We start from the raw sequence: 72,089 nt of genomic DNA, 5'->3' as shown, positions 1-72,089 counted from the left end.
CCTGTCCTTAAATATGACCCAGCTGGGGCTGGACTCACAAGGACACGTTAACCTGACCCTGAAGTATAAAAACAATAGCTGGACAGCCTTGGGAAACATCTTTTAGGGAAATTTTCACATAAACTGATCAAACAGAACACAAAAGACCTGCATAGTTCCCACTCTTACCTCTTTTTGTTAGCATTTGGTAAATAGTGAGATTTGTTGGACATCGTTACTGAAGCCTGTACTAAAGATTGTTAAGAAAAACAATTCAAAATGTAGAATCACAGCGATTTAGCAATTTTTAGCCACTCTGTGAAAAGGTGAAGCTTTCAATGATCTTCTCCATTTGTAATGTTAAAATATACCGATGATTCTGTAACGTTCCTTGGACTTGGACAGACATGACTCTGGCAGTATGCTGTTTGTTTCCCACTTTTGCCTCTTGGAACAAAACCTTTCTTTCTGCTTTCCTATAACTTTGTGGTGATTTTACCCTAGGACAATTAATGGCATAGTTGTTGCAGGAATTTCTGAAGCCATGAAGGCAGTCGAACTCGAGGAGAGCTGAACTGCAGAGCCGAAACCAGCAAGGAGAGGTCCTAGCTTCTGGACCAACACGTTCACACCCCACATCCCTTCGACACCGACAGGGTAGGCGCTCTCGAAATATGAGCCTTTGCTTATTCTTTTTTTGTTCTCTTTCTTCTGTTTTCTTAAGTTTTGTTCAGCATATTTGTACAAAAACCAATTGTTTGATTAAGGAGGCTCTTTCTTAAATTTTTGCTTAGTTTGGTTAAGAGTGACATGTAGTAACTCTTTTGGTGAACTGCAGTTTAGTGTTCAGATTCAGACCTTCGAAACATTAAAGAGGCAAATGCATTTTCCGAGAGCTTGGGGTCACTATAAGCCACAAAATTCTGGCATAGCTCAACCACTCTGCCAAATTCTCAGGGGAAGGTAGCAGTTCCTTACTTGTTGTCATGGATTGAATTATGTACCCCTGCCCCCAGAATGTGTGTATCAACTTGGTTAGGCCAAGATTCCCAGTGTTCTGTGGTTTTCCTCCATTTTATGATTGTGATTTTATGTTAAAGAGGATTAGGGCGGGATTGTAACACCACCCTTACCTAGGTCTCTCATCCATAATATAGTGTAAAGGGAGTTTCCCTGGGGCATGGCCTGCACCACCTTTTATCTCTCAAGAGATAAAAGGAAAGGGGAGCGAGCAGAGAGTTGGGGACCCCATACCTCCAAGAAAGCAGCACCATGAGCACAGCGCGTCCTTTGGACCTGGGGCCCCTGCGCCTGACAAGCTCCTCAGCCATGGGAAGATCGAGGACAAGGACCTTCTTCCAGAGCCGACAGAGACAGAAAGCCTTCCCCTGGAGCTAACGCCTTGAATTAGGACTTTTAGCCTACTTTACTATGAGGAAAATAAATTGCTCTTGGTTAAGGCCATCCCCTTGTGGTATCTCTGTTATGGCAGCACTACATGACTAAGACACTTGTTTTATGATGAAATTCACAGGAGGAGATGGCAGCTCCTGACCTGTTTGATGATGAAATATGCAGGTGGAGATGGTAGCTCCTGAATTCTTTCATGAAATTTGCAGGGGGAGGTAGAACTCCAGACAGTTTCTCAGTAAAGAATCGCAATGAGAAAATCATCAGTAACTACTCTACTTTCCAATTAGAGGAAATAGCATATTTGAGGTCTAAAATAAGAGACTAGGGCTCTAGCCAGCAGAATGGATTAACTTTGAAAAGAAAAATGTCGTTGTTGTTAGGGGCTATCCAGTTGATTCTGACTCATAGAGACACTAGGTACAACAGAACGAAACACTGCTTGGTCCTGCTCCATCCTCATAATCATTGTTATGCATGAGCCCTTGGGGCACTGTTTCAGTCCATCTCGTTGAAAGTCTTCCTCTTTTTCGCCGACCCTCTACTTTACCAAGCATGATGTCCTTCTCCAGGGAATGATCCCTCCTGACATCATGTCCAAAGTATGTGAGACATAGCCTCGCCATCCTTGCTTCTAAGGAGCATCCTGGTTGTACTTCTTCCAAGGGAGATTATTTGTTCCTTTGGTAGTCCGTAGTATATTCAATATTCTTCGCCAGCACCACAATTCAAAGGCATCAATTCTTCTTCTGTCTTCCTTACTCATAGTCCAGCATTTCACGTGCCTAGGCCACTGAAAACACCATGGCTTGGGTCAGGCACACTTTAGTCTTCAAGGTGACATCTTTACTTTTCAACGCTTTGAAGAGGTCCTTTGCAGCATGTTTGCCCAATGCAATACATTGTTTTCTTGACTCCTGCTTCCTTGGGTGTTAATTGTGGATCCAAGTAAAATGAAATCCTTGACAACTTCAATCTTTTCTCTGTTTATCATGATGTTGCCTATTGGTCCAGTTGCATTGATTTTTGTTTTCTTTATGTTGAGGTATAACCCATACTGAAGGCTGTGATCTTTGTGCTTCATAACTAAGTACTTCAAGTCCTCTTCACTTTCACCAAATGAGGTTGTGTCATCTGCATAACCCAGGTTGTTAATGAGTCTTCCTGCAACCCTGATGCCCTGTGCTTCTTCCTGTAGTTTGGCATCTCAGGCTATTTGTTCAGCATACAGATTGAATCAGTATGGTGAAAGGATGCATGCATTTCCTGAATTTAAACTGTGCAATATTCCCTTGTTCTGCCTGAACGACTGCCTCTTGGTCTGTGTACAGGTTCCTCGTGGTTCTGGGATTCTGATTCTTTGCAATCTTACCCGTAATTTGTTATGAGCCACACAGTTGAATGCTTCGCATAGTCAATGAAACATAGGTAAATGTTGTTCTGGTATTCTCTGTTTCTAACCAGGATCCATCTGACATCAGCAATGACATCCTGCTTCTGTGTCCTCTTCGGAATCCGGCTTGAATTTCTGGCAGTTCCTTGTTGATGTACTGCTGCAACTGCTTTTGAATGATCTTCAGCAAAATTTTACTTGTGTGTGATAGTAATGATATTTTTCGCTAACTTCCCCATTCTGTTGGATCACCTTCCTTTGAAGTAGGCATAAATATGGATCTCTTCCAGTTGGTTGGCCTGGTAGCTGTCTTCTAAATTTCTTGGTATAGACGAGTGAGCACCTCCAGCATTGCATACGTCTACTGAAACATCTCAATTGGTGTTTTGTCAATTCCTGGAGCCTTTTTTTCCAGTGTCTTCAGTGCAACTTGGACTTCTTCCTTTAGTACCATCGATTCTTCACTGTATGCTACCTCCTGAAATGACTGAACATCCACCAATTGTTTTTGGAACAGTGACTCTGGGAATTCCTTCCGTCTTCTTTTGATGCTTCTTGCATCGTTCAGTATTTGGCTCATAGAATCCTTCAACGTTGCAACTCGAGGCTTGAATTTTTTTCTTCAGTTCTTTCAGCTTAAGAAATGCCAACCATGTTCATTCCTTTTGGTTTTCTAACTCTAGCTTTTTGCACATTTTATTCTAATACTTTACTTTGCCTCCTAGAGCTACCCTTTGAAATCTTCTGTAAGCTCTTTTACTTCATCATAGACAGAAGAAAATAAGGAAAAATTACTTTCTAAGTATAACCCAACCACTATAGTTATCAGAAATTGGGTGGATCCCAATCATAATTGAAGTGTAAACAAGCTCTTTCTTGTAGGGGAAGCCTAAGAAGTGAAAAAATATAAATCACAATGAGACACATCTCAAATGGCTTGTGAAAATATTTTGACCCCTGGCCACAGACTTAATGATTTGGTTGTAGAGACTTCGTGATTTCCAAAGCAGTTGATAAAATCATTAGATTAGGGAAAATACAGGAAATAGTAAAATTTGAATGAAAACTTAGAATATTTAAACTTTATTTCAACTGCAGTTATGTTTTATGATATACAGGCTTAAAATAATTTCCAAGAACTTTTAGGTAACTTACTAATGAAACTGAGTAAATAGTTATTTGTCATAATTTAAATATACATGCTTTTCCTTTTCATGCCTTTCATGCCACAGAGGAAAATATATATATATATATATATCCTCATCAGGATCACGTGGGTCAGAAATTACCTTCATAAGACTGGGTAAAGTAAAGGATTACCATGAGTTTTATGTGGGAATATTTCTGATGTTTTAAGGTCCTTCTCTCTGGATATGAGAAACCATTTTCCTCCTTTCTCCTAAGTTATCTAACAAATGGGATTAAATATTTTAACTCAAATTAGAAGTTCCTATTGGTATTGGTAAACATAGCAAAGTTGTAAGTAGCATAACCAGAGAAGTTATCTGAAGTTTGAGCTTTGATTTTACAAAATAGAATAGCATTAGATTTCCTGTTAGTCTCCCAGGGAACAGTTTGTGCCTTAATAGATAAATGTTGCTGTTTACACTCAGTCTGAATTTTTGCAGAACGTAATTGCTGTTGAGGCACGTCAAAAGCAATCACTGATGTATGCTTATGTGTAAACATAAACTTCTTGAGATTTGTTTCCTCGGTTCAAAGACCTTACTGTCAGGGTTTCATTGGTTATTTCAGACAATTGACCTAATATTATTGTTAGTGTTTCTGTTCTATCTCCTAGCTCACTGTATGGTGGTGCCTGGGGTCTTAAAAACCAGATGGTGCCCAGCTACTATTATAGGATGTTTTTGGCCAAGGATTCTATAGTAGGATCGTGATTGAAAAGAGGGAGTGAAAAAAGAGTTGTAATTTTCCTGGAATCCAGATTCCTGGCTTTCATGGAGTTTGGGGTAACCCACACATGCCATTGCCCTTGGGTGTCCTTTTGAATCTCAAGCTTTGAGAAGAAAACTGGTCCCTGAATCCTCTTTTGAGTCAAACAATTGTCCAGATAAACTAGTAAGACCCTTTTGCTCTGGGCATTGTGCTTTTTTGAAGAATTCTTGGAACATATACCAAATAAAACCTATCTTTTTGCTTTACTATAATTTTGTAGTGATTTTACCTAGGACAAACTATGAGAGAAGAATTTTCTGTTGTTTTAAGCCACCCCGTTTGTGGTAATATATTAAGCAGTCCTAGGAAACTAATACATGTAGTTTTCATTTTATAGCTTATTATACAAGAAAATCAGACACACACAAACACAGAGAAAACAGTATAATGCATCCTGATATAGCTGTCACCCAGCTTCGGGGGTAAAGGACCTAGTTTTACCTTAAGTAAGGCGACCTTTGTCCTTGGCTCTGGAGAAATAACCATTGGAGCACTTGGGTTGCCTTGGCCTGGGATTTCCAGGCCACATCTGAGAATTTGTGCTGATAAGTGGCCAGACCAGAAAAGATTCACCTAGGAGGTCTATGTCAACTATCTCAGGAGGCATGATTTGACCCATCATGCAGGACTGGACAATAAAAGTCTAGAACAGGAAGGCCTGGAGAGGTTCCTGACTGATGGGAATATCTACTCCCAGGAGAGTAGTGTGTCCATTGGGCATGGAAGCTTTGAGTTGGGAATCCTCCCATACTTTACCCTATGGGTTTCATTGTTTGTATTCTTTTTGGCGATAACAAACCTGTAGTCATTAAGCGTGGTATACCCTTCATGAGTTCTGTGAGTTGTCCCAGTGAATTATCAAACCCAAATCTCCATGTTAGGGGAAAAGATACGGGAGATTAAGTCAGAAAGTAAGGGTGTCATGTGGACTTCCGAGCTCACAGCTGACATCCTGAAGGGTTAGTGGGAAACCAACCTTGAATTTGTGGCAAGAAGGTCAGAAGATTGGGATGTCGTGTGGGCATTCCAAACTTGTGGCTAGTATCTGCCTATTTGGCGGTCCGAAGGTCAGTGTCTTTTTAACTTGTGAGCTCTGCCATAGCTCCAGGTGGCTAGGGTGAGAGAGAGAGAGCCACGGAGGCAGCTGGTGATGAGGATGGAGAAGTGGGAATGTGAAGACTGGATCAACTCCACACTTTGGGGATTGGATTCATGCTGATCCTTACTGTGCACACTTCATAGCCAGTTTTGTGTCATCTGGTGAAAACAGTTCACATGTTCAGATGCTAACTGAAAGGTTGGAAGTTTGAGTCCGCCCAGAGGTACCTCAGAAGAAAGATCCAGGGATCTACTTCTGAAATATCAGCCACTGAAAATCCTATGGAGAACAATTCTACTCTGAGAAACATGGGGTTGCCATGAGTCGAAATTGACTCAACTGCAAGTGTTTTTTTTTTTTTTTTAGTTATTATTATATTCCACCCATTCCTGAAGCAAATCCCAGACATCATAAAACTTTATCTGTAAATAGTTCATTATATACCTCTTAAAGACAAGGACTCTTTTTTTAGAAAACAAAACAAAAAAATAACCACAAAGCCATGATCTCACCAAAAAAAAAAAAATAGCAGTAAGAGAAGATGCTTTCATGTGGATTGTTGTAGTTAGGTGCCGTCGAGTCGGTTCCCACTCATAGTGACCCTATGTCCAACAGAATGAAACAATGCAATCCTCACAATCATTGCCATGTATGAGCTCATTGTTGCAGCCACTGCGTAATCCATCTCTTTGAGGGTCTTCCTGTTTTTTGCTGACTCTCTACTTTATCAAGTATGATGTTCTTCTCAAGGGACTGGTCCCTCCTGATAACATGTTCAACGTACCTGCGACGAAGTCTGCCATCCGCACTTCTAAGGAGCATTCTGGCTGTACTTCTTTCAAGACAGCTTTGTTCATTCTTCTGGTAGCCCATGGTATATTCAATATTTTTTACCAACACCATAATTCAAAGGCATCAATTCTTCTTCGCACCCATTAAAAAAAAAAAAACCCATTGCCATCCAGTTGACTCTGACTCATAGCGACCCTATAGGACAGAGTAGAACTGCCCCGTGTGGTTTCCAAGGGGTGTCTGGTAGATTCGAACTGTCGATCTTTGAGTTAGCAGCTGAGCTCTTAATCACTATGCCACCAGGGTTTCCGATTCTTCTTTGGTCTTCCTTATTCATTGTCGAGTTTTCCCATGCATTGAGGCGATTCAGAATACCATGGTTTGGGTCAGGTGCACCTTAGTCTTCAAGGTGACATTTTTGCTTTTGAACACTTTTAAGTGGTCTTTTGCAGCAAATTTCCTAATGCCGTATGTTCTTTGATTTCTTCACTGCTGCTTCCATGGGCATTGATTGTGGAACCAACTAAAATGAAATCCTCGAGAACTGCAATATTTTCTCTGTCATGATGTTGCTTACTGGTTTGGAGTCAGAGTTGACTCGATGGCAGCAGGTTTGGGTTTGGGTCTTTTTTGTGTGTGTCTTAAAATATCAAAGTTCTGTATTTTTACGCAAATAACATGCACCATCTACGTTTGTTTGCCAACTGCGCCCTTCCCCCACAGGGTATTTTTGTAAGCACCATTATGCAGATTTATTTTTTACATATTGCTGTAAAAATTAGCATAGATCACTTACAAAAATATCTTAGGGAGGGAGGGGAGGGTATGATTGGCAAACAAATGTAGAAGGTGTGTGTTATTTGAATGAAATGCAGTGCTTTTATCTGGCATCTCATTTATCTGTGTAACTAAGGTAGGGAGAGGCAAAGGTTATTTTTCATTTCAAATGAGTCTGTTGTAATGTCCCCCATTTCATTTGTTATTTAAGTTATTTTCATCCTCTCCTGTCTTTCTTTTGTCAGTTTGGCCAATGGTTTGTTGATCTTGTTGATTCTTTCTATTGTTTTTTTATTCTTTATTTCTGCTCTGATCTTTATTATTTCCTTTCTTCCGGTGGCTGTGGGCTTCTTTTGCTGTTCTCTATTTGTTTGAGTTATGTAACTAATGTTTTGATTTTGTCCCTTTCTTCTTTTTTGATGTGAGCATCTATTGCTATAAATTGACCTCAGAGCACTGCCTTTGTTGTGTCCCAAAGTTTCAATATGTTGTGTTTTCATGCTTGTTTGATTCTAGGAATTTTTTTATTCCGTCTTTGAATTTTTCTCTTACCCAGTGGTTTTTAAGCAGGGTAAAAAAAAAAAAAAAATTTTTTTTTTTATTATTTACTTTTCCATATATTAGATTTTTTTTTCCTTGTTCTTCCTGTTATTAATTTCTACTTTGATGGCGTTGTGATCAGAGAAGATACTTTGCATTATCTCAGTATTTTGGATTTTGTTGAGGATTGCTTTGTAGCCTAAGATGTGGTCTATTCTGGAGAACGTTTCATGTGCATTGGAAAAGAATGTGTACTTTGTTGCTGTTGGGTGAAGTGTTCTATATATGTCTATGAGGTCAGTTGGTTGATTGTGGCCTTCAGATCTTCTGTATCTTTGTTGAGTTTCTTTCTAGATGTTCTGTCCTTTACTGAGAGTGGCGTGTTGAAGTCTCCTACTATTATTGTGGAATTATCAGTTTTTCTTTTCAGTGCTGTTAGAGTTTGTTTTATGTATTTTGGAGCCCTGTCATTGGGTGTATAGATATTTATTATGGTTATGTCTTCCTGGTGGACTGTCCATTTAATCATTATATAATGTCCGTCTTTGTCTTTTATGGTGGATTTTGTTTTAAAGTCTATTTTATCTGTGATTAGTATTGCCACACCTGCTCTTTTTTGGTAGCTGTTTGCTTGATATATATTTTCTCCATCCTTTGATTTTTTAATAAGTTTGTGTCTTTTTTTCTAAGGTGTGTCTCTTATAGGCAGTGTATTGATGGGTCCTGTTTTTTTCAATCCATTCAGTCACTCTCTGTCTCTTTATGGATGCATTTAAGCCATTTACATTCGATGTGATTATTGATAGGTGTGAGTTTATTGCTGTCATTTTGAAGTGCTTTTTTTTTTTGTGGTACTGACGTTTTCTTTGTTCCTCGTACTCTTTTAAGCTGAATTCCTTTTGTTGGTGATTTTTTTCATTTGTTTCATTTTTGTAGATTTTGTGTTTACTGAGACTTTATGTTTTTCTTCTTTATTTCTGATAAGTAAGTTTGTTAAGCGTCTTTGTGGTTACCTTGAAATTTACCTCTATCTTCCTAAGTTAGGGGTAAATCTAAGTCTTTTATTACTTGATAACACCTTGACTTCCTCTCCATTTGAAAGTTATATATTTAAACCGTTTACTCCCTCTTTTATTGTTCTGATGTTGTTGTCATTTACAGATTGATGTCTCTGGTTCTCTGTTGTAAATTTTCTAGTTTTGTTTTATCCTTGAGAGTTCATTATGTAGGTTGGTATCTGGCTGATGCTGTCTTATGTGTTAGATCCAGGTTGTTGTCTGATGTTGTTGGTTCTCTAACCAAAGGACTCCCTTTAATAATTTTTGTAAGTTTGGTTTGGCTTTTACGTATTTCCTTAATTTTTGTTTATCTGGAAATGTTCTAATTTTGCCATCATATTTGAGCGAGAGCTTTACAGAATATATTATTCTTGGTTGGTGTTTTTTTCTTTCAAGATTTTATATGTCATCCCATTGCCTTCTTGCCTGCACGGTTTCTGCTGAGTAATCAGAGTTTAGTCTTATCTTTCCTCCTTTGTGACTTCGTTTTTCTCAAGCTGCTCTCAGGATTCTTTCTTTGTCATTGGTTTTAGTGAGTGTGATGATGATATGTCTTGGTGTTTTTCTTTTGGGGTCTGTTGTTTATGGGGTTTGTTGATCTTCTTGGATAGTCGACTTTTCATCTTTGATGATATTAGGGAAGTTTTCTGTCAGCAAAATTTCAATGATCCTCTCTGTGGTTTCCATTTTTCTCCCCCTGTTCTGGAACTCCGATTACATGCAGATTTTTCCTTTTGATTGTATCCCACGTTGTTCTCAGAGTTTCTTCAATTTGTTCTTTTCTACAATTTTTCCTCAAAGTATATCCATGAATTTGTCTTCACTTTCGTTGATCCTGTCTTCCATTGTTTCATATTTGCTCCTAAAACCTTCTATCGCACTGTCCATTTCTGAAATCTTTTTGTTTATCTTTTGGATTTCTAATTGCTGTTTCTGTATGATTTCTATTTGTTTATTTATTTTGACATTTTTTCCTGTATTATTTTCCTGATTTCTTCCATTGTTTTGTCTGTCGTTTCCATGATTTTGTCTCTTTTTTCCTGCATTTTCCTTCATCTGTTGGAGAACCCTGAATATTACAGTTCTGAATTCCATATCAGGTAGTTCCAGTGCCTTTTCTTCTAGCAGAAGGCCATCTGGTGTTTTATTTCGGTTGCTTTCTGGAGCCATCCTTTCCTATCTTTTTAAATATATTTTGATATTGTCTGCTGTCTCTGGGACATTCAGGAATTGTTTTCTTCGTTTATTGATTGTAGATTTGGTTTTTTCATCCTGCTTTTTTGTTTTATTTGGTTATGTCTGCACAGGCAGGGTGGGTGTTTTTTTTTGCTTGTTCACCTGTGGGCATGAAACTTCTCACCACCTTTTCCAAGTGGGCAGGGCCAGGCACTCACCTATGGTGCAGTAGGGGTGGGTCCAGCGGGGGTGGGGCTGGGGGAGGTGGGTTGTTTCTGGCAGAAACAGGGCATGGCGGGGTGGGGCTGTGGGGCAGTGTAGGGTGGGGCCTGGTGGACTATGTTGGTACTACTCAGGGGCATGGCACTCAGCACAGGGTGCAGATAGGCAGGAGGGAAAGGAGATGATGTGATGTGCATAGCTAAGTGGGTGGGTGAAAGAAGAGAGAGAAACAAAGGCCAACAAACAAACAAAAATACAAACCAAGAAAACAAAAGCAAGTGGTGCTTAAGGGGCCAGCTGGTGGGGCCAAGGTGGACCCCAGCAGCAGTGAGCTAGTATCTCTTCGGCCAAGCAACTGTGGCCCATTGGCAAGCAGTGGAGGCTGGATAGAGGAAAGAAGGGTGGCGGGGGGAAGTGTGTATCCCTGGTTCCTGAGTACTCTGTCTCCTGCTGGGAACTCCGTGAAGTTGCCTTCCCATAACCCTTGTCTGGAGTCATTTGGTGGTTGTAGCCCAAGATGATGAATATGGACAACAGTGAGCTGGTATCTCTCTGGCCAAGTGACTGTGGCCTGTTGGCAAGTGGCAGAGACACTGTACAGAGTAGAAGGGTGTGGGGTGGGAAAGCACGTGTCCCTGGTTACTGGGTGCTCTCTCCTGTTGGGAGCACCACAAAGTTGCCTTCCCATACTCCCTGTCTGAGTTCCTTGGCAGCTGCAACCCAAAATGGCAAATCTGGCCACATTAGCTGGCATGGGACCTCCACTCCACAGCTTTCTTTATTCTCCATTCTTTGTTAGTTTCTTATTCCATTTTTCACTTGATCAAGTTCTCCATTTCCTCATTTGGTAATTAGTGTTGCAAGACTGATGTTTGTATCTGTTTGACTTAGTTTTTTGGATCTTTGCTGCAGAGGGACGGCATGGTGCTGAAACCCTCAATCAACACCCTTCCCTTCCTTGCTAACCACGAGCTTCTTTTGAGCAATATTTTTCAGGAAGCTGCAGCAGGTAGTGGCTCTGTCCACTGAACTGGCCCAAGCTAGAATTGGAGCATATGCAAATTGAGGAAATCGTGTCCTTCACCTGACCCTGGACTCTATTGTCACCAGAAAGATATTTCTCAGTCCATGGTTTCACCCAAGTCCATTTGAGAAGTGAGGGGTACCACCACATGGACATCTGACAGAAGATGATTTAACATCTGGACCTCCAAATGTGGACATGGGAGGGCTAAGGGCAAAGAATTCCAGGTACCAAACCCAACCCCTGGATGCCATTGGAAACAAAAAGCCCCCCAGCCCCCTCAGATGGAGCACACGTGGTCTTATGGTTGCTAGACCCTGCGTTACTCCTTGTCTGTGCAGACAATAAACTTGCCACTTTCTGTTTCCCTTGCAATTAGTGTCCATCTTATTCTGATCGGCTAGTAGGACAGGGCAAGAACCCAAGTGGCATTCAGTTACAAATTCTGGTGACTCCTCTGGGACCCGTGAACTGAAAACCTGGGCGGTGAGTATCCGGACCTCCACTACCCCTTAAGGTGCACTCCGGTCTCATTCGATCGATAAGGAGTCTTGGGTGGCCACCTCGATCCCCTCTTGGGACAAGGTCCGCCAGGTTCCCACCTGAGCTCGGGAACAGAAACTGGACGGGAGAGGCCTCTAACTTCAGGTAAGCATGTTCCATCAGGTTGTTCCACTGGTCTTGGGGAATTAGGCAGGAAGAGGGTGGCCCATTGCATTCCTAAGACCAGACCCCATAACAATGAGGGAAATAGGGGTCATGGCCCTCTGGGACCCACTCTCACCTACTTAAGGGGCCCTCACCCTGTTGGTGACCTGAGGGTTCAAGTCCCTCTGTGGTCTTTCGGAACACTCTTCTCTCTTTTCTCATTCTGGTATCCACTCTGCTCTCTTTCTGCTCTCTGTCTTTTATTTCCTCTTTCTTTCCTCGCCACATGGAAAAGGTGTGTTTTCCACCCCTGGAAGACTGTAATCCCAAGAATCACCAACACTGGCTGTGGGCCATAGACACAGGTCTTGGTTTAGGAGAAACCCAAAAAAGACAAATTGAGAGTCCCTCCCAAGCCCTAAAGTTTTTTTTTTTTTTTTTTTTAAAGGGGTGTCCCGTCTTTAGCTCCACTAAGCACCAGAGAGTCTACCAAAACCTAAGGGAATCCTATTTAATTAAAAACAAAAAAAAGAATCCAACATCATTTGGGTTAGAGGTTGTGGTGTCCGACCCCTAATTGAACATAAAAGACAGAAACCTAGTAGTGGTTGGTGCTGGTGTCCAGTAAGAACTCAAATTTTTCATCCTCCACTTGCAGGGTTACCTGGGGTTCTTTAGCAGAGATTTTAACTGACTCCCTTAAGGGGGTCATTTGTATTCCCTGGGCCCCATCACTGTGGACTCAGGTCTTAACTCACCATTGTTGCCAGTGGCCCTCCTGCTTGCAGTATGCACACTGGTATGGACCCACTTGTTGTTAAGCCAAGCACCTGCCCCTCTATCTAAGAAAACAACTCAAGTTGTAGTAGTCACAGGATAACCAGAAAAACAGAACTTCTTGAAGCCCCTCACCTGCAAAGCAGGGGCCACCAATTGGTGCATAGTTTCCTCTATATCCGGGAAAGCCCTATCCCCCTGCTTGGGCAAGATATCCTAACCAAATTACAGGTCCAGGTCACGTTCGCCTCACCAGCAGTTGAGGTAAGCATACCCCCATAACAAGCATGTGCCTTACAAGCATTCCTCACTGATACCCGAAGGCCCCAGGGTGAGAACCCCTCTCTAGAAAAAGACTGGGAAGGGTTGGTGGACCCCGGTGTGTGAGCTGATGGACTCCAAGGACAGCAGTCTCTGCCCAACCTGTTAGACTCTGGCTCAAAGAAGGAGCTCCCATCCCCTGCCTGTGACAGTATCCCATCAGGCAAGACCCAAAAGACAGGCTCCAAGAGATGGAAGGCAAGTTCCTAAGGCATGGATTGATCCAGCTGTGCCAATCTCACTACAATACCTCGATCCTCCCAGTGAAGAAAACAACCACATAATATTCGTTTGTTCAAGATCTGAGAGCCATCAACCAAATAGTAAGTGATATACACGCTGTGGTCCCCAATCCATACACCCTATTATCTGCTCTCCTGGGAGACAGCAAATGGTTCATTGTTTTAGATTTAAAAGATGCATTGTACTGCATCCCCCTTCAAAAAGATTCTCAAGAAATCTTCGCTTTTGAGTGTGAAAACAAAAGTGAGCCAAGATTCCAATATTGCTGGACAGTACTGCCTTAAGGATTCAAGAATAGCCCCACTATTGGGGGAGAAATCCTAGGTAGAGACCTCCAACAGTTACAATTAGAGGACGGGGTCCTGCTCCAATGTGTTGATGACCTGCTGATTGCCAGCACCAGTAAAGAGGCCTCAGACAAAAATACAATTAAAACCTTGAATCACCTGGCAGCCTTGGGGTATAAAGTCTCAAAAGAAAAGACCCAGATCACATGCCGAGAGGTTCTAGGCTTTTCCCTTCGGGAGGGAAAGAACTTTCCTCCCACCCCATAAAGAGGCCATTTGCCAAACTCAGGTCCCCTCAACAAAGCGGCAAATCCAAGGGTTTCTAGGGATGGCAGAGTTCTGCCAAATTTGGATCCCTAACTTTGGGTGCATTGTGAAGCCCCTGTGCAAGACCACAAATGGAGCAGATAGTGATCCCTTTATATGGACACTGCAGTTCCAAAACGGGCATTTCAAAAACTAAAGCCCACCTAATGAAGGCTTCCGCTGTTGGCCTCCCAGATCTAACCAAGCTTTTTGAGCTCTATGTACATGAGAGACAAGGAGTTGCTCTGAGGGTCCTCACACAAATGCTGGGGTCCCTGAAGAGACCTGTAGGGTATTTTTCAAAACAGGTAGTCTGCGTAGCCCAGGGCTGGCCCGCATGCCTTAGGGCAGTGGCAGCCACTCGTGATCTAATCTTGGAAGCAGAAAAATTGGCTATGCAACAGCCGATAGTAGTATACAACCCTCATGCGGTTTTGACCCTGCTAGAACAAAAGGGTGGACTTCGGTTAACTACCGGTCAGATGGGAAGGTACCAGGCTATCTTACTAGACAACCCCTTGATCACCCTGAAGGTATGTACCACCTTGAACCCCACCACCCTCCTCCCCACAGCATCACCGGATGGGGACCAATGACACGATTGTGTCAAGACAATAGAAGAGGTCTTCTCGAGTCATCCAGACCTGCGAGACCAGCCCCTAGAGGCTCCAGACCTAGAGCTGTTCACTGATGGCTGCAGCTTTGTAAGAGGGTATGCGGCACGCTGGGTATGCAGCTGTCACCTTCAAATCTACTCCAGAGGTGATCAAAGCTGAACACTTACCCACTGGGATGTTGGCTCAAAAGGCAGAAATAATAACCTTAATCAGGGCCCTTTTTAAGAGGGTCACAATTTGGACTGACTCACCAACACACCCATGGCACTATCTGATGAGAAGGGAATGTTAACAGCTAACAATAAAGAAATCAAACATGGATAGCAAATATGAGAACTCTCGGAGGCCGTACTCCTACGCGCTGAGGTTTTTGTTGTTGTTAGGTGCCGTTGAGTCGGTTCCGACTCATAGGGACCCTACGCACAACAGAACGAAACACTGCCTGGTCCTGAGCCATCCTTACAATTGTTGTTATGCTTGAGCTCATTGTTGCAGCCACTGTGTCAGTCCACCTCGTTGAGGGTCTTTCTCTTTTCCGCTGACCCTGTACTCTGCCAAGCATGATGTCCCTCTTCAGGGACTGATCGCTCCTGACAACATGTCCAAAGTATGTAAGATGCAGTCTCGCCAACCTTGCTTCTGAGGAGCATTCTGGCTGTACTTCTTCCAAGACAGATTTGTTCTTTCTTTTGACAGTCCATGGTGTGTTTAATATTCTTCACCAACACCACAATTCAAAGGCGTCAATTCTTCTTCGGTCTTCCTTATTCATAGTCCAACTTTCACATGCATATGATGAGATTGAAAATACCATGGCTTGGGTCAGGTGCACCTTAGTCTTCAAGGTGGCACCTTTGCTCTTCAACACTTTAAAGAGATCCTTTGCAGCAGATTTACCCAATGCAATGCGTCTTTTGATTTCTTGACTGCTGTTTCCATGGCTGTTGATTGTGGATTCAAGTAAAATGAAATCCTTGACAACTTCAGTCTTTTCTCCGTTTATCCTGATGTTGCTCATTGGTCCAGTTGAGAGAATTTTTGTTTTCTTTATGTTCAGGTGAAATCCATACTGAAGGCTGTGATCTTTGATCTTCATTAGTAAGTGCTTCAAGTCCTCTTCACTTGCAGCAAGCAAGAATGTATCATCTGCATAATGCAGGTTGTTAATGAGTCTTCCTCCAATCTAGATGCCCCGTTCTTCTTCATATAGTTCAGCTTCTCAGATTATATACTCAGCATACAGATTGAATAGGTATGGTGAAAGGATACAACTCTGATGCACACCTTTCCTGACTTTAAACCAATCAGTATCCCCTTGTTCTGTCTGAACAACTGCCTCTTGATCTATGTAAAGTTTCCTCATGAGCACAATTAAGTGTCCTGGAATTCCCGTTCTTCGCAATGTTATCCATAATTTGTTATGATCCACACAGTTGAATGCCTTTGCACAGTCAATAAAACACAGGTAAACATAACTTTTGGTATTCTCTGCTTTCAGCCAGGATTCATCTGGCATCAGCAATGATATCCTTGGTTCCACGTCCTCTTCTGAAACCAGCCTGAATTTCTGGCAGTTCCCTGTCGATATACTGCTGAATCCGCTTTTGAATGATCTTCAGCAGAATTTTGCTTGCCTGTAATCTTAATGATATTGTTCTATAATTTCTACATTCAGTTGGATCACCTTTCTTGGGAGTAGGCATAAATATGGATCTCTTCCAGTCAATTGGCCAGGAAGCTGTCTTCCATATTTCTTGGCATAGACGAGTGAGCACCTCCAGCACTGCATCTGTTTGTTGAAACATCTCAATTGATATTCCATGAATTCCTGGGCCTTGTTTTTTACCAATGCCTTCAGAGCAGCAGTACCATCGGTTCCTGATCATATGCCACCTCTTGAAATGGTTGAACATTGACTAATTCTTTTTGGTATAATGACTCTGTGTATTTCTTCCATCTTCTTGTGATGCTTCCTGCATCATTTAATATTTTTCCCATAGAATCCTTCACTATTGCAACTCGAGGCTTGAATTTTTTCTTCAGTTCTTTCAGCTTGAGAGACGCCGAGGGTGTTCTTCCCTTTTGGTTTTCCATCTCCAGCTCTTTGCACATGTCATTATAATACTTTACTTTGTCTTCTCGAGAGGCCCTTTGAAATCTTCTGTTCAGTTCTGTTACTTCAACAATTCTTCCTTTTGCTTTAGCTGCTTGATGTTTGAGAGCAAGCTTCAGAGTCTCCTCCAACATCCATCTTGGTCTTTCTTTCCTTCCTGTCTTTTCAGTGACCTCTTGTTTTCTTCGTGGATGATGTCCCTGATGTCATTCCACAACTTGTCTGGTCTTCGGTCACTAGTGTTCAATGCTTCAAATCTATTCTTGAAATGGTCTCTAAATTCAGGTAGGATATACTCAACATCATATTTTGGCTCTCGTGGACTTGCTCTGATTTTCTTCAGTTTCAGTTTGAACTTGCATATGAGCAGTTGATGGTCTGTTCCACAGTTGGCTCCTGTCCTTGTTCTGACTGATGATATTGAGCTTTCCATCGTCTTTTTCCACATATGTAGTCAATTTGATTTCTGTGTGTTCTATGTGGTGAAGTCCATGTGTATAGTTGCCGTTTATGTTGGTGAAAGAAGGTATTTGCAATGAAGAAGTCGTTGGTCTTGCAAAATTCTATCATTCAGTCTCCGGCATTGTTTCTGTCACCAAAGCCATATTTTCCAACTACTGATCCTTCTTCTTTGTTTCCAGCTTTCGCATTCCAATCGGCAGTAGTTATCAATGCATCTTGATTGCATGTTCGATCAATTTCAGACTGCAGCAGCTGATAAAAATCTTCTATTTCTTCATCTTTGGCCCTAGTGGTTGGTGCATAAGTTTGAATAATAGTCATATTAACTGGTTTACTTGTAGGTGTATGGATATTATCCTATCACTGACAGCGTTGTACTTCAGGATAGATCTTGAAACGTTCTTTTTGACGATGAATGCAACACCATTCAAGTTGTCATTCCCTGCATAGTAGACTATATGATATAGTCTTCATCTCCCGGCACTTTATCAGACAATGTCCCACTGCTATTCATAAGGTTTTCACTGGCTAATGCTTTTCAGAAGTAGACTGCTGGGTCCTTCTTCCTAGTCTGTCTGAGCCTGGAAGCTCAGCTGAAACCTGTCCTCCATGGGTGACCCTGCTGTTATCTGAATACCAGTGGCATAGCTTCTAGCATCACAGCAACATGCAAGCCCCCACAGTATGAGAAACTGACAGACACATGGGGGCCCACTGACGTAACAGTTGTGTATTGCTCTGGACACCAGAAGGGGACATCTCCAGAGCCCCACAGTAACAACTTTGCTGACCGAGCCGCCAAACAAGCAGCATGACAGATAAGGTCGCCCTGAACCAAGACTGCCCAGGTGTGCCCCCTTATTTCCATGGACCCCTTAAGGGAACTTCAATCCATTTATATCCTCGAAGACAAAAAAAGGAGGGAAGGGTGGGGGTTCACTGAAAAGGAAGGACACTGGTATAAAAACCCTGAGGGCAAGTGTATGTACCTGAGGGACAACTGTGAATGATCTTCAAAACTCTTCACGAAGGTACCATTGGGGAGTAGAGGCTGCTTGAGATTGGGCTAGACCCATAACGGCAGGACCTCGGACAACCTATGTCATCTGAGAAATAGTTCACAGATGCAAAATTTGTGCCTGGAACAACCAGCGACACACACAGCCACCCCCCATTCAAGGAACACAGTATAGAGGACAAGACCCAGAAGAAGATTGGCAGGTAGACTTTAGAGTCATGGGCTCTGCCCCTGAAGCCCTGAAAAGCCTACTAGTCTTGGTAGATACCTTCACAAATTGGGTTGAATCTTGCCCCTGCAAGACAAAGCTGGAGAAGTGGCAAAGGCCTTGTTAGAACAAATCATTGTGCGGTTTGGGGTCCCAGCCTCCCTCGAATCAGATGGGCCAGAAATTTGTGGGTTAGAAAACACAGTCCATCTCCTCTGCATTGGGAGTTAAGTGGAAATTACATGCTACCTGGAGGACCCAATTCTCAGGAAAAGTAGAAAAGATGAACCACACCTTAAAAAACACTATTGCCAAACTGTGTCAAGAAACCTATTTACCTTGGGTAAAGGCTCTGCCACTTGGCTGCCTTGAGGATAAGGGTTGCTCTTAGAAGCAGCCTTAAATTAAGCCCTTTTGAAATGTTACATGGGAGGCCCTTCCTCAGGCAGGCAGGTTGGGACCCTTACTTAGAACAAAAGGCCTCAGTCCGTGCTTACCTACAAGCCTTGCAGGCAGCTCAGTCATCAATAACGCAATACTCTGAAAAAGCTCTGCCCTTTCCTTCTGACACCCCTCTCTACTCTTTCCAGCCTGGGGATTGGGTTCTCCTTAAACACTGGGGGACAGATTGTGGCCTACAGGAAACGTAGGGTAGGGGGACCCTATCTGTCTTATAAACCACCCACTCCTATAAAATTAGAGTAAGTGAGGCCTTGGGTCCATTACACCTGGATAAAGAAGGCTCCACCTGTCACTGAGGCCGAAACTTCTAGAAACAGAGAAACAGTCCGTTGTGACCCTCCCTGGAAAGCGGAACAGACAGGAGGCTTCAGGTGGCTGTTCAAGAAAAATAACCCATAAGAGATAAGTAAAAGCGGGTTTTTTTTGTTTTTGCCTGAGATGCTGTTTCAGACACCCCTATCAACCTTCCATATAACCTGTTTAATAGTTATTTTTAATCACCTCTACTACTCTTAAGGGTATGATGCTCAGCCTAACTCTCCCCTTTGTCTTGAATGGAGTGGGAGACCTGTCGCTGCCTCCCCTAATACCCAACTCAAAACCCTAGTTTCCCCATGGGGTGAAAACACTTGTTATTCAAATTTTCAAGCTGCTTTCACTGGGGGGCCATCTAAAAAATTGTTGGGTTTGTCATCAGCATTCCCAGAGTGAGGGGCGTGGCCTACCTACTGCTGTCCCTATAACCAGTCTGTCAAATATGCCCCAAGTAATCCAAGGAGAGAGAACCTCAACATATACCTTTACCCCAATTTTCATTGTGACCCTCTTTAACACGCCACAGCAATATCCTTGTTTTAATGTAACTGACTTTTGTAACTACACCCAGGGAAACCAGTCTACTTTTGGGGACACTAAAAACCTAATTTGGAATCACACGCTCTCTCAGCTTACCGATCCCTTCACCTTTACCGATCAAACCTCGGAAAGGGTGTCAGACTGGAACTCTATATCATGTTCCCCAAATACAAACCATGCTTGCCTTAATGACAGTAGAAATGTTTGTAAAAAATGACTCTAAACAAATGCCTTGTAACTACATAATAAGAGGACCATGTCCTTGGGCCTCAGTACCTCAGTACCCCAGGAACTGGCCCCAGCTGTCTCAGGGTTGTGCTAATAAGAATGTCCAGAAACTCTGGGAGCCCACATGTCAGCTAAGAACTTGGAGACCCCTAGGCCTCCTACCAGGGTGTGTAGGTAGATTCTTGGTATAACCAAACAAACGTCACCCTAAATACTCACCAAACATATACCCTGCCTGGGTGCATCTTTGTTTGTGGACAAGCCTCATTTTCCCAATTATATGTCCCTAGGTGAGGTGACCTCTGAGTCGTACCCACCCATTGTCTAAACTCCTTCCTCACAAATGGGCAGTATGCCCTAGCCCATGTATGACCCCCCCCATAACTATCTTGAACTGCAGCAGAGAGGTGATAAAGATCTCACAGTCAAAAGCCAGGAATTTTAGATAACCCTGTCTTTGGGCAGTAAAGACATTCAACCTGGCAGTGCCCTGGGCAGGCATTTTAAGTCCTGAGCTCATGCTGGTCAGTCTCACTCACACCCTGGAGTACATTGCTGATGAGACAGGAACTTCCATCAAGCTTCAACAACAGCCCCTAGATTCCCTCGTTAACATGGTCATAGACAGCTGTATGGCACTGGATTTCCTTCTTGCTAAAGAAGGAGGAGTGTATGCCATGGCTAACACCTCCTGCTGTAAGTATATTAATATTAATGTATATTAATAACTTGGCCAACGTGGAGGTCAATGTTCAGCACATTCTTGAGCCAGCAGTTTGATTAAAAAGGCTACAAACCACTCTCCTATCTGCCAACAATCTGCCTGGCATTACCAGCAACGTAAAGGAAGGGTGGTTTCCACAGTCGTTTAGCTGGTTATGGCCCCTAGTTCCCCCAATCTGCATGATCCTCACTCTTCTTCTATTTGACCCTTGCATTTTTAATTTACTTGTGAAGTTCTTTTCTTCCAGACTTGAAAATCTTCTTTTCCAAATTGTAGCAGTCCAGGGATTCTTGCTGGTACCTGGAGAAGAAGCAGTGCACAGGCTCCACGAAGGCCCCTAACTTTGCCCCTTTCCAGTATGAAGAAATTACAGGAGACCTCCGACTCAATCCCCTTTTGAGATTAAAAGGAACCTATTAGAGGAGGGATTGAAGCCCCCAGTCAACATCCCTTCCCCTCCTTTCTTTGTCTCGCTAACCATGAGCTTGTTTTGAGCAACATTTTTTGGGAAGTTGCAGCAGGTAGTGGCTGTGTCCACTAAACCATCCCAGGCTAGACCTTGGAGCATGTGCAGACTGAGATCTCCTCCTTCACCCGACCCCAGACCCAGTTCTCACCGGAAAGAAAGATATTTCCTAGCCCATGGTTTCACCCGCGTCCATTTGAGAAGCAAGGGGTTCCACCACACGGACATCTATCTGACGGAAGATGATTTAACATCCGGACCTCCAAATGTGGACATGGGAGGGCTAAGGGCAGAGAGTTCTGGGTACCAAACCCAATCCCCAGACATTATTGGAAAGAAAAACTCCCTAACCTCCTCAGACAGAGAGCACATGGTCTTATGGTTGCTAGACCCCCTATTGCTCCTTATCTGTGCAGACAATAACCTGCCACTTTCTCTTCCCCTTGCAATTAGTGTCCATCTTATTTCGATCTAATAGGACAGGACAAGAACCCAAGTGGCATTTGGTTACAGTGCCACTGTCTCTAGCACCATGTTGGCTCCACCCAAAGGTTATTTTTCACATGAAGGAACTGAAGGCTGGAGAAGCTATGTCACTTGTTCAACCTTGTAGGTGGTCAAGGGCAGAGCTAGATCATGAGAAACAGAGCTTTAATCCTCCTGGGATCCAGATTTCTGGGACCATGGAGTTGGGGTGACCCACCTAGGCCATTGTTCTTAGATCTTCTTTTGAACCTTGAGCTTTGAGAAAACTGGTTTTCTAAAGCCACCTTTAAGTCACAAAATAGCCTAGAAGTTTAGTAAGACTGTTCTGCCTTATCCATTGGGTTCTGTTGAAGAATTATCTATGTGCAGTCAGTTTCAAGAAACAGAAGCTCCAAGGCCAGACTAGGAACTGTGTTTTAGGGTAAATTGTTATTACGTAAACACACTGTTCTGGCCCAGTTTCCATGGCAATGTTTATAAGATGGGGTAGAAAAATCTTTGGAAGTTCTTTCATCTTTGGAACATTTTTGACTTCCTAAGTCGAAATGTTACCCTGATTTGCAGATTGTATATTTAATAAACTTCAACCAATTTCTGTTGTTGGCTTAATATGATTTTTGTTTTAACAAGTGAGAATCAGGTCTCCTGTGAGGTTGGAAACCTGCAAAGGGGAGAGCATGAAAAGAGAAACCCCAATAGTCACCCCCATGAATGTACCCTCAGCTTTGGGGAGTTTGAGGGGGCAGGGCCAACCCTCTGGGGAATTTCCTGTAGTGCCCTTTGCTAACCAGGCTAAGCAGTTTGGGCTGGCAGACTGTTCCTCCTGCAGGAACTCAGAGCTCTCATTAACAGCCTCCCAAGCTTCTTAGATTTGGCACATAATCAATAATGCTGTTGAATAGAAAGGAGACCCTGGTGGTGTAGTGGTTAAGTGCTATGGCTGCTAACGAAAGGGTCAGCAGTTCGAATCTGCCAGGTGCTCCTTGGAAACTCTGTGGGGCAGTTCTACCCTGTCCTATAGGGTCACTATGAGTCGGAATTGACTTGACAGCAATGGGTTTGGGTTTTTTTGGTTTTGTTGAATAGAAATTAAGAGGAAAAAAAGGACGGGAAATAAAAAGGAAGGAAGAACTTCAAACTTAAGTGTTAAGATGTGTATCAGCAAGTCCTAACTTCTAATTTTGCATTTGAGGAAATGACTTAGCCAAAATTAAGCTACCCAGAGAACATCTGGTTCTCTCTGGGCTGGGGGAGGTGATTTAAAGTCACCAAAGATGAATAGGAAGGGATTGATTCAGTGTCAAGTTCCCCAGAGGTCAGCAAGTCTCAATTCTAATCATTTGTGACCTGTTCTCGCCACTTTGGTGATCTGGGTCCCTGGCAATCACACCTTGGACCAGGATCCCAAGGCCTTTCCCTTGTGGCATAGTAGTTAAGAGCTACAGCTGCTAACCAAAAGATGGGCAGTTCGAATCCACCATATGCTCCTTGGAAACCGTATGGGACAGTTCTACTTTGTCCTGTAGGGTCGCTTCGAATCCGAATCAGTTCAATGGCAACAGGTTTGGTTTTTATTTGTTTCCCTGGGACTGCTCCTTTTGAGAGAGGGGAGAGAGAGGTGTGTTTTGAGTACTTCCAGATGAAGAGTGTCTTTGATATTGAATAGGGGGTTCTGCTTTGTCTGATATTAATTTTGCCTCTTTTATTAGATATTTGCATTTGCCATGCCTCTTATTTTTAACCTTGGGGTCATTTTGTTTTAAGTGGGTCTCCTGTAAGCAACCTCTAGTTCAGTATTCATTTTTACCCCGTTCTGAGTCTTTGCCTTTTTATTGGGGGAATCTAATTATTGCCATAACTGATGTGTATGCTCCTCTGTCATTTTGTGTTATTCTTTCTGGCTTTTTTTTTTTTTGGCTATCTTTTTGTTTTCTGCCTTTTTGATACATAAATTATGTTGTTGTTGTTAGGTGCCATCGAGTTGGTTCCGACTAATAGCAACCCTATGTACAACAGAATGAAATACCACCCAGTCCTGGCCATCCTCACAATCTTTATGTTTTGCTCGTTGTTGCAGCCACTGTTTGATCCATCTCATTGAGGGTCTTCCTCTTTTCTGCTGACCCTCTGCTTTACCAACCATGATGTCCTTCTCCAGGGAATGATCCCTCCTGATAACATGTCCAAAGTATGTGAGATGTACTCTCCCCATCCTTGCTTCTAAGGAGCATTCTTGTTGTACTTCTTCCAAGAGAGATTTGTTTGTTCTTTGGTAGTCCATGGTATATTCAATATTCTTTGCCAACACCACAATTCAAAGGCATCAATTCTTCTTCGGTCTTCTTTATTCATCATCCAGCTCTTGTATGCATATGACGCAATTGGAAGCACCATGGCTTGGGTCAGGCACACTTCAGTCTTCAAAGTGACATCTTTGCTTTTCAAAATTTAAAGAGGTCTTTTGCAGGACATTTGCCCAATGCAATACGTAGTTTGATTTCTTGACTGCTGCTTCCATGGGTGTTGATTGTAGATCCAAGTAAAATGAAATCCTTGACGACTTCAATCTTTTCTCTCTTTGTCGTGAGTTGCTTATTGATCCACTTGTAAAGATTTTTGTTTTCTTTATGTTGTGAGGTATAATCCACACTGAAGGCTGTGGTCTTTGATCTTCATCAGGAAGTGCTTCAAGTTCTCTTCTCACTCAGCAAGCAATATTACGTTATCTGCATAACACAGGTTGTCAATGAGTCTTCGTCCAATCCTGAAGCCCCGTTCTTCTTCATGCAGTTCAGCTTCTCAGATTACTTGCTCAGCATACAGATTGAATAAGTATGGTGAAAGAATACAGCCCTGATGCACACCTTTCCTGACTTTAAACCAATCAGTATCCCCTTGTTCTGTTCAAACGGCTATGTTAATTTCTTTTTATCTTCCTGTGCAGCATTATATAATCATTCAGATGATAAATATGTAGATTATGCTGCAACTGGGAAAACATATATATAAAAATGAAGCTCATTGAAAAAGTTCAAGAATTCTTTTATGCTCTGCATAAAACAAACAACTAAAAGCCCAAAAGAAATATATAAAACAGTGGTTTTTAAGCACTGCAAAAAAAAGCAAAAAAGGATAGGAATCTCAGAGATTTTTTACACTCTTCGGTTGCATTTTCTTAAAAGTATGCATTCATACAGTGAAGGACTGGAGAGAACATGAACAAATCAAACAGTCATTAGGGTGTTGAGGCTAGAGTGAACGTTCTTTTTCTCTTTAAAGTTGCTGTAGTATTATTTGATGGAGCCCTGGTGGCACAGTGGTTAAGCGCTTGGCTGCTAACCAAAAGGTCAGTAGTTCAAATCCACCTGCTGCTCCTTGGAAACTCTGTGGGGCAGTTCTACTCTGTTCTATAGGGTCTCTATGAGTGGGAATTGACTCAATGACAATGGGTTTGTTTGTTTTTTCAGTACTATCTTTTAAAAGAAAAGAAATTGAAGTTGATGTTGTCTTATTGGTTTCTATCCTCCATTATGAGGATAAGAGTATTAATTAGCTCATTGCACTGTTATGGGGGTGGTATTCAGTTAAGTTTCCTACCCCCTTTCCACCAATTTTCTCTTTATCATTTACAATTGATGTGACAACAGTTTGAAGTCCTGGCTTTTAACATTACACTAGGAATTAATAGTTCAGAGACTTGCAGTGCAGTTTTTACCAAAGCAAAACTTTCTATTTTGCTGCCTCTGTGGTTCAACAGAAGAAGAAATTTTCTTTAAAAGTTTCCAAATTATCTGATACAATCAACTTTTAAGCACACAGAGTCTGCAGAATAACTGTAATCATGCCGTGGTGAATACTGAAGTGAACTAATACTAAAAACAGACCACCAAAACAGCTGATGGGACAGAAGTGCTTACCCAAAGTTTGAGAAATTAATGTGCAATTTAAATTATTTTGTTTTGTTGTTGTTACAGTAAACATAAAGAAATCTGTAATTTTCTCAACCATTTTCTTAAATCAGACATGTAATGTCATTATCCTCTGCAGGATTGTATTCAGTTCTGGAAGCCATGTTTTCAGGGTTTAGACTGTTATTTTCTATAACTTTACCCCAAAATTTATCTTAAACTTATTTATTGCCTTTACCTTCTAATGGGATGTAAGCTCCATTAATAAATTCATTCATTTATTCAACAAGTACTTATTGAAGCTACCCTATGCCAGGCATTATTCTAGGTTTTTAGGATACATCAGTGAATAAACAAAGATCCCCATTGCTGTCAAGTGGATTCCCACTCATAGCAAACCTATAGCGCAGTAGAACTGCCCCATACGGGTTCCAAGGCTGTAATCTTTATGGAAGCAGACTGCCACATCTTTCTCCCACAGAGTGGCTGGTAGGTTTGAACTGCCAACCTTTCAGTTGGCAACCAAGTGCTTAACCACTACACCACCAAAGCTCCTTATTTTAGTGGAAGAAAACAGCAAATAAATAATAAGCATAACAAATAAGTAAATTCTATTGTATGTGTCATGGATTGAATTGAGATATAGAGGAGAGAAGGAAGCAGAGAGACATGGAGTGCTCATACCTCCAAGAAACAAGAGCCAGGAGAATAGCATGTCCTTTGGACCTGGGCTCCCTGCACTGAGAAGCTCCTCGACTAGGGAAGATTGATGAAAAGGACTGTCCCCCAGAGCTGACAGAGAGAGAAAGCCTTCCCCTGGAGTTGAAGCCTTGAATTTGAACTTCTGGCTTCCTAAACTGTGAGAGAATGCATTTCTCTTTGTTAAAGCCATCCAATTGTGGTATTTCTGTTATAGCAGCACTGGATAACTAAGACAGTATGTTAGTAGGAGTAAGTGCTATGGAAAAAGAAAAAGTGGAGCAGAAAAAGGGGGATAGGGGATACCGGGGAGGGCAATGTTAAGTAGGAGGGTGAGGGATAGGGTCATAAGAAGGTAATATTTAAACCAAGGCTTAAAGGAGGTGAAGGGAGGAACGCAGGAATCTAGGGGAAGAATGCAGAAGGAGTGAACACCAAGTACAAAGACCGTAAGGCAGGAGAAGTTTTGGCATGAGCAAGGAACAGCAAGGAGACAAGTGTGGCTGGGGCTTCGTGAGTCAAGGCAGGAATAGCAGGAAAGGAGATGATCAAGGGGATGAAGCCGAGAGCAGGTCATTACAGTCACACTGGCTTTTCCTCTGAGTGAAATGAGGACCCAGCACCCCCAGCTTTTAGAGCAGGGGAGTGATATAATCTGCCTTTGGCTTTAAAAAGATTATGCTGGCTACTGCATTTTGAGAACAGCTGTTGGAGAGTAGAGCAAAATCAAGAGACCAATTAGGAGTCTAATTCATAAAGCCAGAAGAAAGATGATGCAGTCCAGTGAAGTATTTAATATGGCCCTGTTGTCAGAAGGGATCAGTTCCTGGAGAAGGACATCATGCTTGGTAGAAGATTGGGGGAAAAAGAGGAAGACCCTCAATGAGATGGATAGACGCAGTGGCTGCAACAATGGACTCAAGCATAAAAAAGACTGTGAGGATGGTGAAGGTCCTGGCAGTGTTTCCTTCTGTTGTACAAAGGGTCGTTATGAGTCGGAACTGACTTGACATCACCTAACAACAACAGCTATTGTCTTTGTAACTCCCAGCAAATGACTGAGTGGGACTATGCAAATGAGGTGTTTGTGGCTCACCAAGGGGGCTGGCCAGCTTGCTAATTATGTAAAAAAGGTGTACAGCACCCTTGTGTGGTGGGACCATGCAAACAAGGTGTATGAAACCTTAATAAGGGGATTGGTCAGTTTTGCCATCCTACTAGGCTTAAAGAGACACAAGGAGAGGTGGATAGAGGAGCTGTATCAGGGAACACAATGAGAGATTGTGGCGCAAGATGGTAGGAACCAGGAGACTGGTGCGAGACGGCTGCAGTGGGCTTTGCCTCCCCATGGAGCTAAGAATTGTAACACCTGCCCAAAAAGGCCCCCAGCAGGTCCAGGCAGCAGAAGGCCCCCAAAACCACCTGATAGCAACAAGGCCCAAGCAGGTCCCAGAGGCAGAAGGCAAGAACAGCAGACTTCATCGAAGAAGTATATCCTGAGCTGTTTCTGATCATGAGCCTGAATTTCACACTGTTACTTCCCTAATAAACCACTTAACTGTAAGTACAGTTCCTGAGGTCTGTGAGATGTTTCAGCAAATTATCGAACCCAAAGACTGAGGGGAGGGGAACTAGTTGGTGTTAGAGATGACGGAGTGGTACAATAGTTTGGAAAAGTTGGACATTTGGGACATCTTTAACCTCTGCCTCATAGGAATCAGCTTTGTGCTGATCCTTATAAAATAAATTATTCATTTAGCTGGTGCTAGAAGTGAGAATCACTGCAACACCGCAGACTCACTGGAATATGTGGTTTTGGGAAAAGGGGATAAATGGGAGGATGAGAAAATTTTGGTTTCTGGATAGGATGAAAAACACACATGGATTGAAGTTACCCAAGGCAAAAACTGTTCTTGGAATTTAGAAGTGGCAGATCTAACTCCTCAGGAACTGGTAAAGTGGATGCATATGGAAATACAGAGTGATAAGGAAAAGGCTAAAGATAAAAATTCCTTGCTTACTGTTATCAGCAATAGCTGTAAGGGCAGGGAAAAAGAATGTAGGGGTGGATTTTAGCACTGAACCATGCCCAGATCCAGTCCAGTTGGAGATAAGACCATTAGTCTCAGGGCTGACCCAGAAAGGAAAAATCCTGTGAGAAGTATCCCTACAATCACTGGTCACCAAGAAGGTAGTCTGAGAGGGGAACAGGCAAAACCAAGAAGCTATTGAAACCAAGAAGTATAGTATAAAGGAGTCGCTTCAGTTTGTAGATTGGCATTGTCAGCTTCCTGAGGAACCATTACTAAAACGGCTTATGAGAGCCACTAATATAGGGGCAGTGTCTTTAGTTTTGAATGCTGAAGAATGGAAAAGTATGTTTGGGTTGATCCAAGACCCACAACTCACTATGGAACAGTCAGGAATGATGATACATGATCCAGTCACACAGCAGGTTAACTGGGAGGGGATGGCTAGCCTGGTGCACTGGATAAAATGAGATTTGTTTACCCTGAGAAGGGAAACTGCCCCCTCCCCTTCTAAACACCCAGTGGAACACTCCAGAGGAAGCAGCTGATGTGCTGCTTATGCAAGCCACGCTGGAATGGTTTTATCAGGATATTTATCCAATGAGTATGCTGCTTACATAGGTCATGGCAGATATGGTAATTAAGAGAGCCCCATGTAACCTTGCTACTGCAAAACAAAGCCACAGTCCAAGACCTTGTCGGATCTGTTGGCAAAGCTTCCCCACGTGGGTCTTACAGATGCAAGAAACATAAGGGTGATTCATAGGAGAATGGGGAAAGAACTTATTCCAGCAGGATGGAGATTTTTAGGTGGTTACTAAGAAATGGGATGAATATAGCAGACATTGATGGAGTTGAGACAGGTTCTAACTCAGTACTACATGAGCTTGGGTGGGCCAATGGAAACTCCTACTGGTCCTCCAACATTGAAGAGTCCTAAACAAATCCATTCTATTCACCCCAGTCAGGAGAAATTTAATGATGGGAAGTCCCACCTGGGACCACTTGAAGCAGAGGCTCAGCTAGTTGATCAAGATAAGGGGGCCAGGGTCTTCTGGCCCAGCCCCCAGAAGGGGACCTGAAGCCATACACACATGTGTGGGTAAAATGTCCCTGGGATGGGGAAGAGAACTTTTTTGGGCTCCTGGACACAGGATCCCAATAACTGTAATCCCAAAATTTGTCAATAAAATCTTCAAGTGGCCTAAGGTTAGACTGGGTGAATATGGGGATGCAACAGTTGATGGGACCAAGGTGAAAGTTTGGATAAGAATTGGAAGATTCTTACAGGTCTTGTATGAAGTAGTTCTATCTCCCTTACCTGAATGTTTTATTGGTGTGGATATTATGTCTAATTGGGGAATGCTTCCTCTACCTGATATTGTAAAATTGAAGGCATGTAAGCCTGCCCTCAGACCAGTATTGATGAACATGCTAAATGGGAACCGTTAGAGCTGCCCAAACCTATTCAGGTTGTTAATTTAAAACAATATAGGACACCTGATGGACAAAAGGACGTTACTGCTTTGATTAGAGACATGCTAAAGGCTGGAGTGTTGGTGCCAACAAATTCTCTTGTATGGCCCATGAAAAGGGGAGATGGCCCGTAGAGTCTGACAGAAGACTATCGAGGCCTAATTGAAGTAGTGCCACCTGTGGCTTCAGCTGTTCCAGACATGTTATCAATGGTGCAGAAAATACAGCAGGCTAAAGGAGACTGGTACTCAGTGATTGATCTTGCAAATGCCTTTTCCTTGATCCCAGTGTTGGTAAAGAGCCAGCTGCAGTTTGCTTTCACATGGGAAGAATCGCGATTTACTTTCACTGCATTGGCACAGAGTTACTTGAATTTACTGGCTTACTGTCATAGTTTTGTTAGAAAAGACTTGAACTTGGTGCAGATCTCAAGAGTATTACATTGATGATATTATGTTAATTCCAAACACAGAAGAACGGGCTAGGACTGTTTTGAATACAGTGGTAGACCACATAACCAATAGAGATTGTTTAATAAACCCAGCGAAGATCCAAGCCCTGCCCAAACAGTGAAATTCTTGGGCATAATTAGGGCAGGACCCACCCGTGACATTCTGCAGGCAACCAAGAATAAGTTGCTGTCACTACCTATCCCCAAGACTAAGCAGGAAGCTCAATATTTGATCGGTCTATTTGGATTTTGGAGAATGTATATTCCACATTTGGGAATACTGCTGGCTCCTATCCATAAAACCACTCAGAAACAAACTCCATTCGAATGGGGGCCAGAGCAACAGCAGGCTATGTCTGAACTGTAGAAAGTGGTCTCACTCTCCCTGCTTTAGACCCTCAAGATTCACATTCAGACATGATTTTGGAGGTGTCTGCCACACATGTTCATGCAGACTGGAGCTTATGGAAAAACCTGAGAACACCACTCTATGGCAACCATTAGGATTCTGGACTAGAAAGTTTACAGATGCTGTAGCATGATACATGCCATTTGAAAGGCAATTAGTCGCCTGCTATTGGGTGTTGATCGAGACTGCCTCAATGACAGAAGGACAAAATCATCATGAGACCTGAAATATCCATAATGTCTTGGGTGATGTCAGAGAAGCACTCTAATAAGGAAAACATACATTCCATAGTTAGAATATAATAAAATTATTATATTACAAAACTATATATATATGGAACTATTATATTCCATAATTAGAATATAATTTTCTAATTATGGAATATAACAGTTCCATAATAAAAAGGAAATGGTTCATACAAGAACAAGCTACTGGGGGATTGCAGGGAGGCACCCACCATATCCATAAGCAGGTAGCATCTTCTCCCATTGACTACCCTGGAACCACCTGAGAAACTACCAGAGCCCATTGATACATAGACAGTGCCCTATGAACAATTTTCTGCTGACCAGCAGAAGGCTGCTTGCTTCATGGATGGTGGTTCCATGGCACATGGGCAATATTTGATGTGGAAAGCTGCTGCATTAAGACCAGCAGAGGGAAAAACTCTGATTGAAGAAGGTAAGAACAGGTTAGCTCAATGAGCTGAACTGCATGCTGTCTTCCTAGCTGTGATGGAAGAACCGGGCAATGGTGAGAACGCATATGTTTGGATATTTACCGATTCACGGGGCAGTGCCCAGTGGCCTGGCTATACAGTCAGGCAAATGGGTAATGGAAAATTGGACTATTAAATTGGACACCCATGTGGGGCATGTACATATGAAAAACACTCTGGAAATTTAGATGGTGCATTAGAGGTACACTCACCTGAGGTGGCCAATTAACCCATTGCCGTTGAGTCAATTTCAACTGATAGCAACCTTATAGGACAGAGTGCGACTGCCTCATAGGGCTTCCAAGGAGCAGCTAGTGGATTTGAGCTGCCGACCTTTTGGTTAGCAGCTGTTTAGCACTTAACCACTGTGCTGCCAGGGCTCCAAGGTGGCCAATTGGGTCCATGAAATGAGCAGACATGGGAGTGCTGCACCAATGCAGAGATGGGCTGAATCTAGACACACCCTTCTTGTACTCTCTGAGGCACATAATGCCAATAGGGACTGCTCTTTTTGCCAGCAAGAAAGACAGAGGTTGCAGATGGCTACGGGGCAGATTCCCTGGGGGAAGGCCCTGCACATACCTGGCAAATTGATTATATTGGACCAGTGACCCATGTAGCAAGAGGTAGCTACAAATGGGTCCTCACAGGAATCGTTACTTACTCTGGACTGGGCTTTGTGTATCTTGTGACAGTAGCAAATGCCAAAAACACCATTAAGAGATTGGAACAAAAGATACCGTACCAATTTAGGTCACCTAGTTATAGTTCATCAAACCGAGGAACACACTTTACAGCCCACAGGGTGCAGGAATGGGCCAAGAAACATCATATTAAATGGACATACCATGTTACATACCGCCTTCAGAGTAATGGTTTGATAGAGAATTGGAATGGTCAATTGAAACATTTGTTATCTAAATCGGGGGGAGATAAAGACATGAAGGGCTGGCTCACACACTTTCATGAGTGCATGCTCACACTCAGCATAAGGGGGGCAAAGGAAAGATCACAGCTGGACAGATTCCTACACCTCTCTGGGGGATCTGGGGAGGGGCTGGGGAGGATGCTGATGCCACTGTATAGTTCTTCCCCACATCACCTAAATGGAGGTGGTAAGAAGTGGTTGGATTCTGGATATATTTCAAAAGTGAAGCAAAGGGAATTTACTGATGGATTATACGTGGGGTGTGAGAAAAAAAAAAAAAAGGAATCAAGGATGACGCAAGATTTTTGGTCTGAGCAACCGGAAGTGTTACCAATTCCCAATCTGACACAAAGGGTCCCTGTCTTTTCCCAAGTAAGAATACACATGAAAGACAAACTATCTTCAGCAAGCTTTATTTTGCTTGAGTCAAGCAAAAGGAGTCAGCGGGGGACTAAGCCTCTCCAAAAGACTGACCGGAAAAGGGAAGCAAGTTTAGGGCTTACATGGGTTCGATGGAGACAATAGGGTAACGAATATTTAGCGGGCTTCTTTCAAGGGGTGAGTACTTCTCAGAATGGCAGTGCACGCTAATTAGGTTGCGTGCGCATCTGGAATACAAGATGGAATCTGCTGATATTCAAGGTGGACTCCTCTCAGCAGCTCTTGGCATCACTTATTATGGGATGTAGTGCAAGCACACTGATCTTCGGCACTACATCACCATCTTCAGAGGGCTAAGGAAGGTTAAACAGTGGTCACACTTTGTTCTTCTGCACACGCGGAGCCTGTAAAGGGGGAAGGGACTAGAAAAACACTAAGAAGGAGATAGTAATACATGGGTTGTTTCAACTTTATCTCATGTTGACAGGGCATGGTTCCTGTTTACCTAACTTCTAGATGGTAATCTTTTAACAGGTCTTTTGTTCCAGGAGCACAGTTAACCCTATCTGTCTCAGAAGGATGGAATTGCCATTAACTAATAGACGGGTTTTTTTTTTTTTTCTTTTAATATTAAAATGGAAACCCTGATGGCGTAGTGGTTAAGTACTACAGCTACTAACGAAGAGGTCAGCAGTTCAAATCCACCAGGAGCTCCTTGGAAACTCTATGGGGCAGTTCTATTCTGTCCTATAGGGTCACTATGAGTTGGAATTGACTCGACAGCAATGGCCTTTTTTCTTTGTTTGTTTTGAATATTAAAATGGCTGAAGGAAGAGCTGTTTTTTAGTGTATATTTTGGGGTGGAGGGGAGATCAGGTGTTCAGTTTTAAACATGGTGAATTTTAGATATTTGTCTTTGGACAGGATCTCCAGGAAACAAACTCTGAGACAGAGATTTGTAGGCAGAAATTTGCTGGAGGCTGCTTCAGGATCACCACTATAAGATAGCCGGACTGGGCAGAAGGAGAAGCTGAACTGTGATGAAATCATGACAACAGCCACAACCCAACCACTGGGAGCTCTGAAGCTGGGATGGTGCATCAAATTTGTCCTGGGTTGGGAGAAGAGGACACAAAATAGCATGAACTCTGAAAAAATAATAATAATTGTACTTCCTTAAAATTAAACTGTTAATAAAATGAAAAATCAGGCCACAGACAGGAAGAAAATATTTGTGAGACATATATCCATCAAAGGACTTGTATTTATGATAAAAATAATCAAAACTCAATGAAATTTGAACATAAGGCTTATTCTGAGCAGTTATTCTATACGCATATAGGGAGACCATTTTGATTCCAAAAAAACAAATGGCTTAAAGAAGCTCGGTAAAACGACACTTATATAGAGAAGAGGAGGGAGAAACACAGATCAACCATTGGCTGATTTTAACAGATTGATTGAACCCTCCCCTCTCTTTTACTGAGATCAACTGATATCAGGTCACAAGATGGTCTCTGGCCCTCCACCTAGCTGTATCTTTTGAAATTCAAATTCAACAAGCCAAGCTTCCCAACTTTGGGTGGAAGAAAAGCTGCTGGCGAATTAATTTTAGTCAGAAATGTCTTTAAATATTTTGGTTTTATGAGTAAGAAAATCCCAAAATCAAAGCAAGATATCTGCTATCAATTTCTCTCTTTGACAATAATGTGGAAAGAACTCTTACAACTTACTTAAAAACACTATTGCCATTGAGTTGATTTTGACTCATAGCGACCCTATAGAACAGAGTAGAACTCCCCCATAGAGTTTCCAAGGAGCACCTTGTAGATTCAAACTGACAATATTTTGATTAGCAGATGTAGCTCTTAACCACTACGCCACCAGGGTTTCCACAACTAACTTAGAGGAAGACAAAAACCCAGTGAAAAGTTGGAAAAAGATTTCAATACGCACTTCACCAAAGAATATAAATGGATGAGAAATAACATCATTAGTCATTGTTCTTGTTAGTTTCCATCAAGTTGACTCCAACTCATAGTGACCTTCCGTATAACAAAACAAAACGTTGCCCCGTCTTGTGCCGTTTTCACGATCAATTGTTACGTTTGAATCCATATGCTTTAGCCACTGTCAGTCCATCTCACTGAGGGCTTTTCTTGCCTTTGCCGACCCTCCACTTTACCAACTATTATGTCCTTTTTCTAGAGATTGGTCTCTCCTGATGATGTGTCCAAACTAAGTGAGACCAACTCTCTCCATCTTTGCTTCTGAGGAGCTTTCTGGTTGTATTTCTTCTAGGACTGATTTATTTGTTCTTCTGGCAGTCCACAGTATATTCGTTATTCTTCACCAACACCACAATTCGAATGCACCAATTCATCTTTGGTCTTCCTTTTTCGTTGTCCAGCTTTCACATGTGCATGAAGCACTTGGAAAAAACACAGCTTGGATCAGGCCAACATAGTCGTCGAGGTGACATCTTTGCTTTTTAAAACTTTAAAGAAGTCTTTTGCAGCAGATTTGCCCAATGCAATGCATCATTTGATTTCTTGACTACTGCTTCTATGAACATTGACTGTTGATCCAAGATGAATGAAATCATTGACAACTTCATTTTTTTTTCACATTAGTCATTAGGGAAATGCAAATTAAAACCACAGTGAGATGCCACTGAACCTACTACAAAATGGCTAAAATTAAAAAGATTGGAAATACCAAGTATTGGCAAGGATGTGGCGATTTTATGCACTGCTGGCAGGAATGCAAAATGATCCAGCCACTTTGGAAAACAGCTTTGAGATTTTCATGAGGTTAAACATAGGCTTACCGTGTTGTTGTTAGGTTCATCTAGTCGGTTCCAACTCATAGCGATCCTGTGCACAACAGAATGAAACACTGCCAGGTCCTGTGCCATCCTTACAATCCTTGTTATGCTTGAGCTCATTGTTGCAACCACTGTGTCAATCCTCCTCGGTGAGGGCCTTCCTTTTTTCCGCTGACCCTGTACTCTGCCAAGCATGATGTCCTTCTCCAGGGACTCATCCCTCCTGACAACATGTCCAAAGTATGTAAGACACATTCTCGCCATCCTTGCCTCTAAGGAGCATTCTGGCTGCACTTCTTACAAGACAGATTTGTTCTTTTGGCTGTCCATGGTATATTCAATATTCTTCACCAACACCACAATTCAAAGGCATCAACTCTTCTTCGGTCTTCCTTATTCATTGTCCAGCTTTCACATGCATGTGATGAGATTGAAAATACCATGGCTTGGGTCAGGTGCACCTTAGTCTTCAGGGTGACATCTTTGCTCTTCAACACTTTAAAGAGGTCCTTTGCAGCAGATTTACCCAATGCAATGTGTCTTTTGATTTCTTGACTGCTGCTTCCATGGGTGTTGATTGTGGATCCAAATAAAATGAAATCCTTGACAATTTCAGTCTTTTCTCCGTTTATCCTAATGTTGCTCATTGGTCCAGTTGTGAGGATTTTGTTTTGTTTATGTTGAGGTGTAATCCATACTGAAGGCGGTGGTCTTTGATCTTCATTAGTAAGTGCTTCAAGTCCTCTTCACTTTCAGCAAGCAAGATTGTGTCATCTGCATAACGCAGGTTGTTAATGAGTCTTCCTCCAATCCTGAAGCCCCGTTCTTCTTCATATAGTCCAGCTTCTCAGATTATTTGTTCAGCATACAGATTGAATAGGTATGGTGAAAGAATACAACCCTGACGCACACCTTTCCTGACTTTAAACCAATCAGTATCCTCTTGTTCTGTCGGAACAACTGCCTCTTGATCCATGTAAAGGTTCCTCATGAGCACAATTAAGTGTTCTGGAATTCCCATTCTTCGCAGTGTTATCCATAGTTTGTTATGATCCACACAGTCAAATGCCTTTGCATAGTCAATAAAACACAGGTAAACATCCTTCTGGTATTCTCTGCTTTCAGCCAGGATCCATCTGACATCAGCAATGATATCCCTGGTTCCACGTCCTCTTCTGAATCCAGCCTGAATTTCTGGCAGTTCCCTGTCTATACACTGCTGCAGCCGTTTTTGAATGATCTTCAGCAGAATTTTGCTTGCATGTGATGGGTTGGTGGGTTTGTGATAATAATGATATTGTTCTATAATTTCCACATTCAGTTGGATCACCTTTCTTGGGAATAGGCATAAATATGGATCTCTTCCAGTCAATTGGCCAGGAAGCTGTCTTCCGTATTTCTTGGCATAGATGAGTGAGCACCTCCAGCGCTGCATCCATAAGTTGAAACATCTCAGTTGATATTCCATCAATTCCTGGAGCCTTGTTTTTCGCCAGTGCCTTCAGAGCAGCTTGGACTTCTTCCTTCAGTACCATCGGTTCCTGATCATATGCCACCTCTTGAAATGGTTGAATATCGACTAATTCTTTTTGGTATAATGACTCTGTGTATTCCTTCCATCTTCTTTTGATGCTTCCTGCGTCCTTTAATATTTTCCCCATGGAATCCTTCACTATTGCAACTCGAGGCTTCAATTTTTTCTTCAGTTCTTTCAGCTTGAGAGACGCCGAGCATGTTCTTCCCCTTTGGTTTTCCATCTCCAGCTCTTTGCACATGTCATTATAATACTTTACTTTGTCTTCTCGAGAGGTCCTTTGAAATCTTCTGTTCAGTTCTTTTACTTCATCAATTCTTCCTTTTGCTTTAGCTGCTCGACGCTCAAGAGCAAGTTTCAGAGTCTCCTCTGACATCCATCTTGGTCTTTTCTTTCTTTCCTGTCTTTTCAGTGACCTCTTGCTTTCTTCATGGATGATGTCCTTGATGCCATTCCACAACTCGTCTGGTCTTCGGTCACTAGTGTTCAATGTGTCAAATCTATTCTTCAGATGGTCTCTAAATTCAGGTGGGATATACTCAAGGTCATATTTTGGCTCTCGTGGACTTGCTCTGATTTTCTTCAGTTTCAGCTTGAACTTGCATATGAGCAGTTGATGGTCTGTTCTACAGTCGGCCCCTGGCCTTGCTCTGACTGATGATATTGAGCTTTTCCATCGTCTCTTCCCATATATGTAGTCCATTTTATTCATGTGTGTTCCATCTGATGAGGTCCATGTGTATAGTTGCCATTTATGTTGGTGAAAGAAGGTATTTGCAATGAAGAAATCGTTGATCTTGCAAAATTTTCTCATTTGATCTCTGACATTGTTTCTATCACCAAGGCCATGTTTTCTAACTACTGATCCTTCTTCTTTGTTTCCAACTTTTGTATTCCAATTACCAGTAATTATCAATACATCATGATTGCATGTCCGATCAATTTCAGACTGCAGCTGCTGATAAAAATCTATTTCTTTATCTTCGGGCTTAGTGGTTGGTGCATAAATTTGAATAATAGCCATATTAACTGGTCTTCCTTATAGGTGTATGGATATTATCTTATCACTGACAGCATTGTACTTCAGGATAGATCTTGAAATGTTCTTTTTGACGATGAATGCACCACTAATCCTCTTCAAGTTGTCATTCCCAGCATATTAGACCATATGATTGTCTGATTCAAAACGGCCAATCCCAGTCCATTTCAGCTCACTAATGCCTGGGATAGCGATATTTATGTGTTCCATTTCATTTTTGATGATTTCCAATTTTCCTAGATTCATACTTTGTACATTCCAGGTTCTGATTATTAATGGATGTTTGCAGCAGTTTATTCTCATTTTGAGCTATGCCACATCAGCAAATGACAGTCCCAAAAGTTTTACTCCATCCACATCATCAAGGTCGACTCTAGTTTGAGGAGGCAGGTCTTCCCCAGCCATCTTTTGAGTGCCTTCCAACATGCGGGGCTCATCTTCCAGCACTATATCAGACAATGTTCCGCTGCTATTCATAAGGTTTTCACTGGCTAATGCTTTTCAGAAGTAGACTGCTGGGTCCTTCTTCCTAGTCTGTCTTAGTCTGGAAGCTCAGCTGAAACCTGTCCTCCATGGGTGACCCTGCTGTTATCTGAATACCAGTGGCATAGCTTCTAGCATCACAGCAACGTGCAAGCCCCCACAGTATGACAAACTGACAGACACATGGAGGAGGCTTACTGTATGAGCCAGCAATTCCACTCCTAGGTATTTACCCAAGAGAGAAGGAAATATATAGGCAGTTGACAGATTACAAATGAGTTCAATTCCTAAACCTATCTTTAAGTCGAATTTATATGTAAATCTGAACACTTAGGTACGGTTTGTATCTATTTTCAGTTAGTCAAATGTTTGTCTTAGTATATTGTATATAATGCATTTTCTATGCATAAAAAACATTAAAGAAACACTTCCAGATACACTGAAGCATCTTTAAGATAATGTTGTTTGTTGTTAGGGGCTGTCAAATCGGTTCTGAGTCATAAAGCCCTGTGTGTACACTGCCTGGTTCTGGGCCATCTTTATAATCATTGCTGTGCTCGAGCCCATTGTTGGGCCAGTGTGTCAATCCACCTTTTTGAGGGTCTTCTTCTTTTTTGCTGACCCTCTACTTTACCAAGCATGATGTCCTTCTCCAGGGTCCCTCCTGACAACATGTCAAAAATACATGAGACAAAGTTTCACCATCCTCCCTTCTAAGAAGCATTCTGGCTGTACTTCTTCCAGGACAGATTTGTTCATTCTTTTGGCAGTCCATTGTATATTCAATATTCTTCGCCAGCACCATAATTCAAAGGTTTCAATTCTTCTTCAGTCTTCCTTTTTCATTTTCCAGCTTTGACATGCATATGAGGCAATGGAAAACACCATGGCTTGGGTCAGGTAGCACCTTAGTCCTTAAAGTGACATTTCTACTTTTTAACACTTTAAAAAGTTCTTTTGCAGCAGATTTGCCCAATGAAGTGCATAATTTGATTTCTTCACTATTGCTTCCATGGACATTGATTGTGGATCTGAGTAAAATGAAATCCTTGACAACATCAATCTTTTCTCCATTTATCATGATGTTGCTTATTGGTCCAGTTGTGAGGATTTGTGTTTTCTTCATGTTGAAGTGTAACCCATACTGAAGGCTGTAGTCTTTGGTCTTCGTCAGAAAGTGCTTCAAGTCCTCTTCCCTTTCAGCAAGCAAGGTTGTGTTGTCTGCATAATACAGGTTGTTAATGAGTCTTCCTCCAATCCTGATGTCCCACTCTTCTTCACACAGTCCAGCTTCTCAGATTATTTGCTCAGCCTACAGACTGAATTAAGTATGTTGAAAGGATACAACTCTGATGTACATCTTTTCTGACTTTAAAACATGCAGTATCCCCTTGTTCTGTTCAAGCAACTCCCTCTTGGTCTAGGTACAAGTTCCTCATGAGCACCATTAAGTGTTCTGGGATTCCCATTCTTCATAATGTTATCCGTAATTTGTTATGATCCACACAGTCAAATGCATTTGCATAGTCAATAAAACACGTGGTCAACATCTTTCTGATATTCTCTACTTTCAGCCAGGATCCATCTGACATCAGGAATGATATCCCTGGCTCCATGTCCTTTTCTGAATCTAGCTTGAATTTCTTTCAGTTCCCTGTCAATGTACTGCTGCAGTAATAATAATAATGTTTTAATGCGTGTCTCAAAGTGGCACCCGTTTGTTATTACGAACCATTGTATACACCTCAAATTCTTAAAAGGCTTTATGGGGGTTGATTTGTGACTCCGGATTGTACGTAAGTTGAACATTCATAACCCGGGGACTGCCTGTATGTCCATACAAAGACTTGTACCAATATTCATAGCAATTTTATTCCTAATAGCCAAAAGGTGGAAGGAACCCAAATATCTATCAACTGATGAATGAATGAACCAGTTGTGACCCTCGTGATCACTCTCTTCTAGTCTACTATTTAAAAGTCTGCCTTATAGAAGTGTTAGGAGACATTTGGCTTATCCCCTGCGATCCCAAGAAATAGAAGCAGTAGTGAGTCTGTGGCTGCTCATGGAGACAGATTGTCTGTTTGGCTTCAGTTCCCAGCTCTTCTCCAAATAAAAAGCTGTTGTAAAACAAGGAGGGAGATCCGGGAAGGGCTCCTGAGCAAGGATTTAGAAAGATAGGTGAGGTCTGAAGGGAAAAGTGTTACAGGTGAGGGGCAAAGCACGAGCCCAGCCCTCCGGGAAGGACATGCAGGGCTCCTTTTGGGCAGGGAGCTCATTGTAGCTGGAACATGGGACTCGGAGATCGGGCTTGGGGTGAAGAAGGGTCATTGGCGATCAGGTCTGGAAGGTAGATGGGAACCAGATCGCGAAGGGGCTTGAGGGCTGGCAGATAGGTGAGGATTTAACGCTATGGGCTATAACGCTATGGAAGCTTTTTGGTCCAGGTTCATCACTGTGCTTTAGAAAAATCATTAAGGTAGCAGGAAATAGGAATAGCTACTGGGAGACCACTGTAAAATGTTTCAAAACCCAATTCTTCCAGGGTACCTTCCCTGTATCTCTAAGGCTGTATATACAACCTGTATCCCACACACACCTGTGGAATTCTGGAGGCTCCTTTATCCTGGTTCTGTGCAGGGAGAATTCTGTGTTGGGGTAATCAGCAAAGCCCCAGTGACATGATTCAACTCAGGAAACATGTTAAGCACGTACCATGTGCCAGGGACTGTGCTGGTGGGTGGTGATAGACAAATGGCTCAATCCTTCCCTCCACGTGCCTGCAATTAGCAGTGCGACAGATGGCAGATGGGTGATTGTATAGTTATGGTGCCATGTTAGGCATGGACATTCCATGCTGTAAAAACATAGAGGAGGGACGTTCAACCTGTGTTGGAGAGTCAAAAAAGGCTTCCCGCTTCCCGGAGGAAGACTTAAAGTGTAAATTGCCAACTAGGTGAGGAAAGGAACAGCCTGAGCAAAGGAAACAGACCATGTTGGGAACTGCAGGTGATGGGTACGGCTGAAGCCTGAACGTAAATAGCATGGAAACAAAACTGGGGGCAGGTCAGAGCCAGGGCTCCCCACCTAATTAAAAAGGAGCATGAACGGCAACCTGCAGACTGTGAAAAGCTACCGAGAAATTTTAGATTTGTGTTTTGGGGAGATTTTCCCAATGTCACTGTAGAGGCAGGAGCCCAGATGGATGGCTCTAACAACAGCCTGTGTGGAGATAAGACGAGAGAGAGCCTGAGCCAGAGCAGATGCAATGGGATGGGGAGGAGGGCACATGGCTCAGGCAGCAGAATGGGGTGATTTTTTTAGATGTTGGAAGTGAGGGAGAGGGAAGAGTCTAGAAGCCTCCTATCTTCCTGGTCTGGGACATTAGGCAGATGCCAACGCCCATTCATTTAAATAGAGGATACAGGATGAAGGACAGGTCTGGGGTAAGCTGATGGCCTCAGTTGAGTGCAAGTGCCTGCGGTATAGCCTGGTAGAACTGTGTTACAGTGCTCACATAAATTACTCTGAAAATCAAGGGAGAGGACCACAACAGGAGGTGCAATGTCTAGTCAGTGGTTGAAGTCACAGCATGGGTGACACTCCTCAAGAAAAGTAACCAGGGGGACAGGAGCGAAGTAGATTTTCCGGGATGTTCACCCCTCCACTGCCTCTGCTAAAGGGCAGGCAGTGGAGGGAGAGGCCACAGAAGGCAGGAAGGAGCAGTGGGAGGGGGAGCCAGGGGAGACGGGTGCCTGATAAGCCAGAGGAGGAGAGGGCTTCATGATGGTGGGTGCTCAGCGGTGTCAGATGCTAGCGGAGGCCCAGGGTCCTGCACTGGACAACAAGAACACCATTAATGAAACTGTTTCAGAAGCCCGATTGCCATGGGATGGGAGTGGGGGCAGGGTGAGCGAGGAAGGGAAAAGTGGAGAAACTTTGAAGAGGATTGGCAGAGAAGGGAAGGAAAGAAGATGATCTCTCCAGGGGCAACAAGGATCACAAGAGGGTTTTTAGAATGGCAGAGTCTTGAGCATGCATATGGGCAGAGAAGGAGGAGCCAGCGGCGTGTAAGGGATTAAAGATACACAGGGGATGAAGAGGGAGCAATATCCCTGATGAATTATTATGTATCCTGGAGATGCACTCACCCTCCCCCAAGGAAATCTCAGTACAGGAAACAAACCCAATTATCAGCAACTAGACTACGAGTCAGAATCGACTTGATGGCACTGGGTTGGGTTCTGGGAGGCACATTCTGCTCCTTAGAAGCAAGGATGGTGAGACTATGTCTCACATACTTTGGACATGTTATCAGGAGGGATCAGTCCCTGGAGAAGGACATCATGGTTGGTAAAGTAGAGGGTCAGGGAAAAAGAGGGAGATCCTCAACAAGATGGACTGACACAGTGGCTACAATGGGCTCAAGCATAAGAACAATTGTGAGGATGGCGCAGGCCCAGGCAGTGTTTCGTTTTGGTGTACATAGGGTTGCTATCAGTCGAAACTGGCTCAAAGGCACCTAACAACAACAACAGGCACATTCAACTGTAATCCCAAGCCAGGTCCTATACAAAACAGGTCTAAAAGAGCATGTGGGCCTGCATCTAAGAGGCATCAGTTGGTCTCAACCCACCTGGACCAAAGAAGGATGAAGAACACCAAAGGCGCAAGGTAAATATGAACCCAAGAGACATAAAGGGCCACATAACCAGAGTCTACATCAGCCTGAGACCAGAAGAACTAGATGATGCTCAGCTACAACTGATGACTGCCCTGACAGGGAACACTACAGATAGTCCCTGATGGAGCAGGAGTACAATGGGATGCAGACCTCAAATTCTCATAAAAAGACCAGACTTAATGGTCTGACTGAGACTAGAGGGACCCCAGAGGTCGTGGTCCCTGGACCTTCTGTTAGCCCAAGACTGGAACCATTCTGAAGCCAACTCCTCAGACAGGGATTGGACTGGACTATAAGACAGAAAATGATACTGGTGAGGAGTGAGCTTCTTGGCTCAAGTAGACACATGAGACTATGTGGGCAGCTCCTGTCTGGAGATGAGATAAGAAGGCAGAGGGGGACAGGAACTGGTTGAATGGACACAGGGAATACAGGGTGGAGAGGAGGAGTGTGCTGTCTCATTAGGGGGAGAACAACTAGGAGTACATAGCAAGGTGTATATAAGTTTTTGTACGAGAGACTGACCTGATTTGTAAACTTTCACCTAAAGCACAATTTAAAAAAAAAAGGATGTGGGCCTGATGACTGCCTTGGCCCTGCTGTGGGGAGGTTGTGTGGCCTCAGGGAAAGTACTCACCCCTCTGTCTCCAGCCACATCACCTGTCAACCAAGAGCATTGGATTACATGAGTTTTGTAAATGTGTTATTTTTAAATATAGAGGTAATTCATGAATTCAGTTTCATCTTAAAACTTCAACCGTTGCAGAAACACGTGGAGTAAAATGTGAAAGCCCTCCTGGTCATTCTTTCCACGGAGTTAACCACTGTGGAGCTCTGCAGTTAACCAAAAGGATGGTAGTTTGAACCCATCAGCGTCTCCGTGAGAGAAAGATGTATCAGTCTGCTTCTGTAGATTTACAGCCTTGGAAACGCTTGGTCGGTATGTGTCAAAATTGACTCAACAGCAGTGGGTTTTAGTGGTTTAGCCATGTCCTGCCAGACCTTTTTCTACCAGAGCTCTGCTCAAATTTTCCCTCCTCCATGAAGCCTTCCCAGGTCCCAGGTCCCTGCTCAGAATCTGTCTTCTTCCATTTTCTCCCCTGGGACCTTGTATGGGAGGACAGAAGTGAAGGAGACTGATGTCAAAGTGAGGAGCTGCTTCTGTGGGCAAGTCACAGAGGAAGCAGGGCCCTGAAGGAAACACCTGAAGAGTCATTTATGGAACCATCTACCCAGCATCCAATCAAACGATGTATTGCATTGAGCAAATCTACTGCAAAAGACCTCTTTAAAGTGTTAAAAAGCAAAGATGTGACCTTGAGGACTAAGATGCACCTACCCAAGCCATGGTGTTTTCAACTGCCTTATATGCATAAAAAAGCTGAATGATGAATAAGGAAGACCGAAGAATTGATGCCTTGGAATTATGGTGTTGATGAAGAATATTGAATATACCATGGACTGCCAGGAGACTGAACAAATCTGTCTAGGAAGAAGTACAAACAGAATACTCCTTAGAAGGTGGGATGGTAAGACTTCATCTCACATACTTTGGACATGTTGTCAGGAGGGATCATCCCTGGAGAAGGACATCACGCTTGGTAAAGTAAAAGGTCAGCAAAAAAGAGGAAGACCCTCAACAAGATGGATGGACACAGTGCCTACAAGAGTAGGCTCAAACATAGCAAGGATTGTGAGGATGGCCCAGGGCCAGGCAGTGCTTCGTTCTGTTGTAAAAAAAGGTTGTCATGAGTCGGAATTGACTTGACAGCACCTAACAACATAAAAACAACAACCCAGCAGTCAGCTGACAACAAGAGCAAGTATTGCTTGGATGCTTAAATTGGTTGGAAAAGGGAGTTGGAATGTGTACTTTCAAGGACAAAGTTTGAATGTGTTTGTTTATTAAACAATTTTTTTTATCTGTCTTGAGCATTTTGCTCTTTTAAAGTACTATCTTTCTGTGGGATCAAATTCACAACAGCAACTTGAAAGGTTTGATGGGAAGCTTAGGAGGCAGTGAGTTTATGCTAATGAGGGAGGAACACCTTGGAAAAGGAGGGTGAGAATGGTTGCACAACTTGAAGGATATAATCAATGTCACTGAATTGTACATGTAGAAACTGTCTAATTGGTATATGTTCTGCTGTGTATATTTTCAACAACAACAAAAAAGTTATTAAAAAAAGAAAAAAGTTTAATTGCGGCATAATATGTATAGCAGTAAAACGCTCATGGGTCACTATGAGTCGGAGTTGATTTGATGACAACAGTTTTTAAATATTAAAATGTACTGCTCAAAGAATTTTTACACACACACACGCGCGCACACACACACACACACACCCCTGTAACTACCGTGCAGACACGGAGCCTTTCTAACACTCCAGAGGTTCCTATGCCCCTTTCCAAGCAATACCCTTACCCCAAGTTCATCTCTACTTTGACCTGTATTACCATCAGTTAGTTTTGCCTGTTCTTGAACTTCACCTAAATGGAATTGTAGGGCAAGTAGTGCTCTAATGTCTGGCTTCTTTTGCTCACCATTATGTCTGGGAGATTCATCTAAGTTGTTGCACGTAGCAGTAACTCATTCTTTTTTACTGCTGAGTAGTATTCCATTGTATAAATATACAATGTATTTATCTTTTCTAGTGTTGGACATTTGGCTTGCTTCCAGTTTTTGGAGTGGCCTTGACCGTTCTTGTACTTTTTTTTTTTTTAAGTGGGCATATGCACTCATTTTCTTGGCTACATACCTATGAGTGGAATTGCTGGCTCCTGACTTGTTTTTTAAGGACAATTTTAGAAGGATTTGCCCTGGCCTTGGATGCTGAGGCCCCAGAAGAAGCTTGTAAGAATACTTGTGGAATGGTTCAATGCACAAGGCTATCCTTCTCCGGAAGGGGCTGGGGCCAGAGTCTGACTTAAGAGCTGCAGGACTGGCGAGAGGTTATCTTGCTCAACCCTCCCACAACCTGGAGGGAGGCGGAGCAGCTCAGTGCAGGCTCAGGGCTTCCCTGATCTACTATGTGAGCCTTGTGACTTGTCCAGCAGTTCTGTTCCATGAGTGACTCAGGGGAGTAAGTTCACACCTCGGAACTGCAAACGGGCCCCCCCTCGGCTCAGGTGAGGGTCCGTTCCTGCCTTGAGGAGGACTTTGAATTTTCAGGAATCAGCCCTGGTTATCAGGAAATCAGCAGCCCCAGTGGTGGCAGGACCAGAGGTCCTGAGAAGCTTATCTCCTGGCACCACTAGGGCCAGCAAATGAGCATCTGAAGGCAGAGGGAACTGTAACCCCAGGTTATCAGATCTACACATCTCTGCACGCCCAGGATGGTACAGCAGTCTGATATGCTAGTAACCGTTCCATGCATCTAAAAGTCAGTGAGCACTTTGTACAATCAGGCACGTCGCAGCATCATTGGAACCAGACTGTACACCGAGTCCACCCTGGCTCGTGGCGACTCCACGTGTGTCAGAGTAGAACTGCCCTCTGTAAGGTTTCCAATGGCTGATTTTTCTGAAGTGGATCGCCAGGCCTTTCTTCCAAGGTGCCTCTGGGTGGACTCGGACCTTCAACCCTTCAGTTAGCAGCCAAACACATTAACTGTTTGCGCCACACAGTTTAAGAGACTGTTTTGCTTCCGTCGTCAGCCTGATGGCAGCTACCCCGATGGCAGCCTATGCACAGCCCCTCTTACTCACACAAAAGCCACAGGAGGAAGTGAAAAACAACAGTCACATCAACACAGGCCCTGGAGCTTAAGCCCCAGCCCCAGCGGTGACTTGGGTGACTGAGTAAATCACTTTCCCTCTCAAAGCACAGTTGGCTGATCCGTACACCTGGTTCCTGTGTACCGTAGAGTTATTTTAAGAATTATGTAATAGCTCACCAGAAAGCGTAAATATGGCTCTATAAATATAAAACCCTGTATTAGGCCTCAGCGATGGTCGATGGTTGGAATAAGGGACTAATCATAGAAGTGGCATTGGGCAGGTAGGTTGCTACCTACAGCGCCTCCCTGCCCTTGGGCCTCATTGTCACTCCCTTTCTGAGGCAGAGAGCAGAAAGCTACAGCAGAACCTAAGCCCATCAGGGCTGTGAGGTCCCTGAGCACAGGTGGGGCCAGAGTTGTGGGCAGTCAGCTTGGGAAAGCATCCCTGCTTCAGCAGCTTTAGTCAGTAGTCTACCAGTTTACCAAGCATCTCTGTCCTTATTTGGAGATGAACAAAACAGATGCTTCAGAAGCCCAGACCTCGCTCCTATTCTACATACCACAGAGTTTGACCTCCTTCCACTGCCTCTCCTTAGCAGCATCAACGCTGGTGGAGGCTAGGTCTCCTGGCGGGAGACCATGTGGAGTCTTGGGAATGGGGTCTGAGGTCCCTGAGCCACTGTCCCCTGGAGGAGATTCTCAGCCAGGCATGCTGGCACACATGCCTGTTCATTTCCTCATTGTTCAGAAAGAGACTTCTTAGAAGGTCAGTGCAAGGTCCAGCCCAACCTATCTTCCCTCCACCCATCTGTCAGTCTGTTTTATTGTGGTGGCTTGGGTGTTACTGTGATGCTGGAAGCTATACCACTGATATTTCAAATCCTAGCAGGGTCACCCATGGTGGATAGGTTTCAGCAGAGCTTCTAGACTAAGACAGATTAAGAAAGGCCTGGTGAGCTACTTCCTAAAATTAGTCAACGAAAATCCTATGGATCACAGAATATCGTCCAAGACTTTAACTCACTTACTTTGGACATGTCATCAGGAGGGATTGATCACTAGAGAAGGACATCATGTTTAGTAAAGTAGAGGCCCAGCAAGGGTGAGAGAAATGCTCAATGAGATGGATTGACACAGTGGCTGCAAAAATAGAGTCAAACAAAGCAAGGATCATGAAGATGGCGCAGGGCTGGGGAACATTTTGTTTTGATGTACATGGGGTCACCATGAGTCAGAGCTGACTTGATGGCATCTAAAAACAACAACAATAACATCTTCCCAGCTTTGGCTGCAGTAAGCCCCCTCCTGTCCCCTCTGTCTTGGGGCTGATGGGAACCCCCGTTTCCTGAGCACACCCTCTTGGCCTTTGCCGCCCAGCTCCAGGCAGCCTTACCTACACACCCTTCTCCCAGCCAGACGTCCTTGCACTTCCCCACAGTTCTGATGGCCCACTAAGTTTTCTATTGCATCTGTCACACCTGGGGCGTGGGAAGGAGAATGGAAGGAAAGCCAAAGATCTGAACTTGATCCAGATTCTCCCACCAGGTGGCTTTTAGAGTTGGGCAAGTCACTCTACAACTTGTCCCTCCATGTTTAGAAAAAGGAAATTGGGCCAGGTCAATTTTTTTTTTTTTTTTTTTAAGTTTTACTTTAATTCCAAATTGCATTAGCTATCTAGTGCTGCTGTAACAGAAATACCACAAGTGGATGGCTTTAACAAACAGGAATTTATTCTCTCACAGTTTAGGTGGCTAGAAGTCCATACTCAGGGCGCCAGCTCCAGGGAAGGCTTTCTCTCTCTATCAGCTCTAGGGGCAGGCTTTTGTCAACAATCTTCCCCTGGTCTAGGAGCTTTTTGGTGCAGGGACTCCAGGTCCAAAGGATGCACTCTGCTCCTGGCACTTCTTTCTTGGTGGTATGATGTCCCTTTCCTCTCTGCTTGATTCTCTCTTTTATATCTCAAGAGAGATTGACTCAAGATACAACCTAATTTTGTGGATTAAGTCCTGCCTCATTAACATAACTGTCTCTAATCCTGCTTCATTACCATCATAGAGGTTAGGATTTACAACACGTAGGATAATCATAGCAGATCACAAAATGGTGGGCAACCATACAATACTGGGAAACATGGCCTAGCCAAATTAACATATCTTTGGGGGACACAGTTCAATCCATGACACAAATTCACAACTCGAGATTTCATCTGCATATCTTAGAAAGCTAGAAAGACATGTTAAATTTTTTAACTAATCAGCCACACTAGATTTAAAGTTTTCATAATTTAGAATTTATCACATAAATATGATATTTACAAATATACCAAATACTTAATATACTGAAGGCATTGGCAGAAAACAAGGCACAAGGAATTGACAGAATACCAATTGAGATGTTTCAACAAACAGATGCAGCACTGGAAGTGCTCACTCATCTGAGCCAAGAAATTTGGAATGGAGCTACGTGGCCAGCCGACCTGAAGAGATCCATATTTATGTCTACTCCCAAGAAAGGTGATTCAACTGAGTCCAGAAATTACAGAACAATATGATTAATATCACACGCAAGTAAAATTTTGCTGAAGATCATTCAAAAGGAGTTGCAGCAGTGTATCGACAGGGAACTGTCAGAAATTCAAGCTGGATTCAGAAGAGGACGTGGAACAATACCATTGCTGATGTCAGATGGATCCTGGCTGAAAGCAGAGAATACCAGAAAGGTGTTTACCTGTGTTTTATTGACTATGCAAAGGCATTCAACTGTGTGGATCATAACAAATTATGGATAACATTGCAAAGAATGGGAATTCCAGAACACTTAATTGTGCTCATGAGGAACCTGTACATAGATGAAAAGGCAGTCTTTCCAAGAGAACAAGGGGAATATCTTGCGGCTTAATGTCAGGAAAGGTGTGTGTCAGGGTTGTATTCTTTCACCATACCTATTCAATCTGTATGCTGAGCAAATAATCAGAGAAGCTGGACTAAATGAAGAAGAACGGGGCATCAGGATTGGAGGAAGACTCATTAACAACCTGCGTTATGCAGATGACACAACCTTGCTTGCTGAAGGTAAAGAGGACTTGAAGCACTTACTGATGAAGATCAAAGACCACAGCTTTCAGTATGGACTATACCTCAACATAAAGAAAACAAAAATCCTCACAACTGGAACAATAAGCAACATCACGATAAACTGAGAAAAGATCAAAGTTGTCAAGGATTTCACTTTACTTGGATTCACAGTCAACACCCATGGAAGTAGCAGTCAAGAAATCAAAGGATGCACTGCATTGGGCAAATCTGCTGCAAAAGATCTCTTTAAAGCGTTGAAACCCAGAGATGTCACCTTGAAGACTAAAGTGCACCTGACTCAAGCCATGGTGTTTTTAGTCTCCTCATATGCGTGCTGAAGATGGACAATGAATAAGGAAGACTGAAGAAGAATGGATGCCTTTGAATTATGGTGTTGGTGAAGAATATTGAATATACCATGGACCGCTAAAAGAATGAACAAGTCTGTCTTGGAATTATAGTCAGAGTGCTCCTTAGAAGCAAGGATGGCTAGACTTAGTCTCAGGTACTTCGAACATGTTGCCCGGAGGGACCAGCCCCTGGAGAAGGAGATCATGCTTGGTAAGGTGGAGGGTCAGCAAAAAAGAGGAAGACCCTCAAAGAGATGGACTGACACAGTGGCTGCAACAATGGGCTCAAACATAGCAAAGATTGTGAGGATGGCACAGGACTGGGCAGTGTTTTGTTCTGTTGTACGTAGGGTTGCTATGAGTTGGAACCGACTTGATGGCACCTAACAAGAAAAAACTTTCATACGTTGTTATACCAGCATCACCAAATTAAAAGAGGAAAAGAAACATGAATATGTAGTTGCTATCACAAATAGCAATGGCACCTAACAACAAAGTCACAAATAATTACAACACGTGTCCTATACATGGACGTATGCTATCATTCCACTTCTCAGTCATGTCCAAAGTCTGGAAGTCTGGAAGTTTCCATCTATAGACAAAATTTCAAAACCCTCAGTTACTTGTTTCCTCTCACTTCTGCTGTCAGACTGGATCTCCTTTAGGACTGAGACTAACATATTTTTTATCCTGGCCCCCAGTACCCAAGGTAGGAAGTGCTCAGGACGCAATTCCAGAATGAGTGAAATAATTGCCGTAGATTTCAAATGTTTTCTCCTCCATCAGCTACTGTCTAGGGGTAGCTTTGGGACCTCACAATGTCCTCTGTGCCTTGGTCATGATCTGCCCTCGTCTAGAATGGGTCCTTCCAGTCCATGTTTTCTGCTGACAAACTCCTCTTCATCCTCGATGAGCCAACTTGAATGTCATCTCCTCCAAAGCTCCCTGTCCCCCTTCCTCCAGCTCACACAGCACATGTGGCCCTTATTACATTGGACCAGGATCAATAGCCCTTTATCTACTTATCTAGAAAGTGGCTCCTGAGGGGCACTACCACCTCCTCCTGGCTGTTGCTGATACTCGGTACACTTGTCGTCAATGTGTTGCCTGGTAGGACCAAACATAAAGGGAACCATTCTGCTCAGGTGCAGATTACCCAATAAACAAGGTAAGCACGATGCTTACCTTGCTTACCAGATCATCTGTAGTGAACAATTTCACTACAGATTAGTAAGCACAAGTAATCCTGTGCTTACCTTGCTCACTGGGGATTGTACATTTAAAAAGAGACTTTGTTCTGTAGAAAGGTGCTGTAGGATTGGCAGAGTGATAGACGCAGCCATGCCTAGAAGCAGAGTCTTTGATGTGGTGAAAAAAATGTGGAATTGTTCACTACAGATGATCTGGTAAGCAAGGTTAACACTGTGCTTACCTTGCCTTTTGGATAATATGCCCCTGATTATACCCATGGACATTCAGAACATTCTGTTTACTTCCAAGCTGGCTGCCCAGGATCTCAGGATCTGACCTTACAAAGTCCAGGCCCATGCCCTTATCAGTGGAGTGGCATAAACCTCTGCCTCCCAGTTTCGCCTTTCCTTGTCCTCGTAGTCACAACTGAGGGGTGGCCCTGTGTTTTCCTGGTCGAGGTCATTGCCCTCCAGGAGCACCTGATTAGCCACAGTCCTGGGGGTTCCAGGCAAATGTGGGGGCTGCATCCAACTGCTCTGGCTGGCATTCGGCCTTCAGCAGGGGACAGCTCACCAGGTCTGGGCAGTGAGGGCAAGCCAGCCTCCTGGTAGAGCCCCATGCAGTGAACCTCAACTAATAGGGAGAAGATTGATTTCCCCACCCAATAGCCATTGAGACCCAACATGACTTCCTTCTCCCTTCTGGGGCAGGCCATCAGGGCTGCAGTCTGCCCATCCTGTACAACCAGAAAACAGACCAGCCTGCCTCCAAGGGCTTAGGAAATGGGGGAAGCAAGGGGTCTGGGGCAGCAAGACACACGTTGGAGGCAGTAGGTGAGCTGAAGTGGGGGCACTGCTGTGATAAGGAGGTTGGGAAATATGGCAGATTGCGGCGGTTCCCAAACCTACCTGGGCACCAGAATCATGACCTGGAGACCTTCATTTTGCACTGTTTTATGAGACAGTGCCTTCTCTTATTTGTAATTCATTCAAGGTGCTCTTCCTGTAGAGCCATAAGTAAGGTGATGATAGAAATATCTAAAAAAAAAAAACTTTGATTGATAGGGGCTTAACAAGCAGATTTATCAGCTTACCTGTGATCCAGGTGACTTCAGTGTGTGACGAGTACAGGCAAAGGCAAGGAGTGACAATTGAAGAGTGTGTTCAGGGAAAAAAAAACCCGTTGCCATAGAGTCAATTCTAACTCATAGCGACCCTATAGGACAGAGTAGAACTGCCCCATAGAGTTTCCAAGGAGAAGGACCCTAATTTTGACCATTCAAGACAGTACTGTCGCATAGAGACTGTGGGTGTGTGGTTCAGTACAGACATCCACTGGGGCTGGGTAGTGAGAGAATCAGTCTCTACCTTACGGTTGGAACACTACGGTAGATGATGGCTGATGTTGGAGACTCAGGAGAACATTAGGAACCAGGTTCCAAGTCATCATACAGTCAGCAGAAGAGCTAGGAGAGAAAAGAAGCTTTTGGCTGTTTGCTTAAAACACAGACTCCTGTGCTCTTGAATCAGCATCTCCAGAAGCAAGATCCTTGATTCCCAGTGTAGGCGGCCTGGCATGGGCCCAAGGACAGGTGTTGGCACCCACAGGTGTAGACAAGGGGTGCTGGACTAGGAGAATAAAAGCTAAGCTGTAGACCCAGGTGGGACAAGTATATGCTGTGTGATCTTGGCCTGCTTATTTCTATTTCTCTCCATCTTTCTTAATTCACCTGAGCAAAGTAGAGAGAACAATACCTCCTATTAAGCTCTGATGTAGGGATCGAGTGAGCTACTGCAGTGCAGGTGTGTGGAAGTGACCTCCTGGCCTGCTGCCCCTGGCACGCGGATGCAGGAGCTGTTGACCCGTCTGCCTGCACTAATTATTAAGCCTCAGGAGCACATATGAGTATGTTTGTGGATCACTGGATGGGGGAGTGGCCACCAGGCCTTGAGAAAAGATGCTCACACCCCCTCAGATGACACAGGCCAAGTCCACCTGTTTGGGGCCCCTGGACCACTGGTAGCATGGCTGCCCCCTGCCACGGCAGTCCTACCCAGCAAAAGGCAGGGCCACGAGTGCCCGAGCACATGCACAACACCCCTGCAATGGAGCAGCAGTTCAGCACCCTTCCCAGGCCCCCAGCCCAGCATGTAAAGGAGAATGGCCCAGTGGTAACTGCCCTGAAACACTGGGCTGGAGAATTCCAGAGGCCTTAGGGATCTCACTGCTCATTAAAAAACAGGGAGGCTCAGAGAGGGAAGGGGCTCGCTAAGATCACGCAATAAGAATCAGATCCGATGGTTGCAGGAAACCTCCCCTAGACTGAACTTAAGTCTGCCTGGGCTGGGGACAGAGAGCAGACATTCTTTCCTGGAGGCTACATGCTCCACAGCAGATGAGAGATGAGCCCTGTATCTGTGCAGGCTGTGGCTTCTCACCGTAAACACATGACCTCTCACCTCTGACCCGTTTGGGGCTAACTCCAAGGACATCCAGGCAGGTAAACAGTGGAGTGGTGGCACTCTTTCCAGGGTGGCACTTTCTGTGACAGGCTAAGGACAAAGGCCAGCTGTGGGGGCCACTCCAAGGGAGTAAAGCAGGTATCGTATTGCTGCCCTCTGTGTGATTCTTCTGGACTCCAGCGAGCTTGGGAAAACACAGTACTTGCTCTCTCTGCAGCTGGGCAGTAGAAGCTGCAGGAAACTGTCCAGATCTCTGCCGCAGCCTCAGGCTCCTCCCCAGAATTAAGCACCACTGGCCTTGTTAAAAGGAGCCCTGGTGACTCAGTGGTTAAGTGCTCAGCTGCTAACCAAAGGGTTGGTGGTTAGAACCCACCAGCTGTTCCACAGGGGAAAGACGTGGCAGTCTGCTTCCATAAAGATTACAGCCTTGGGAACTCTACGGAGCTGTTCTACCCTGTCTTATAGCCTTGCTATGAGTCGTAATAGACTCGATGGCAATGGGTTTTTTTGGTTGGCCTTGTCGAGGGAATCCCTGGGTCGTGCAATCAGTTAAGCACCTGACTACTAACCAAAAAGTTCCATGTACTTAATGCCACTGAAATGTACACTTAAAAATGTTTAAAATGGTCAATTCCATGTTATACACATTTTACCACAATTAAAAAAAAAAAGTTCCTTCTATCTAGAGTGTTGTATGAGCGTCATGAATTGAATTGTTCCCCTCCAAAATATGTGTCACCTTGGTTAGGCCATGATTCCCAGTATTGTGTGGTTGTCCTCCATTGATATAATTTTCCTATATGTTATAAATCCTAATCTCTGCCTGTGGTTAATGAGGCAAGATTGGATTATGTTGAAGGGGGTTAGGGTGGGATGTAACACCCTTGCTCAGGTCACATCCCTGATCCAGTGTAAAGGGAGTTTCCCTGGGCTGTGGCCTGCATCACCTTTTATCTTACAAGAGATAGGAAAGGGAAGATAGCAAAGAGTGGGGGATCTCATATCGCCAAGAAAGCGGCGCCAGGAGCAGAGCACGTCCTTTGGACCCGGGGTTACTGTGTGGAGAAGCTCCTAGTCCAGGGGAAGATTGATGACAAGGACCTTTCTCCAGAGCCAACGGAGAGAGTCTTCCCCTGGAGCTGATGCCCTAAATTTGGGCTTTAGCCTTTTAGACTGTGAGAGAATAAATTTCTCTTTGTTAAAGTCATCCACTTGTGGTATTTCTGTTACAGCAGCATTAGATGACCAAGACAATGAGTAAACACTTCATCCTATCTAAAACAGTATTTGTCCTTTTGCTGCTACGAACATTGGTGTGCAAGTATGTTTGAGTCCCTAAAAGAAACTTTTAAATGATATAGTTCAACCCTTTTGTTTTACCGATGGGCAAAGTAAAGCCCAACGAGGTGAAGGGGCTGGCTCAAAGGCACTCTATGTGTGAAAAATGAGAACAGACCTGAACTCAGACTTCCTGACATTTAGTCCAGTTTCATCCCACACACTGAATTTCCTCAAACCTCATTTCACTCCAGCTAAGACCTCTTATCACTTATTAGCTGGCAGATAAACATGAGAGTATTTCAGATTATTAGCACTGACCTCGCTGTGAAATCTCACTTGATCATGGATTATACAGTGGGTGTCCAAGTTTAATCCAAATACAAACCTTTTAGCATATATTCTTAGGACTTAAAAATACAACCTATTCTGATGAAGAACTCTTAACTGGGAAGAAAACATTACCTTGGGCCGATGACTCACAGATGATCTGATAAACAGAAGCAGAATTCCTTCTGCTTCCCTCTGCCCTGACTTGCTAAGTATCCCTTGCTATGAAATCTCCTAACTTCTCTGTACCTCAGTTAACCTGCTTGGAAAGTGTGGCAATGGAAAGAATGCAGGCTTTGGAATCAGGCCAGGATCACATATCAGCTCCATCATTTAACATCCTTGTGGTTTTCAGTAAATGATTTATTACCCCTGACACGACATTTCCTCTTCTATAAAGTAGACATAAGAAAGCTTACCTCACAGGTAGTAATCGTTAGTGAGATCATACAGGTAAGGTGCCCAGTATAGTTCTAGAATATGCTAGGTATTTAATACTTTTTCTTTCTGTTTTCTTCCCAGGACAATAAATCCATTGTCGTCGAGTCGATTCCGACTCATAGCGACCCTATAGACAATCCAAAAAAAAATAGCATGGATGAATTGTTCTTGCTAGTTGCCATCATCACGGACTCATGGCGACCCCACGTACAACAGAATGAAATATTGCCCAGTCCTGCGCCATCTTCATGATCGTTGGTATGCTCAAGTCCCTTCTCATGGCCCCTGTGTATTTTGAGTGTCTTCCAGTCTAGGGGGCTCATCCTCCAGCACTATATCAGACAATATTCTGTTGTGACCCATAGGGATTTTATTGGCTGATTTTCAGAAATAGATCACCAGGCCTTTCTTCCTAGTCTGTCTTAGCCTGGGAGCTTTGCTGAAACCTGTCCCCCATGGGTGACCTTGCTGGTATTTGAAATACCAGTGGCATAGCTTCTAGCATCACAGCAACATACAAGCCACCACAGTATGACAAACTGACACACAGGTGGTAGATAGATAAATTAGCTTGGCTGAATCAGGGATATCAAACCCAAAAACCCATTGCCATCGAATCAATTCCAACTCATAGTAGCCCTCTAGGACAGGGTAGAACTGCCCCATATGGTTTCCAAGGAATGCCTGGTAGGTTTGAACTGCCAAACTTTCGGTTAGCGGCCATAGCTCTTAACCACTACACCATCAGGGTTTCCTGGGGAGATCAAAGACATGAAAATTTCTTGAAAATAAAATCCCACTGGTGTTACGAATATAGCACAATGACTTAGCATGGCTGAATCAGTTTGAGGGGATTTTTTTTTTCATGGAAAGTGAGTAGACGTCATGACAGTGCCCTGAAAAGTTAAAGGTACAATATAAATTCCCGGATGATACAAAAAGATAATGAGCTCAGCTGCTAATTGAAAGGTTGGAGCTTTGCGTCTACCCAGAGGCACCTCGGGAGAAAACTCTGACGATCTACTTCCAAAACATCAGCCACCGAAAATCCTGTGGACCACAGTTCTACTCTGACACACTTGAGGTCACCACAGAAACTAGTAAGAAGCCATTTTAGATATTTTTTCCCCTAATCAATCTCCCCTTGAAATTTTCATACCACAGATATCCTGTATATCCGTGTGTGTAGTGTGTGTATCTCAGTGCTTTGCATATAGAAAAAGAGTAAGACGTTTTCACTTCCCCAGGAACCAACGTTCAGCCCCTTGGGGGTGGTGTTGCCTGGTTGAGAATGCACACTCCAGACAGAGCCCCCAGTCATTGTGGGAGCCCACAGAGTAGCGTCTTACGTGTGCCCCCAGCATGTTCTCCCACTTTTGCTTCTCAAGGAAGCTGCCTTTCTGCGGCCTTTGCCAGCCCACTCTGCAGAGAAGCCCACGCTTCCCAAGGTGACCTCTTCATGCTCCCAAAGGAGCAGAACCCCGGAGGAAGTAAGCGCACCAGTCCCCCTGCAGACCATACCACCCCAAACATGGCCTCACAGGATGGAGGAGCTTGCCCTTCTCCCTTCTGGGACCTTCTGTGCCTCTGGGCCTAGACTCAGAGAGAAGACTGGGAAAGCCAGCCTTCAGCTGAGGCTGTCCCTGAGGCACCACCCTGTCTCTCCAGTTCAGTGTCTGACCCCAGGATTTCCAAAACGTGTTCCTCAAAGGGCACTTTTACCACGTATGGTGCAAGTCAGCAGTCCCAGCTGTGTGCTGAATGTCGTTTTAGACTCAGCTGGGCCTCCCCATGCGACAGAAATGGTCTACAACATGCTAGCCTTATGTCACCTTACAGCGCCCCGGTGGCGAAGTGGTTAAGAGTTCAGCTGCTAACCAAAACGTTAGTAATTCGAATCCACCAGCTGTTCCTTCGAAACCCTATGGGGCAGTTCTACTCTGTCCTATAGGGGTGCTGAGTCGGATTCAACTCAACGGCAACGGGACATCACCTTACTCATCACTTTAACAGAGCTCCATTTTACAGATGAGAAACCTGGGACCTGGAGAAGTTTGGTATAGAACCAAGGTCACACAGTGAGTAAGTGGCTCCAAGGCCTGTTTTCTTCCTCTGTACCAGAAAAGCCAGGTCCTGACCGGCATCGGGAAAGTGGAGCTGCCCCCTTGGTCTATACCGTGTAGTGAGTGGATGCCTAAAGCATGGTCCACAAATTATTTGTTTAGCAGCCCATGATGACTTATGCACAGGATTTGGAGAGTCAGCATTTAGAAATATTCATAGCAATTTGATGAAATAACTTCACGCCCATTAACTCTCATGTTGTTGTTGTTAGGTGCCGTCGAGTTGGTTCCAACTCATAGCAACCCTATGTACCATAGAACGAAACACTGTCTGGTCGTGCGCCATGCTCACAATCATTGTTATGCTTGAGTCCATCGTTGCAGCCACTGTGTCAACCCGTCTCGTTGAGGGTCTTCCTCTTTTCCGCTGAGCCTGTACTTTACCAAACATTAACTCTCATAATAATAATAAATTGGGACTTAGGTACTGTATATTATTTTTACATTTTATTTTCCTAGCAAGTCATTTTGATTGTATTTCATGAAAGTACTCATCTGTGACAGGTAAAAATTAAAAAAGAGAGTTTGAGAAGCACGGGCGTAGAGGTTGCATGTTTCTCACTTCCCACCCAGGGCAGGGAAGGCCCTTGACCTCAGGATTAAGCTGTAGTTGTTTGGCTGAAGTAACTGGTGAACCGAACCCAAAGGTCTCTCAGCCCCACGTAGACATAGCCTCAAGTCCGAGAAGTCTGGCTCCTGGGATGGCTCCTTTTTTTTAATTGTAGAAAAATGTAGATAACATACAATTTGCCATTCTAACCCTTAAAAAAAAAATTATTGTAGTAAAATATATAACAGAAAATTTACCATCTCCATTTTTAAGTGTAGAATTCAGAGAAATAAACTGCCTTCATAATATTGTGCAACCATCATCATCGTTTGCAAAATTTTCCATCACCCCAAACAGAAAAACCTTAAGCAATAACTCCTTACTCCCTCCACCCAACAGCCCCTAGCAGCCACTAAGCTACTTTGGTCTCTGTATATATGCCTATTCTAGATATTACATAAGTGGGAACATACAATATTTATCCTTTTGCGTCTGACTTATTTCACTCAGCATAACGTTTTCAAGGTGCATCCACGTTGCAGGATGTATCGAGACCTTGTTTCTCTTCATTGCTGAATAATACTCCATTGTATAGATACACCACTTTATTTTTTCCTATCTTTTTTTTATGGTTGTAAAAATAGATAGGAGTCCCTGAGTGGTGCAAATGGTTAGGCACTCGACTACTAGCCTGAAGACTGGTGGTTCAAAGCCACTCAGGGGCACCTGGGAAGACAGGCCTGACAATCTGCTTTTGAAAGGTCACAGCCCTGAAAACCCTATGGTGCAGTTCTACCCTGCACACATGGGGTCACCATGAGTTGGAATTGACTCAACGTCAACTGACAACAACAAAAATACACGTAATACATTTGCCAATTCAACATTTTTCCTGTGTATAATTTCATGATGTCAATTGCATTAATCAGGTTCTGCAACCATCACTCATAAATCGTTCCCAATTTTCCATCACAGTAAACAGAAACTCACTACTTTCTAAACAATGGGTCTCCCTTTCCCTCTCCCTCCCTCCCGGGTTGTTATTGTTGTTGGGTGCCATCATAGTGATCCCATGTGACAGAGCAGAACTGACCCATAGGATCTTCTTGGCTGTAATCTTTACAGGAGCAGATCATCAGGTCTTCCTCCCTGAGCCCCTGGTAGTTCTGGTTTTTTTTTTTTTTTTAATTTTTATTGTGCTTTAAGTGAAAGTTTACAAATCAAGTCAGTCTCTCACACAAAAAACTTATATACACCTTGCTATATACTCCCAATTGCTCTCCCTCTAATGAGACAGCCTGTTCCCTACCTCCAATCTCTCTTTTCGTGCCCATTTCGTCAGCTTCTAGCCCCCTCTAACCTCTCATCTTCCCTCCAGGTAGGAGATACCAACAGAGTCTCAGTGTCCACTTGATCCAAGAAGCTCACTCCTCATCAGCATCCCCCTCCAACTCGCTGTCCAGTCCAATCCCTGTCTGAAGAGTTGGCTTTGGGAATAGTTCCTGTCCTGGGCCAACAGAAGGTCTGGGGGCCACGACCACCGGGGCCCTTCCAGTCTCAGTCAGACCATTAAGTCTGGTCCTTTTACAAGAACTTGGGGTCTGCATCCCACTGCTCTCTTGCTCCCTCAGGGGTTCTCTGTTGCATTCCCTATCAGGGCAGTCATTGGTTGTAGCCGGGCACCATCTACTTCTTCTGGTCTCAGGCTGATGCAGTCTCCGGTTTAAGTGGCCCTTTCTGTCTCTTGGGCTCATAATCACCTTGTGTCCTTGGTGTTCTTCATTCTCCTTTGATCCAGGTGGGTTGAGACCAATTGGTGCCCACTGGTGGTTCTGAACCACCAACCTTTCAGTTAGCGGCTGTGCACCTAGCTATTGTGTCACAGAGCTCCTTTCTGCCCCTGGTAACCATGAATAAAATTTTAGTCCCTATATATTTGCTTATTTTTGTTATTTCATATAAGTGAGAGAACACAATCTGTTGTTATTTCACTCAGCATAATGTTTTCAAGGTCCACCCATGTGGTCGCATGTATCGGGACTTTGTTTCTCTTTATGGCTGAGTAGTATTCCATTGTTCCTATATTGCACTTTTGTTTACCCATTCACCTGTTGATGGACATTTGTTTCCTCCTTTTGGCTGTTGTGAACAGTGCTACAATGAACACTGGTGAACTACTATCTGTTTCCGTCCCTGCTGTCAATTATTTTGGCGACACATCTAGCAGTGGAATTGCTGGATCCTATGGGATGGCTCATAGTGTCACTATGAGTCAGAATCAACTTGATGGCAACAGGTTTGGTTTCAGTTTGGGTATGGGATGGCTAGGAGGCCTGGTGGCACTGTGGTTAAGTGCTCAGCTGCTAAGAGAAAGGTTGGCAGTTCGAACCTACTAGGCACTCTGCAGGAGAAAGAAGTGGCAGTCTGTTTCTCTAAAGAGTACAGCCTTGGAAACCCTATGGGGCAGTTGTACTCCATCCTATAGGGTCGCAATGAGTCAGAATCCATTCAAAGGCAACGGATGGGATGGCTTCTTGACTGGAAGTCCAGGTCCCAGGACGAACAGTTGCCTGAGCCTGTGGGGTGTGCAATGAGTGCCTCAGCACCTTTCGCTCAGGACTTGTCTTGCAATCCATTTGACAGAGCAGTTGGGAATCTTGAAGACCATCAAATTACCCTTCCCCCTGTTGCACAGAGGGGGAGCCTGAGACCCAGAAGCATGGTGTCTTGTTTTTCTATCTCCAGTGCTTAAGATGGTGCCTGTCACAGAGTACCCGTCAGGGTTCGAGCTGAGAAACAGAAGAGAACCAGTGTGGGCCACAGAAAGTGTGGGTTTTATCACAGGGGCAGCCTCCCACACTAGGGGAGCTGGTTCTGTCGTCTGTGTGAGCCGTTTCTCTGTGTCTCTGCTGGGCCTGAAGAAGCTGGGCTGTCTTTGGGAGTGAAGAAGGACGTGAAGGCGGGAAGACAAAGGACAAATGGGAACCGCATCCATCTCTCACCACCTGCAACCTCAGTGGTGTGGAGGACCTGGGTAGGAGCTGGAGCCCCTCACCCCAGAGCAGCATACACCTGGCCCAGGCATTGGAGGAGCTACAGGCCCAGTGGCTGCCCCACGCCAACAAGGTGAACCAGCAGAGGAGCAATTGAATGTGTGCGCTGCCCACAGCCCCGCCCTATACCCACCTTCAGAGCATAACAAAATGGCGGCAGCTTCACTTCCACTTTCCAAATCTTGCGCACATTTCTGTCTTGGCCAACCCTCACCCAGAGCCCTACAGGGAAAGGACCTCTGGGAAATGTAGTTCCAGCTTGGCCAAGTTGGCACACCACAAAGCCACCACAATGTCTGTTAAATGCTTAAGGAGTGAATAAAAGGGTGAAGTGACTTGTCCAAGGTCATCCAGCAAGCAATTGAGAGGTAAAGCTGAAATGTGAACCTGAGTCTTCTAACCTGAGGGCCCATGACTTTCCACTATACCACACATATTTCTGTAGGGAGTCTGGAAGCTCAGCCCAGCAATGGGCCTCAGCATGGGGTATGAGTCTCACTGCTCATACTTTTTCCTTCTCCAAAGCTCTCCCTGGAGTTGAGTTCTACAGATGCTTAACGAGCATCCACTATGTGCCCATGCCAAGGATTGAAAACTGAGTCAGACTCAGCCTGTTCCCACAAGGAACAAGGAGATAGGTATATAAATAATTCTGATGTATTTCTATATATATATAGATGGAAACCCTGGTGGCATAGTGGTTAAGTGCTACAGCTGCTAACCAAAGGGTCGGCAGTTTGAATCCACCAGACGCTCCTTGGAAACTCTATGAGGCAGTTCTACTCAGTTCTCTAGGGTCGCTATGAGTCGGAATGGACTTGAAGGCACTGGGTTTGGTTTTTGGTATGTACATAGATATATAAATAATTTCGATGCTATACATATATAAGAAGTGCTTTGGGAGCACAGAGGAGGGAACTTGTAACTTGGCCACAGTGGAAATGACTCCTGAAATCTGAATCTTAAGGTCAAGTCGGAATTTGCAGGCAGACAAGGTGGGGGAAGGGCCCTCTGGCCAGGAGAAGAGTGTGAGCCAAAGCAAGCAGGTCTCAGAGGTCATGGCCATGTTTGAGGAACGTGGACGATAGGGTGACTGAGGAGAGAGAGGAGTAAAGAGCCAGGAAAGTCAGGTAGGGGCCCAATCACAAAGGGTCTTAAATGCTGGGAGGAGTTTGGGCACCATTCTGTGGGGGTGGGGAACCACTGAAGGGCTTTTAGGAGGAGAGTGACTGGATGCAAATTCCATTTTAGGAAGATGGCTCTGGAGGTAGTGTGGAGGAAGAGAATCTAAAGAGAACAAAGCTACTGCAGAACTCTGGGCAGAAGGACAAAGATGGCTAGACTAGGGCAGGGCTGTGGGGGAGCAAATACATTTTAGAGGCAATTAGGAGGTGAAGTTGACCTGGCAGACCCGTGGGATCTCTTTGAGGGTGTGAGATCATGTAGGTTTGAATTTGGGGGCTTAGAGCAATGGCACATAGAGATGAGGAAGCCACTCCCTGCACCCACATCCGGTGCCAGGGGCAGGAGGGGAGGAGAGGTGAAAGTGGCAGCCTCTTTTGCTCTGGGGTGGACCCCTCCTATGGTACGGGCAGGTAGGCCCTTAGCCTTTGCCAGTCTGCTGGTATTAGTCCACACAGGACCCCCAGATGACTCAAAAATCCGGCAGGCAGTTCCTCCCTGCAGCCAGCACCAGGGATGGACTGGCCCCTGTGTATGCCACCCCTTCACAGATTAGAAGGGAATTTAGAAATTGTCTGCTCAAAACCATTTTCTTTACAAGAAAGGAAAGAGCCAAGAGGAGCAAGATGAGGACAATAAACTTGAACGTATTCTAGCCCCATTTGGTGTTCTTACTACTGCACACCAGTCATCTAGTTGCCCCCTGATTCTCTTGGCCTCCAGATGCAGATGACCGAGGACATTAAATGGTGGGAGCAGGGCCATTTGTTGTCTCCCCTATGAGTGGTACACAGAGGTGAGGAAACTACCTGGCCAGCACAGGGACAGGACACCCCAGGGATGACAAACCTTTGAACAGCTGAGAAAACTGGGGGCTAATGCATTCTAGATGAGACTCTACTCATCCAGGATCATTAGTTATTTTCAGTGAGAGGTGGCTCCAGATGCTAGGCCACCATATTACTAGAAACAGAAAGCCTTTCAGCCTTCCCAGCTGCTGAGTGACTGGGCAAGCCATCGTCTGGGTCTCTTTCCCTGTTTTAAAGGTGAGACCGGATAATTACTGGGCTCCCCTCCTCCCCAAGTTACAATGGGCCTATGACACTGTCAAGTTGTGGCTCATACCTTGGGCCAGGCACCCCGCCTAGGCCCTTCCCCTAATTTCCGTGACCACTGCTCTGCTCCTGTGGCTGCCTGCAGCTACCTGTCCAGGCAGTGCTTGCTTTACCCATCTTGAGCCTTTCAAAGCTGGTCATGCACAACCAGGCCCCAGAGGACATCTGACCTACCTCAGAGTGTACGTGGGGGTAGAGCCACTGAAGCGCAACATGGGCAAAGTTGCTGCCAGGCCCCAGGGAAAAGAAGAATAGAAACCAAAAGGCATCAGCTCTAGTTCTGCAACCACCAGCTATGACATCCGTCTATGCCTGGTCAAATCAGAGAGTTTGATTAGATGCTAAATTGCTTCCAGCTCTGACATTACAGAGATGCATAGATGTCAAATCTACATATGAGTATGCATATGCCTTAGTGAACATGCGTCTATAACAATGTGAAACTGCTTTTCAAAAATCAGTCACATCAAGTGACCATCACAACAGCCCTGTGAGGTGAAAAGGACATGTCTATGTCTCTTTTCTACAAATGGGAAAATGAGCATCAAAGGGTTAAATGAGTTACCTAAGGTAATACTAGAGCTTGTACTTTGCAGTTAGACCTAAAAGTCAAATCCGAAAAGTTCTACTGTTTAACTTCACTGAGCTTCATGTCCCCAGTTGTAAAATGCCCACTTGTCCATCTGCTCCCTCTTTTAAGTCAGCCATGTCTGAGCACTGGCAGTGAGAGTTAGCTGGATGGTGAATCAAACTCTGGGGGAGGTGGAGCTGGAGACTAGCCTGCAAAGGCCCTATAAGCCCCTATTTTAGTTGCTGTCAAGTTGATTCCAACTCATGGCAACCCCATGTGTGCAGAGTAGAACTGCTCCATAGGGTTTTCAAAGCTGTGACCTTTCGGAAGCAGATCAGCGGGTCTTTCTTCTAGGGTGTCTCTGGGTGGGTTCGAACCAGCAACCTTTCAGCTAGTAGTCCGGTACTTAACCGTCTGTGCTACCCAAGGGATTCCTTTACAAGTCCCTGTTGTTGTTAGGTGCTGTTGAGTTGGTTCTGACTCATAGCGACCCTATGTACAATAAAATGAAATATTGCCTGGTCCTGTGCCATCCTCACAAGTCCCTAGCCCAAGCAAATTGGAGTCTCCTAACCCCTGGGTCCCTCAGCTGACATTCAAAGGATGAGGGTAGGGGTTGAGGTCATCAAGGTCCAGGCTCTGAAACCCTCTAGAGCTCCTTCACTCCATAAGAGTTATGCTCAAACACACGTGCATGTTTTGTAGTGTTGGATCAAGTCTCTCCATCTATATTTGCCTTGGTGTTGTGATAAGAGCCTTGGTGGTGCAGTGGTGCAGTGTTCAGCTGCTAGCTGAAAAGTCAACGGTTCAAACCCACCAGCTGCTGCATGGAAGAAAGATGTAGCAGTCTGCTTCCATAAAAATTTCAGCCTGAGAAACCCTATGGGGCAGTTCTACTCTGTCCTATAGGGTCACTATGAGTCAGAATTGACTTGGTGCAGTGGGTTTTGCCGCTCACTGGTGGCATAGTGGTTAAGTGCTACAGCTGTAACCAAAAGGTCAGCAGTTCAAATACACCAGGCACTCCTTGGAAACTCTATGGGGCAGTTCTACTCTGACCTATAGGGTCACTATGAGTCGGAATTGACTCGACGGCAAGGGGTTTGGTTTTGTTTTTGTTTTTGGTACAATAACAATAACAGAAGCCATAATAATAAATCCCTTAGGTTGGGCATATTACTTTGTAGACTGTCATATGTTTTCAGTTTTTATTAAATTTGTCTAATTTTATCTTCATAATACCCTGAGGTAGGTTGTTGTTGTTGTTTTTAGGCGCCGTCGAGTCGGTTCCGACTCATAGCGACTTTATGCACAACAGAACGAAACACTGCCCGGTCCTGCACCATCCTTACAATTGTTATGCTTTAGCCCGTTCTTGCAGCCACTGTGTCAGTCCACCTCGGTGAGGGTCTTCCTCTTTTCCACTGACCCTGTGCTTTGCCAAGCATGATGTCCTTCTCCAGATACTGATCCCTCCTGACAACATGTCTAAAGTATATAAGACGCAGTCTCACCAACCTTGCTTCTAAGGAGCATTCTGGTTGTATTTCTTCCAAGACAGATTTGTTCGTTCTTCTGGCAGTCCATGGTATATCCAATATTCTTCACCAACACCACAATTTAAAGGCGTCAGTTCTTCGGTCTTCCTTATTCATTGTCCAGCTTTCACATGCATATGATGAGATTGAAAATACCATGGCTTGGGTCAGGCGCACCTTAGTCTTCAAGGTGACATCTTTGCTCTTCAACACTTTGAAGAGGTCCTTTGCAGCAGATTTACCCAATGCAATGCGTCTTTTGATTTCTTGACTGCTGTTTCCATGGCTGTTGATTGTGGATCCAAGTAAAATGAAATCCTTGACAACTTCAAACTTTTCTTTGTTTATCATGATGTTGCTCATTGGTCCAGTTGAGAGGATTTTTGTTTTCTTTATGTTCAGGTGAAATCCATACTGAAGGCTGTGGTCTTTGATCTTCATTAGTAAGTACTTCAAGCCCTCTTCACTTGCAGCAAGCAAGGCTGTGTCATCTGCATAACGCAGGTTGTTAATAAGTCTTCCTGCAATCCTGATGCCCTGTTCTTCTTCATACAGCCCAGCTCCTTGTATTATTTGCTCAGCGTACAGATTGAAGAGGTATGGTGAAAGAATACAACCCTGACACACACCTTCCCTGACTTTAAACCAGTCAGTATCCCCTTGTTCTGTCCGAACAACTGCTTCTTGATCCATGTGCAGGTTCCTCATGAGCACAATTAAGTGTCCTGGAATTCCCATTCTTCGCAATGTTAACCATAATTTTTTATGATCCACTCAGCCAAATGCCTTTGCATAGTCAATAAAACACAGGTAAACATCCTTCTGGTGTTCTCTGTTTTCAGCCAGGATCCATCTGACAGCAGCAATGATATCCCTGGTTCCACGTCCTCTTCTGAAACCAGCCTGAATTTCTGGGAGTTCCCTGTTGATATATTGCTGCAGCCATTTTTGAATGATCTTCAGCAGAATTTAGCTTGCGTGTGATATTAATGATATTGTTCTATAATTTGCACATTCGGTTGGATCACCTTTCTTGGGAATAGGCATAAATATGGATCTCTTCCAGTCAGTTGGCCAGGAAGCTGTCTTCTAAATTTCTTGGCATAGACAAATGAGCACCACCAGCACTGCATCCATTTGTTGAAACATCTGAATTGATATTCCATCAATTCCTGGAGCCTTGTTTTTCGCCAGTGCCTTCAGAGCAGCTTGGACTTCTTCCTTCAGTACCATTGGTTCCTGATCATATGCCACCTCTTGAAATGGTTGAATATCGACTAATTCTTTTTGGTATAATGACTCTGTGTATTCCTTCCATCTTCTTTTGATGCTTCCTGCGTCCTTTAATATTTTCCCCATGGAATCCTTCACTATTGCAACTCGAGGCTTCAATTTTTTCTTCAGTTCTTTCAGCTTGAGAGACGCCGAGCATGTTCTTCCCCTTTGGTTTTCCATCTCCAGCTCTTTGCACATGTCATTATAATACTTTACTTTGTCTTCTCAAGAGGCCCCTTGAAATCTTCTGTTCAGTTCTTTTACTTCATCAATTCTTCCTTTTGCTTTAGCTGCTCGACGCTCAAGAGCAGGTTTCAGAGTCTCCTCTGACATCCATCTTGGTCTTTTCTTTCTTTCCTGTCTTTTCAGTGACCTCTTGCTTTCTTCATGGATGATGTCCTTGATGTCATTCCACAACTCGTCTGGTCTTCAGTCCCTAGTGTTCAATGTGTCAAATCTATTCTTCAGATGGTCTCTAAATTCAGGTGTGATATGCTCAAGGTCATATTTTGGCTCTCGGGAACTTGCTCTGATTTTCTTCAGTTTCAGCTTGAACTTGCATATGAGCAGTTGATGGTCTGTTCCACAGTCGGCTCCTGGCCTTGTTCTAACTGATGACATTGAGCTTTTCCATCGTCTCTTTCCACATATGTAGTCAATTTGATTTCTTTGTGTTCCATCTGGTGAGGTCCATGTGTATAGTTGCCGTTTATGTTGGTGAAAGAAAGTATTTGCCATGAAGAAATCGTTGGTCTTGCAAAATTCTGTCATTCGATCTCTGGCATTGTTTCTATCACCAAGGCCATATTTTCCAACTACTGTTCCTTCTTCTTTGTTTCCAACTTTTGCGTTCCAATCGGCAGTAATTATCAATGCATCTTGATTGCATGTTCAATCAATTTGAGACTGTAGCTGCTGATAAAAATCTTCTATTTTTTTCATCTTTGGCCTTAGTGGTTGGTGCGTATATTTGAATAATAGTCGTATTAACTGGTCTTCTTTGGAGGCGTATGGATATTATCCTATCACTGACAGCGTTGTACTTCAGGATAGATCTTGAAAAGTTCTTTTTGACGATGAATGCAACGCCATTCTTCTTTGAGTTGTCATTCCCAGCATAGTAGACTATATGATTGTCCGATTCAAAATGGCCAATACTAGTCCATTTCAGCTCACTAATGCCTAGGATATTGATGTTTATGTGTTCCATTTCATTTTTGACGATTTCCAATTTTCCTAGATTCATACTTCGTACATTCCAGGTTCTGATTATTAACGGATGTTTGCAGCTGTTTCTTCTCATTTTGAGTCATGCCACATCAGCAAATGAAGGTCCCGAAAGCTTTACTCCATCCACTTCATTAAGGTCGACTCCACTTTGAGGAGGCAGCTCTTCCCCAGTCATCTTTTAAGTGCCTTCCAGCCTGGTGGGCTCATCTTCCAGCACTATATCAGACAATGTTCCACTGCTATTCATAAGGTTTTCACTGGCTAATACTTTTCAGAAGTAGACTGCTGGGTCCTTCTTCCTAGTCTGCCTTAGTCTGGAAGCTCAGCTGAAACCTGTCCTCCATGGGTAACCCTGCTGGTATCTGAATACCTGTGGCATAGCTTCCAGCATCACAGCAACACACAAGCCCCCACAGTACGACAAATTGACAGACACCTGGGGGCTGAGGTAGGTATTATCTCCATTTTACAGATGAGGAGACTGAGGCTCAGAGGAATAAAGTGATCTGGTTAAGGAAGGTCACAGAGCCAATAGGAAGCAGAGCTTAGACTAGAATCTGGGCCTTCTGATAACAGTATTTTCTGGGGTCTGGCCTAGAGTACAACATTCCAGTGTCCCTCCCTGACGAGAACACTGAGGGACACATTGTGAAAGTGCACAAGAATCTTATCAGATGTGAAATCAAAGATTAGGCACTTCCCACCCAACCTGGAGTTCTCTAGAATGGGTGTCACCCATTCATTCTTGAACATCTGTTCCCAGTAAAGTCACTGGGGGCACAGACAGTTAAGCGCTTATCTATTAACCAGAAGATTGACAGTTCAGACCCACCCAGAGACTCCTGGGAACATAGGCCTGGTGATCTGTTTCTGAAAGGCCACAGCCTTGAAAGCTTTATGAAGCACAGTTCTACCCTGCACACATAGGGTTACCATGAGTTAGAGTTGACTCAGTGGCAACTAAAGACAACAGATAAAGTTAGCCTTCTTTTTATGTATACCGTGTGTTAGTTCTCCTCTTCGGGTCTTAAGGAGGCTCCTCTTATTTTGGTATTCTAGAATTTAGCCCACCCTTCGCTATTCCTTGTTCCTCCTTCAGTCTTCAGTCTAATGAGGGATATCCTTTTGCAGTAAAACATCCTTCTAATTGGATATCAGTTGGCTTTCAAAGACCTATTCTGCCTGAACTGCTATTTTCAGAACTTGTAAGAATGGTGTTGGGGTCATCTGACCTCTTCGGATTTCACAGCGGGGAGGAGAGAATCAGCATCAACATCAGCCCAAGGCTGATTCCTGTGAGGTGGAGGTCAGACATACCTCCTCTCTCCAACCTTTCACCAATTCTGTCACCAGCCATCCCTCCCATGGTGCTCTCTTCTTCTCTGCTGGGCTAGATAATTCGTTGTAATGGCTACACAGAACTCACAGACAATACTCATGATGATGGGGTTTATTAGGGAAGTAAGTAGGATCAGGAACAACTCAGGATACAGTTCTTTGGTGAGGACAGCTTGTTCTCAGCCGTGTCCATAGGCAGGCCTCTCCCTAGTCCTCAGCACCCCTGCCCTGCTCAGGTAAGTGTTAGAAAGCTCTTTAACTCTACCAGTAAGTGCCTGGAGGTACCTCATTCCACCAGTAAGCCTCAGCCTGAAGGCCCTCAGATCTCTTGCTCCATGCATTGGCACACTAACTGAGTTTGCCCCAAAATGAGGTAATTCCTCTCCCTAGCAGCCTCTCTGATGACATCCTATATATTTTTAGCCTTTTGGGTTGGAGCTGCAGGCAAGGCCAATGCCTCTACTACTGATATTTATGTGCTTTTCTTTCCCACTGCATCCCTACAGAATTCACTAGGCAATGGGGAACTATTGAAGGTTTTGGGGCAAGGGAAGTCGTAGTAAGAGCTGGACTCAGCAAGAGGAACCCGGAGGCAGTGTGAGCCATGGTATCGTTAGCGGGCCTCAATCAGGACAGTAGCAGTGACAATGGAAGAAAAAGAGCAGATCAGAAACACTCTGGGAGGTAGAATCTGTCTGACATGAAAACTTTTCCTGCAAGGGACAGGGGCAGGAGAAGAGACATAAAACACACTCTGGAATTCTGAGGCTGAGTAGTAGGAAGAAGAGTAGTGTTATTAATAGAAATGGAGAAGTTAAGAGGAAGGGTTGATTTGGGAAGGGAAGATGACAAATTCAGTTTTGCACCAGAAATAGTAAAGCTTAGACCTGAAAAAGCTCAAAGAATGTATCTGGTGAGGCCCCTCCTTTGACTCAGGGAGGCCACGTTGAACTTGAAGGTGTTAGTGGGACATTGAGCTTTGCATGTGCAGGCGGGTAAGTGGAAATGTGTCCTAGCTTTGGGAAAGAGATGGTGCTGAAGATACAGATTCAGAGTGTAGTGTCACCCCAAATGTGATCCCAAAGGAGAAAATATTGAGTGAGCAAAGGGGCCAAAAACATTTAGAGCGAAGGAGGAGGAAGAGAAACAAATGGAAAAGACAAAAAAGGGGAGGTACAGCAACAAAATTGGGATTGGGTATTGTCAAAGAATCAAGAGAACATGGCAGATCAAGAGGAAAGAGATGTTAGCATGCCAGATACCTCCCAGAGGTCTGAGAAAGGGCGACTGGACTTTCTGGTGACCTTTCAGAGAGGGTTCCTGAAGGCTTGATGAGAGCAGGGCAAGAGGGCTGCATGTAGAGCTTGGGGTTTGAGTTCCAAGATTTGTTTCCATTACCCGCCAGTTGACAGGCCAAGCTTGTTAATCTCCCTGAGTGCCAGTGTAGCCATTTGCAAAGACAGAGTGATAATACCTACCTTACATTTTGTTGGGAGGAATGAGAGTATGAGAACGAAGTCTAAAAACCACCATCTACTGCAGGCTTACTCTGTACCAGTCATTGCGCCAAGTACATTTATCCATTATATGAAAGTCCTTTGCACGCTCTGAAGTAATGGACCAATGGGAGGAATTGTTATCACTACTGTTAGAATTGGAGAAGATTGTAATGATCTGAAAAATGAATGGGAGACAGAAAGTAGATCTAAAGAGAGTTAACACTTTGTTCCTCAAATTCAACAATCAGCGAACTGTGAAAGATAGGGGTGATGGCTTGAGAAACGCATCTTTGAAGATTTTCTGAAGTTTGGGGTGACTTGGCCATATTTATCAACCAAGCAAAGGAAGAGACAGGAGCAGCCAGGAAGAGCATTTTGCTTCTGCCAGCTGGTCCTGACCTGTCAGTATCGTATCCCCTCTCTGGTTGCCTTACCCTGTGGGTATCTTTCATTTTCACTTTCCTGCTAATCATCCCAGTCCCTTCCCTTCCATGACTGCACCAGTCTACCAGGGGACATCAGAGGCGCCTTGTGAGAACAAGATGGAAAGCGTTCC

The 72,089-nt window shown here is 43.9% G+C and overlaps 1 long non-coding RNA gene across 2 annotated transcripts; it reads left to right on the top strand.

The window, feature by feature from the left end:
* The first annotated feature begins 22,529 nt into the window (after positions 1–22,529).
* On the top strand, positions 22,530–64,349 carry LOC135231630 (uncharacterized). Of its 2 annotated transcripts, XR_010322420.1 has the most exons (4): positions 22,531–23,209; positions 56,141–56,317; positions 58,088–58,141; positions 60,111–64,349. It is a non-coding gene; the product is annotated as an uncharacterized LOC135231630 (long non-coding RNA). The 2 variants fall into 2 exon arrangements; XR_010322419.1 differs by having other exon boundaries at positions 22,530–23,209; positions 56,141–58,141.
* Positions 64,350–72,089: the final 7,740 nt, after the last annotated feature.

This window comes from Loxodonta africana, chromosome 7, assembly GCF_030014295.1.
Source record: "Loxodonta africana isolate mLoxAfr1 chromosome 7, mLoxAfr1.hap2, whole genome shotgun sequence".
Lineage (NCBI taxonomy): Eukaryota > Metazoa > Chordata > Mammalia > Proboscidea > Elephantidae > Loxodonta > Loxodonta africana.
Note: the sequence above shows the minus strand (reverse complement) of the source record. Positions and strands in the feature narration are given on the sequence as shown.